The sequence below is a fragment of the Vombatus ursinus genome, unplaced genomic scaffold (assembly GCF_900497805.2).
Source record: "Vombatus ursinus unplaced genomic scaffold, bare-nosed wombat genome assembly UNPS02014812.1, whole genome shotgun sequence".
NCBI lineage: Eukaryota > Metazoa > Chordata > Mammalia > Diprotodontia > Vombatidae > Vombatus > Vombatus ursinus.
In genome coordinates, this window is record NW_020954590.1 from 62665791 (window position 1) to 62737879 (window position 72089).

At 38.9% G+C, this 72089-nt stretch overlaps 2 protein-coding genes across 6 annotated transcripts in view; both read left to right on the forward strand.

Annotated features, from left to right (window-relative positions):
* The first annotated feature begins 7239 nt into the window (after positions 1-7239).
* Positions 7240-42162, forward strand: LOC114054258 (E3 ubiquitin-protein ligase RNF125-like). Of its 2 annotated transcripts, XM_027877439.1 has the most exons (7): positions 7240-7577; positions 16617-16770; positions 23499-23590; positions 25517-25525; positions 26233-26323; positions 35612-35719; positions 39586-42162. In XM_027877439.1, the coding sequence occupies exons 1-7, from the start codon at positions 7411-7413 to the stop codon at positions 39670-39672; spliced, it is 708 nt and encodes a 235-aa protein (XP_027733240.1). In that variant the 5' UTR covers positions 7240-7410; the 3' UTR covers positions 39673-42162. The 2 variants fall into 2 exon arrangements, with proteins under 2 accessions (XP_027733240.1, XP_027733241.1); XM_027877440.1 differs by lacking the exon at positions 25517-25525 and having other exon boundaries at positions 7255-7577.
* Positions 42163-70462: 28300 nt separating this feature from the next.
* LOC114054075 (E3 ubiquitin-protein ligase RNF138) overlaps positions 70463-72089 on the forward strand; it is a 48021-nt gene continuing 46394 nt past the window's right edge. For all 4 annotated transcript variants that reach the window (XM_027877167.1, XM_027877170.1, XM_027877169.1 and 1 more), the window contains exon 1: positions 70463-70629. In XM_027877167.1, coding sequence (XP_027732968.1) covers positions 70520-70629 — 110 coding nt within the window. In that variant the 5' untranslated portion in view covers positions 70463-70519. The remainder of the gene's footprint in view (positions 70630-72089) is intronic.

Below are 72089 nucleotides of genomic sequence, written 5' to 3' on the forward strand. Positions count from 1 at the left end.
ATTAATTCAATCTAATTTGACAAATATTTATTAATATTGCCTACTATAAGCAATGTGCTTTGAATCTTTGTGTGTGTTTGTTTTGTTTTAAATTTTTTTTTAATTTCACCTCCAAATCCTTTCCTCCTAACTCCCTTCCTTCCCCTCATTGAGAAAGCAAGAAAAAAAAACCTATTACACACATGTATAGTCAAAGCAAATTCCCACATTAGCAATGTCCAAAAAAATATGCCCCTTTCTGCACCCTGCACCCTGAGGCCATTGCTTCTATCTGGAGTCCACCTCTCTATCTGGAGATGGGTATGGTGCTTCATCATAAATCCTCTGGAATTGTTACTGGTCCTTGTGTTGATCAGAGTTCTTAAGTCTTTCAAAGTTGCTTGCCTTTATAATATCATTATCATATAAATTGTTCTCCTGTTTCTTCTCTCATCATATCATATAATTCTCCTCAGATTTCTCTGAAACCATCAACTTCATCATTTCTTATGGCACAATAGCATTCCATTATATTCACATACTTATTAGCTTGTTCAGCTATTCCACGGTTGGGGGGTGGGGGTGCTCATTCCCTCAGGTTCCGCTGCATTTGAGTCTTAAAGGGAGGTAGGGCTTCTAAGAGGCAGTGGTATGGAGGAAAAGTATTCCAGGCATGCGAGACATCCAGTGCAAAGACAGAGAGGCAATAGAAGGGATGGCTTACATGGGAAACAAGAAGGCCCATTTTTCTGAAACATAGAATAGGTGACAAGGAGAATTGTGAAATCAGGATTGGAAAGAGGGTCTGGAGTCCATTGAAATAGAGAATTCTTTCAAACTCCAGACTGAGTCAGGGTAACCTTAAAATTCCTTTTGGGATTTGGGTAGGCTTTTAGGATTGGGAGAAAGAAAAACAAGAAAAGTGTTTGGCTTGGGGATATGCTGTAAAAGTTGTTCAAGGCCTTCCAGGGACATTTTTTGTTCTCGTTTTTCTAGGGGCTAATCTATTTTCAAGTGAAAAATAAGGTTTGACCTTAGGAGGAATAGGCAAAGTAGATGGTTTGGGAACTTTGGGACAATGGATCTGCCCTACAAGGTTGCTCTGGTGAAATCCACCCATGTATGAGTAGAAAAAGAAAATAAGCTCTTTAGTCACTTGGCAAAAGCAAGGGATAACTGTGCGCTCCATTAGTATTCTCTCAATGAGGGACAAACTTCTGGGTAGATATTCACAGTACGGGTAGACAAAGATGGATTGCATCTTAGGTGAGGATGCTCAGGTGGATGAGAACATAGATCCATTGGAGTATCTGAGATATTTAACAATTTGTATCTTCATTGCTTTTGGTCAGAGTTCCTTATTAAAATACAAACCCTCTCAAGTTGGGGTAACATCTTAAACTAGCATTCTACTAACTATCGAGCTGACAGTTTGCCCTATAGAAAGCAATGCCCCTAGACTTGGGATAGAGAAACAAATCAATCCGAAATCAAGAGCCCAGCCTTAGAAAAGGAAGGTGGGCAGGAAAACTTTTATGAACTGATGCAAAGAGACTTCACTTGGAAGCATAACCGGGAGAACAATGTATATCATAACAACAATATTGTAACGATAATTTTCACTTTGAAAGACTTAGGAACTTTCATCAAGACAATGACCAAATTCAATTCTAAAGGATGATGAAACATGTTCTCCACCTCCAGACAGAGAAATGATAGACTCACAGTACAGATCAAATTATATTTTTTTCTTCCATCCTTCTTTCCTTTCTTTCTTTCCTTCCTTCCTTCCCTCTCTTCTTTCTCATATATATATACATATATATATATATATATGGACTTTGTTCTTCTTGCCTTGTCAATGGGTGGGGGAGGGAGAGAGAATTTGGATCTGAAAATTAAATTAAATTAAAATAGAAAAAAAAGAAAAAAGAAAAGGAAGGTGGGAGGTTTCCCGAACATGAATTTGGCCTACTTTGCAATTTGTTGATGATTGTTGATGAATGCCTTCTAGCATTTTGGTAACTGAGGATCACATAATTTCTTTCTTTCTTTCTTTCTTTTTTTTGGGGGGGTGGGAGGTTAAGTGACTTGCCCAGGGTCACACTTTTTTTTTTTAACCATATAATTTCTAAGAGGGCCTGGTTGGGAGGGACAAAACTAAGATACTCTCTGCTCTGAGGAAATTAAACTCTTTAAGGGCTATTTAATATTTAGTGACCAATCGACATCAGAAGATGATTGCCAACAAACTTTACAGGTAGTTCTTGTATATGCAAAGTACTATGCTGGACCTAAGAGAAATATAACAATAAATAAGACTCTGCCCCTACAATAAAGAAGTTTATTATCTTGTAGAGGAGATAAGACATGCACACAAACAACTATAGTACAAAACAGAATATGATATGTAGGAGAAGGGTACAAAGGCCTATGAAAGCAAGGTCTTTTTAATATCTTACTAAATATTTCATGAAGCAATTTAAAACCATTTTCTTTCATTTCCTTCTTTTTAGAAATGGTAACCTGTTAGTTTTCTCCTTTTCTCCTCTCAAAGGATTTTTTTAAAATTGATTTTCCTTTACTTAGATTAGTTAAGATCTAATGACAATTCTTCCTTGAAATAAGATTGAGTATGATAAACCAATAGTTTAAGCCCAACTATTAAATTCAATAACTTTTTTTCCTTTTTAATCAAAATGGCTTTTTATTATGGAATATTTTACATTGATTTGAAATAGAAGGGGGAGGATATTTTCTTTTTTTCTTAATTAATTAATTTTTAGTTTTCAACATTCACTTCCACAAGATTTTGAGTTCCAAATTTTCTCTCCATCTCATCCCTCCCCCCACCCCAAGAATGTGTAGTCATGCAAAACACTTCCATAGTAGTCATGTTGTGAAAAACTAACTGTATTTCCCTTCATCCTATCCTGAGCCTCTCCCCATTTATTCTATTCTCTCTTTTGACCCTGTCCCTCCTTAGAAGTGTTTGCTTCTGATTACCCCCTCCCCCAATCTGCCCTCCCCTCTATCATCCCTCTGCTCTTATACCCTTCCCCCCTATTTTCCTGTAGGGTAAGATAGATTTCCATACCCAATTGAGTGTGTATGGCATTCCCTCCTTAAGCCAAATCCTATGAGAATAAGATTCACTCATTCCCTCTCACTTTCCCCTCCACTGTAAAAGCCTTTTCTTGTCCGTTTTATGTGAGATAATTTACTTCGTTCTACCTCCTTCTTTCTCCTCCCAGTATAATCCTCTCTTACCCCTTATAAATCCAATAATTTTTTTAAATACATTCATTAAGGGTTACTATGAGGGGTAGCTAGGTGTCACAGTGGATAGAGCTCTGGCCTTAGAGTCAGGAGGACCTGAGTTCAAATCCGGTCTCAGACCAGACACTTGACACTTACTAGCTGTGTGACCCTAGGCAAGTCACTTAACCCCAATTGCCTCACCAAAAAAATAAACAAACAAGGGTTACTATGTACAAGGCACTGGAGATACAAAAACAAAACAGTTCTTGACCTGAAGAAGCTTACCTTCCACTGGAAGGATACAACAAATACAGGAATACAACCCAAACATATCAGCTTCTTGTCAGAGTCTTTCTTTCCCTTTAGGGAACTGAAGAGAGTTTGGAACATGAGTCTTCTCTCCCAAAGCTGGAAGCTGGAAGTCTTCTTTTTTAGCTTTCACCAGCTCCATCCCTCAGATAGGCATGAAGCATTGAATAGTCAATTTCCACAGATGAACCCCATATAAATTGGCTTTGAGGCTTGTGTTACATATATAAATAAGTATAATGCAAAATAATTTGAAAAAGGAGGGAGCACCATCAATTGGGAAACTCAGAGAAAACTTCACAGAAGAGGTAGCACCAGAGCTACACCTTAAAGGAATGCAAGGAGGCAGTTAGGTGGCCCAATGAATAGAGCTCTGGCCTTGGAATCAGGAGGACCTGAGTTCAAACCAGGCTTCAGACACTTGACACTTACTAGCTATGTGACCCTGGGCAAGTCCCTTAACCCTGACTGCCTCACCAAAAAACAAAACAAAACAAAGACATAGGACTCTAACAGGTAGAGATAAGAAGGATGTGTGTCCTGGGTATGGTGGGGGGCAGGGCTGGATAGATGCAGAAAGACTGGAAATGAAAGGGAAAAGCCATTCCCATTTGCCTGGGATACGGAGTTTGTGAAGGGGAATCATATGAAAAAAGGCAGGAAAGATTCAGATTGTGAACAACTTGAAATGCCAGACCAGTAAATTTATATTTTATCCTATAGGCAATGGGGAGCCATTAAAGATGTTTGACCAGAAGTGACATCTTCAGATCTATGCCTTAGGAACATTATTTTGACAATTGTGTGGATGATGGATTGGAGACAGGAGAGTCTAAAAGCCGGGAGACCAATTAGGAAGTTATCATAATAATATAAATAAACTACAATGAAGGCTTGAATTAGAGTAGTGGTCTTGTGGGTAAAGAGAAGGGGAGAGATGCAAAAGATGTATGATCTGGGGGGTTTGGTTGACTACAAACTCAATATTTTTCAACAGTGTGATGTGGCACCAAAAAGTCCATATGCTCTTCTTTTTTTTAACTAGGTCTGTGATTTCATCCATATAGAGAACTCCTGGTGGCCTCCACCAATGCAGGCCCCCACTTGTCCTACAGCTCATAGTTTGGAGAGTTGCTTGGTACACTGAGAAGTTAAAGTGACTTGAGCAAGATCATGCATCCAGTGTGCATTATGTATCACAGGAATGACTTTAACCTAAGTTTTCCCAACGGATTCTGAGGCCACCTCTATCTACTACCCCAGGAGTATGCTGGAACCAGCCTCCAACAGCCTCTTGAGGGCTGGATGTTAAATTTTCAGGATGGGCTACTTCATACTCAAATAGGAAATAGGCAAACGCTACAAATCAAAGCTAGATGTATTATTGTGCTGATTGTCCAGACCTAAGAAAGCGAAGAAGAAAATTATAACAATGGAGATTAAACTTCAAAGTGTGTCTTTCATACTTTTTTTTTCCAGAGAGCCAGTTGTTTAACATCAGTCAGTGTACCCCTGACTATACCACACTGCCTTCCAAGGTCAGAACCTGTTTGGGAAATACTTATTAAAAAGCAAATGCCTTCAAGCAGGGTAATACTTTAAAAATTACTTAACTAATTGTAATGAGGTATCTGACTGCTTTAAAAGATATATGCTCCAGCATGTGGAATGTAGTGTTACACTGTACTCTGCACAGATCACACACAAGCAGGATTGTGTTCAGTTCTTGGAGCCACATTTTAGGAAGGGCAGTGAAAAACAGGAGATTAATCCAGAGGAGGATGGCTAGGATCAAGCAAACAAGCAAGAAACTATTAAGGGCCTTCTGGAAAACAATCCTTACTCTCAAGGAGTCTATATTCCAGGGAATATAGTTAGTGGGGAGGGAACAGAATAGAAAGGAGATTGCTGAGTTCATGGATCAAGGGAGCTCTAGCTAAAGAACTTCTACCAATGAACCTTCTCAAGCTGCCTACAGCATGATCAGGATGGCTCTGGAGGAGAAAGTGAAGCTGGTGACTTTGCACAGCCCTCCCTCACTTAAATCAAATTCATTTGCTTGTCACAGCATCACCTCCCTGATGTCATGGCCCTCTTCGAGAACAAAGGACAAATAGCAGCAGCAGCAACAGAACACGGAGAAGCTATGATTTGTTCAGTCACCCAGCCAGTATGTATTAGAAGCAGGACGTGAACCCAGGTCTTCCTAGCTTCAAAATTCAGCTCCATACTGCTTTTCCCGATGTTGTCAAGTAAAATCAAACAATATTGATGATGAGGAGGAGGAAGAGGATGTGGAAGAAGAAGAAGAAGTAGAAGAAGCATTTACATAATGCTACCTATGTGTAAGGCACTCTGCTAAGGGCTTTCCAATACCACATTTTGATCCTCACAACAACCCTAGGAGGTAGGTACTATCATTAACCCCACTTTATAGTTGAGGAAACTGAGGCACAGAGGTTAAGGTGACGAGTTTGAATTCAAATCTTCCTGACTCCAGGCTCAGAGTCCTATCTACTGTGACACCTAGCAGCCTCATGAATGTATGTGTGAGTGTTGTGTGGAGAAAAAAAGACTAAGGGGAGAATCAGCTAATAGCTCTCTTGCTTTCATATAAGACCTATTATGTGCCAGACACTGTGCTAAGCCCTTTATAAATATCATTTCGTTTGAATTAGGCCCAATATAGGGGCCTAACAGTTGGATTCAAAAGTGGAACAAGATGCTTTGGGAGGTAGTGGATTCTCCCTTATTTACAGATCTTCAAAAAATGGCTGGCTGTCCATTTGATAGGTATTTTATAGAGGGGATTCTTGTTTAGGTAGACTAGGATCAATCTGATAGCCTTTGAGGTTCTTTCAAACTCTAAGAAGGAGCTGTTTGTGTCTTACTTCATTAGACTCTAAGTTCCTTGAGTACATAAACATTGTCTTATTTAAACTCTCCATCTTCCTCATTACCTAGTACAGCACTCCTCCATGAGATTTGATTCAACAAAATTTATAGAGCATACAAGGGAAGGTGGTAAGTGCTGACGATACACACACACACACACACACACACACACACACACACACACACACACCAGTCCCTGTGCCTCAAGTAACTAACATTTTACTGTACAGTGGGTGCTTTAATAGTTTTTAGAGTTAATGGGCTTATTAAGAACTATATTATATATGATTCGTATGGTATAGGACTTACAATACCTCATTTAGTTGCAGTCTTCCCTTACAGATCCCATCTAGACTCTAAATTCTTATTATCTATCACGATTTTGAACCCTGGTTTCAAGGAGTATTAGAGCACCTAACCGCTAAATTGCAATTAAATTATTTGCCTCTTGATCCCCTTACCTTCCCACTGTGGTTAAGGACTGTATATTCCTGGGAAATGGAAACAGCCTGAACTTTGCTTGAATAGGGTTCCAGATGTAGTGAACAGAGCCATCTCAACTAGAAACCTGAAGGTTAAAAAAAGGTTCACATCCCTGCTTTCTCTCGGTTAGAGGTAGAAAGAGCTAACAGCAAGCAGCTGGTACTCCTTTGTGCAGTTTGGGTTTCAGGTTTCAAGCCTCCCGGGAGGGGAGGACCCTGCAGTACTTGCTGCCGCCTCCTCCTCTCATAGTTAGGGGTAGCTGGGGGAAGATGATAATTTCTAACTGGCGGAGTTACTGGCAAAACTCTCCACTTGGAAGGTTAGAAGGGGCGGGGGTTGGCTCCGGAGAACAGGCCTGTGGGGGCAGGGAGGCGGCGATCCCAGCTGGGCTGGGACTTCCTTCCTTAACCGCAGGACAACAAAACAATTGAAGCGAAGGCACCCAGCTTAGCAGCCCTGTCTGAGCGAGAGAGGAGGCAGGCAATGGGTTCCGCGCTGAGCAGTGACAGCGGCCGAGCAGCCCCGGCTGCCAGGGCCACCCCATCAGCCCTGCCCAGGAGGAGCGAAGTGGAGCTGCCGATCACATCCTTCGATTGTTCGGTCTGCCTCGAAGTGCTGCATCAGCCCATACGGACCCGCTGCGGCCACGTGTAAGTGAGGGGTGAGCGGCCTCGGGGGGCGAGACGCCTGTTGCCGGTGCCCGCCGGGCCACAGCGAAGCTGGCTGGGAGGAAGAAGGGGGCTAGTCTAGGTCAGTGGAGAGCATTAAGAGGTTTAACTTAGTAAAGCCGCGTTCAGCGAATAGTAGGAGCTCCTGCTGAAGGTGTGGCACTGTAAAACTTGGACCTGTCGGGTCTCGGCTGAGGGAAAATGCCTTGTCCGAAGGTGGCACAAGAATTGGGAGAAAGAGGGAGAGACAAATGGGCTACTTTTTGCGTCTAAGTCAAATCTGAACCCTGGGTCTCTGTTGGAGGTTAGTGGGTCAGTAGCCAGTCCGGTCCCGCTAGACGGTGCTCCGGGGCTAGCTAGGATGCTCGCGGTAGCTAGGCAGCCCAGCTCCGGGTCCGCGCTCGGTTCTGGGTCTACATGGAGTGCCGGTGTCTTCTGGATCGACAGGGGTAACTGTGTCTGTCCAGGGCTAAGCCCAACTAGACCCTGCAACTAGGAAGTGGCCGGCTGCGGCCAAGCGCAGTTCTCCAAGTAAACAGAGCTGGGCAGGCGCTGTGCCTCCCTCAGCCCCGAGACCCAGACGTGTAGCGTTTTGTTGGGGCTGCGCACGTGTCCTGAAACGCCCACAGCGCTTCCTCCTCTGTCGAAAACAACTGACCGAGCAAACCCCAACCCCACTTCCTCCTCCCTCCCACCCCTTCTGCGACTGCAGGTAAAGTTACCGTAGTAGTAGCGCCCAAGTTCTTGCCTTGCTACTTTGTTAAAGTTAGGCTGAAGTTTGGTAGTTTAAACAAAATACCTCCTTCTGGGAATTCAGTCTTTTTAAATGAAGCAAGAGACTGGAGGGTCAAGGTCTTCTAGCATTAAAGAGAAAAAAATGCTTAATAGGAAGTATGGGTTAAGTGGTTTCATTTTCAGATTACTTATTCCAGCAGAGCTTTATGTGAGTCCATTGTTCTGCATGATTTCTAATTCCTTAATGTGTAATCTAAGTGCATGTGAACATATATATACACATATATACACATCTTGCTTTAATGTTTATAAAGAACTTTACAAATATCCCCCTTAAACTTCACTGCAACCCTGGGACGTGGGTATTATTATTATCCCCTTTTACAGATGAGGAAATTGAGACAGATGGAGGTTAAGTGACTTGCTAAGGCAACTGTCTGAGGTCACATTTGAACTTGTGTCTACCTCACTCCCAGGCCTAGTGCTCTATCCACTGCGCCACCTAGCTGCCCAGACCAGAAATGCAGTTGCTTAGAATTTCTTGGCCTTTTGTAGGCTGTTTGATGGAAAATGGGCAGCTAGGTGGCTCAGTCGATGAAGCGCAGGGCCTGGAGTTCAAATGTGACTTCAAACATTTACTAATAACCCTGGACAAGTAACTTAACCCTGTTTCTCCGTCAGTTTCCTCATCTGCAAAATGATCTGGAGAAGGATATGGCAAATCACTCAAGTGTCTTTACTTAAAAAAAAATCCAAATGGGATAATGAGTCAGAAACCACTGAACAACAACAGCTATTAGTGGCAAGTACACTGGCTTTGGAGCCAGAGAATGTGGCTTCAACTCCCGGCTCTCTGCAACCTTGGGCAAATCACTTAATCTCACATTCTTCATCTGTAAAGTGAGGGGACTGGACTATTTGACCTTCTAAGGTCATTCTCTTCCAGCTCTAAGCCTACGATCTCTACTAGTGCTTAGATGCACACAACTCAGCAGTTGTGCAAAGTATGCTACTTGATTCCACAACCAAAACTCCACTATCACAATCAATCAGAAAGCATTAATTAAGGGCTTACTTTGTGCCAAGCACTTTGCTAAGCCCTGGGAATACAAAGAAGGATAAAAACATATGCTTTCCATGTGTTGTGGCTAGAGGGGTTTATGCAACCAACTTATCTTGCCACATGAAGGTCTCCAGATTGGATGGGAATGGGGATGGGGGGTAGGGGTGGGCTGTGTTCTAGTCCACCCCATGCCTAACAAGAATCCTCTCTTCAACATCTGGCCTTTTCTTGAAAACCTAGTGAGGAGAAGCCCCATTCCATTTTGGGAAAGCTCCAGTGGTTAGGAAGTCTTAACTTAGGTCAAGCCACAGTGGGATTTTTTTTTGCCACTCCCACCCATTGCTTCAGTAAATGACTGTATGAAGTTTTTTTTTTTTAATGAATCTAATGTCTCTTATTTTGTAATTTACTTTGTTAGCAGAGGCAAAGCTAGGTGAAGTCTAGGGGGAAAGGTGGTTACTAACTACCTAAAGATCGAGGAAGACTTCATGGAGTAGCTGGCATTTAAATTGGGCTTTAGACTATGGATAGCAGTTCACCTTGGGAAGAGGCAGGAGGAAAAGCATTCTAAGCTCAGGAAACAGCCTGAAAAAAAGATGTGAAGGTGGAAAATTGGAGGAGATTGTTGGGGAAGGCAGATTGATCTAATTTGGCCTATTATTGAGCTGGTAATATCTAAGCAAAGTTATGATATGATATAGATAAAGATGTGATGTAGAATTAAGTTACTTTTTAAAGGGCATGTTCCACAGAGTATTTAATTTGTAAACATTGAAGTATTTGAGATCTGTGCTCCCTCTTCCCTCCTCCCTCCTCCCACCTCCACATTATAAAAATAGGCTGAAAAGATTCCCAGGGTTTGGCCTATAGATGTAGTAAGAATCTTTTTCATGTTTGTATACTGTGTCATGGACATGTATTCCTGAGATACATACTAGAAGTGTAATGCTTTCAGATTGGGGGAGTGGTGGTGGTGGTAGTTTAAAATTGTATAGTATATCAAAAGTGTATTTATAGTGAAATGCCATCTTTAACCATAATGGAGGTATAACTATTTCCTGCTGCCAGTATTCGATTTGTGATGGGGAATTCTTCTTCACTAGGAGGGTGAAACTCATTTAGAAATCTTACCGAGTTACCTGAGGCTCTAAGACCCTCAAATGATATGCCCAAGATAACATCACTGGTAGTGTCTAAGGCCTTTAATTATAAGTAGCATTTATGTGACCCTTTATGATTTACAAAAAAATTTTTTACAAGTACCTTACTTTGTCCTTATAATAACCCTTGCAGGCAGGGGCTATTATTATCCCCATTTTAGAGATGAGAAAACTGAGGCAGACCTAGGTTGAGTGACTTGCCCAGGGTCACATAGCTAATAAATGTCTGAAGCCAGATTTGAACTAAAGTCTACCTGACTCCATATTTATCCAGTTTATCCACTAGTAGCCACAGATCTTACCTCACTTATTCTTGGGCAAACTTATGTATAAAAGAATAAGATAATGAGCAATAAAAGATAACTGGATTTGTTTTTTTTTAATGCTTTGAAATATATGTATATGCAAATGGGCCACGAGGCTTGGAGGTTTCCTTTTTGGACTGGACTGAGTAACTTGGAACTGCCCATTATTATCCTGGTTTTTTGAATGGTTAGATTGTGTAAAGCTTACCTTTGGCAGTATTTCTCTTTTGTTGATGGTGTTTCAGTTGAAAGGCACTTTCAGATTGCAAGGTTCTTGTTGATTCCTTTTACAAAATGTTAAACCTTTTTCTTTAGTTTTTCTCTTTGTTCTGTTTTGGTTGGGAGGAAGCCAAGCAACTGGAAAAAGTCATAAAACTAGCCATTACCACCAGCACAATTTTCCTTCCAATCAGCTTTCCCATTCTTTGTTTTGACAAATCTGTGCTCATTGTTCTGGTTGTGAACAGAATTTCCAAATCCCTCTTTTTGGCAAACTTATTTGGTTCCCTTCCACGTTCAAAATTTTTTCACCAGAATGAACAACTGCTTGTGTTGCCTAAACAAGGTGGTTTCGTGTTGAATTTAACTTAAAACAGAAAGTACGAAAGTGCAAATGAGACTTTTCCCCTTTCTTTTGTTAATCTTTTTTGTTATCCATCCAAATCCAAATCTGGTCGAAATTGGTTGTTACTCACTTGGGGTGCAAAGAGGAAATGGATGATAAATTACTGATGGTAGATCCCCAAGATGGCATTGAGGCAGTCCTTTGTTGTGATGAGGGCCTGTCCTAGCCTGCAGCTGCATTGTCTTGAGTTGTTTGAGGGAAGGAGTGGTGACCAGCACCCAGCTACCATACAGTTATGCTTCCTCAGGCTCATTCTTTGGCTGGAGAAGTTTGTCTTTAGTCCAGTGCTCCTCCTCTGACTCTGTGTGAACCTCAGTTGGCTTTAGATCCCCCACTCAAATTTTCCTGCATAGGCCCTGATCTAGTATATTGTGGAATTCTGACTTTGACCTTTGCACTTCTTCCTAGCTCCTCATGTAGTCCTCAGAATGGAGCATTTTGCTTGTTGACTTGCCCAGCACATCCAGGTCTCCTTCTGCTAAAAATAAAACATCTGATATATTTTTGATTTATTCTCCTAAAGCAAGCATAGAGAATGGCTATTCTGGGCCTGATTCTGCTCAATAAAGAGGAGATTGCTGATAAAGTGAAAATGATGAGAACACAGTGAAAATGAATGTGCTGTCCTAGGGTTATTGATAAAGAGGGCAAAGTTGAAAACAACCTAAATTTTAGGAGACAAGGTTTCAAAGAGTTCAGAGAAAAGGTAGGTAGGCTCTCATAGTCTGAGATACTTTAAAAAAAAAGTTGGATCAAGAAGGATGACGGGCTTTAAGAAAAAAAAATGGGGGGATACAGAGTTGGAAGGATTCTCAGAGGTACAGCTTGTATTTGAACAAGAACCCTTCTGAACTGCTCCCCCCCTCCTCCAACCCGTTGTTATCTAATTATTGCTTGTAGACTCTTAGTGAACTCATTACCAACTAAAGCAGCACATCCTACTTTGGAAGGGTTCTAATTTTTTTGGAAGTTTTTACTCCCATCCAGCCTGAATCTGCCTTTCTGCAACTTCCATCCATTGTTCCTAATTCTGCCCTCATGGAACCAAGCACAACTAGTTGAATTCCTCCTCTTTCTAGTACTTCTTCTCAAGGCTTCACTTCTCAAGGCTAAACATCCTCAGGTCATTTAATCTACCAGAACACACTCTTGATTCATACTGCTCTGACAGTCCACTAAAATCCTCAAGTCCTTTTCATGTGAATTTTTATCTACCCAAACTTCCATCTCATATCTTTGAAATGGATTTTTTTAGCTGAAATGTAGGACTTAATATTTATCTCTATTAAATTTTCATCATCACAAACTTGTCCCAAGGAAGAGAGATGAGCAGACACATTTCCCCTCATCCCTGTGCAAAGGTGGGAACATTATTGATATTGTCAGACTTTTTTCAATGTATTGCCCTATTTTGCCATTTTTTTTCTCTTTAGATTTTTTTATGGAAACATTAATAACCTCATTTTTTAGTTCAGCTGGGAGTATTAAGATATCAATAATTCACTGCTGAAACCCTTTCCGGATGTGCCTCCTTAGATGAAGTTAAGAACAAAAGGCAGTCTCTTAAGGAAATGGATTAAGGGTAGAAATTAATCCAGATATGAGAAAACATTGCTCCCACCACCTTCTGTAGCTACTAGATATCCAATGGTGTGGAGCATTACATATATTTTCAGATGGTTTTGGTATATTGATCAGCTTTGTAAAAAATTATTTTCTTCCCCTTTTTTAAAAAAAATTACTTATATAGAATAGCTCTCCGGGATAAAGGAAGGGGAGGAATTCTGGGAGAAATTTAGGCAGTGCAGAAACAAGAGACATCAATAAAATTTATGTTTAAAGTATAGAAAATGAAAAAAAATATTGTTTTCTTAATCCCCTAAAGTGGGCTATTTATTTATTTATCTAAGGAAAGTCTACTCTTTCCTCATCCTTTGAAGCCTATGGCACACCCTTCTCCATTCAGAAAGGATTATGATGTTGATATTAACTGATATATACTGATTATAGAAAGAAGTTGTCTGTCAGCCTTTGAGGCTAATGGTCCAGGTAGAAATGGGATAATGACAATTGGTGGGCAACTATTCTGAAATATTACCCTCTCTACTGTATTTTAACGTTGTGATTTTTCTTCTATGAGATTGCTATAAATATTACCTCAAACTCTCTTGATAGGAGGGACATATCCAAGAACATAAGACTATTACAGTTTGTTCAGCTCTCTTTTTTTCTTCCTAAGCTAGAAATGCTTAGATATTAAAATAATGATAAATTAAACAAATCCGTTTCTGACAGATTTGTGCCTAAAATGCAGAGCATGATATCAATGTTTTCTTCTTTTGATGATTATAAAGTCTGGATATCTGGAAGGGCGGGGGACTTGGGGAAATTTAGGTAATGTAAAAAAAAAAAATCAATAAAAATTTAGTAAAAAGAAAAAATATGGGGCAGCTAGGTAGCACAGTGGATAGAGCACTGGCCCTGAAATCAGGAGGATCTGAGTTCAAATTAGGCCTCAGACTGAGCATTTGACACTTACTAGCTGTGTGACCCTGGGCAAGTCACTTAACCCCAATTGCCTGTAAAAATAAATAAATAAATAAATAAAAGAAAAAATATCATCGTAGACTCAATCCATCCTTCTAGCCTGTTGAGATACTTTTGGATAGGGGTAGCTAGGTGGCACAGTAGATAGAGCACCAGCCCTGGATTCAGGAGGACCTGAGTTCAGACACGTAACACTTACTAGCTGTGTGACCCTGGGCAAGTCACTTAACCCCATTGCCTAGCCAAATTTAAAAAAAAAAAGAGAGATACTTTTGGATACCAGTTCTGTCATCCAATACGTTAGATACCCTATTCCATCTCATGTTGTTCACACATTTTATAAGCACATCATCTATTTCATCCAAATTATTAAAGGTATTGAGCAGCACAGGTCCAAGAAGAGATGCCTAAGGCACTCTGTTAAAGCTAGGACTCTGGCTTGACATTGATCTGTTAATCATTATTCCTTGGGTTTTGTAATTCAAATCAATTGACAAGCATTTATTAAATGCCTATTGTATACCAGGCACTATGGGTGGCTTAGCAGCCTGGACATAAATACAAAAATGAAACAATTCTTGCCCTCTAGGGGGTTATAGTGTAATGAGGAAAGACAAGTACATATACAGGTATTTACAAAATAGATACCAAATAATTTGGAGGAGTCAGCAAAAAATTTAGACAGTAGCACTTGAGTTGAGCCTTGAAGCTGAAGCCTTAAAGAGGGATGAACTGAGCTAGAGTCTAAGGAGAAGGGATGAGGACGAAAAGCATTATAGGTATGGGGAATAGCCAATGCGAAAGTACAGAGGTAGAATACAGAATATCATGTGTAAGGAATGATAAAAATGTCAATTTGGCTGGAAGAGTGTGTGTAAAGGGAAGTAATGGGTTATAAGGATGGAAGTTTGGTAAGGGTTTACATGTCAAGCATGTGAGTTTTTAATTGATCCTAGAGGTAATTAAAAAAAAATTGAACTTATGCAGTAGGGGAATGACATGGTCAAACCTGAACTTTGGGAAAATCATTTTGTGATTTCTGTGGAGGATGGATCTGAGACTTGACTCAGGGAGACCTAGTAGGAGGCTATTGTTAGAGCACAGATGAGAGGGGATAAGGATCTGAACTCGGGCCATGGCTATGTGAGTAGAGAAAAGTGAACAAATAGGAGAGATGTTATCAATAAATCATCAATATAATCATCAAATAAATAAGACAAGATTTGGCAACCCAATGGTTATAGGAGTTGTATGACAACATGGTTTCAAACCTTGGTGTGCAGATTTGGTGAGTTATAGTAGCAATCATCCCTTCTGTTCCTAAGTGCTTATGAGCTATCCCTTTAATAATGTGTTCTAGAATTTTGCCAGGAATTGTGTTGTCAAACTCAGTGGACCAGAGTTCAAAGAATCTACCTTTCAATTTTCAGAAATCCAGACAACAAGGAAAATGAACTTTAAAAATATCTATGTTGATCTTCCATTGCCAAAGATTAACCCAGTATGTAATTCCAAAAACAGTGTAGATCCTGTTTTTGTACAGGGTAGTTTAAGATGCATCATGCCATGCATTCTAAATTATGTATCTCTTATATAATAGTCTCCTGGACATTGAGTCAGGAGACACTAAAGAAATATATAGATAATATTTACTATCATCTATATATAATATAAAATGTAAATTATATATATGTACTTGTTATATAGCTAGAGCTATCTATCTATATGTATCTAAAACACTTTACAAACCTACCTTTAAAAAGGTTATGCAAATGTCAACTGTCATTCATGTGTGGATCTAGATTTTATATTCTTCTTGTAATATTCAATATTTAGTAATGTGATAAGATTTTCTATTCATTTATTCCTTGATTCTGTTAAGACTTCAGTAAGGGTTACTATTAAATATTAAATCTGGATAAACAATATTTCTTTAAAACATTCTTGATAGAGATGATTTTATCAGATTACTTTATGATTTGAGGTACAACTAATGAAAATAATTGTATTATCTCTTTCAGTCAGTCGGTCAATAAGCATTTATTAAGCACTTCCTATGGGCCAAGCACTGTACTAAGCACTGGGCATATAAATAAAAGCAAAAAGATAGGTCCTGCCTTCAAGAAGCTTATATTCTAATGGGGAAATTTTATTTATTTATTGTACTGTTATTGGTATTAGACGGTTACATTTTCTCATACCCAAAATAAGAACCCACAAAGTAAGGAGACATCTATCTATCTAATGTCTTAGGTGAAGAGAAGAGAGGGAAAAGTTGTCACAATGAAATAGCATTGGTGTTAAAGCTCTCCATTTGACTCTATTTCTTTTTGATCCCAGTCTGTGTCTACTCTTGGCTTTACATTCAAATTATACTTACAGTGAAGTCTGGGTGATGTCAGATGTCGCCATCAAAACAGAGCTGTTGGAAGGGGAAATTTTCTTCTTGGGAGTCTAAAATGCTATGTGAAGCTTTTAATTTGTGAGTCCAAGTTTTTGAAAAAAAAATAAAAAAGATGCTGTAATTGTGAAAACTTTGCCAAACCCTTTGAAGAAAGTGATATATTTTGCTTTGTTTGGGGGTAGATTCTGCCGTTCCTGTATTTCTACAAGCCTGAGGAACAGTAAGTGGACATGTCCTTATTGCCGGGCATATCTCCCTTCAGAAGGAGTTCCTGCAACTGATATAATGAAGAAAATGAAAGCAATCTACCAGAACTGCACAGAGTGTAACACTCAGGTATGTATCACTGACTAACTCCTAGCTAAGTACTTCCCTTGTGCCCTTTACATAACTCATTAGGTTTCCCCAGATCTCACTCTAACCTCCTTATTTCTGTTGAAGACACTACCATTCTTCCAGTTTTCCATGTAGGTCTTACCTCATCCTTATAACCTATGTCCAACTAGTTGCCAAGTCTTAATTCCACCTCCATAATGGATTCACATCTCCAATCACATGGCCATGACTTAAATTGCCAACCTCATTATCTCTTGCCTGGACTATTGCAATAATCTTCTAAATAATATCTCTGCTTCTGGTCTCTCCCATCTTCAGTCCATCCTCCACACAGCTGTGAAATCAATATTGTCAAAGCAGAGCTTTGATAATATCACTCCCCTCATCAAGAAAGGGCAATGGCTTCTTTTTGTTCTAGGAAATGACACACTCCTCTGTGTGTGGCAATTTAAAACTTTCCTCAGTCTGGCTTGATCTTATCTTTCCAGGCTGATTGCACATTACTCCCCTTCATTCTGCCTTCTAGTCAAAGTGGCCTATTTGCTCTTTCCCATACATGAATTCTGGCTCCTGCTTTCACTCTTTTGCACTAACATCTCAGACTTGGAATCTTTCTTTCCTAACTTCTGATGATTAGCCTACCTTCAAAGCTTAGCTCATGTTACCTCCTACCTCAGACCTTTCCGGATTCTCCCATTTGTTAGTGCTTTCCCTATCTCTCCCCTAAAACCATTTTGATGATAACATATGTATGTGTATGTATTTGTACACATATTATACATACCACACACACACATTTGTATTTATCAACTTATGTGTTATTTATCCAAGTAGAATATAAGCTTCTTGAGGCTGTGGACTGTTTAGCTTTGTGGCACAGTACTAGACACATATTTGTTTAATAAGTGTTAATTGAATTGAATACTTCTCAATTTCTCCTAACTGCCTGGATTAAAATTGAAATCACCTAGGCCAGATGAACTACACCCTCCAGTACTGATTGCCAAGTCACTGTCAGTGATCTGAGAGAAAAGGAAAAGAAATGTAGGATTAAGAAAGGGCAAATGTTTCAATTAAAAAAAAGAGAGATAGAGGATACAGTGTGCAATCCAAAAGCTAGTAAGTTTGACTGATGGTTTGGGAAGACCTAGAAAAGAAAGCAGTAACATAAAGAACAGGTGTGGCTTCATCAGGAGTAGGTCATGCCAGACTAACCTTATTTCTGTTTTTGACAGGATTATTAATTTGGTAGATCAGGAGTATGCTATAGATATTGTTTATCTAGATTTTAGCAAAGAATTTGGTAAGAATCACATTTTTCTTATGGAAAAAGTGGAGAGATGTGGGCTAGACCAGAGGTGTCAAACCTGTGGTCCTCCTGGACCCAGAACCAGATTAAAGTGTAATTGGGAAATTTTTAATAAAATAAATAAAAGTACAAAACAGTGTTAATTTGTGGTTTTCTAAATTAATATGCAACTCAGTGGCAGTTGTGTCCATTTGAGTTTGATACCATTGGGCTAGACAATCATGAAATGAGATGAATTTGGAATTGATTGTATAGACAGACTCAAAAAGTAGGTATTAATGATTCAGCATCAACTTAGCAATAGGTCTCTGATGGAAAGCCCCAGAGGTCCGTGCTTTTACCCTTTACTATTTAACATTTTTATCATTGGTTTAGATAAAGGCACAAATGGCATACTTAACAAATTTACAAATGCTGAGAGGAAAGCTAACACATTGGATGACAGCAAAGGTCCAAAAAGATCTTGACAAGCTGGAGCACTGTGCTGAGTCTAATAAGATGAAATTCAGTAAGATGAATTTAAAACCTTATGCTTGTGTTCAAAATATAAGCTTCACAAGTATAAAATGCAAGTAGCATAATTAGGCAACAGTTTGAAAAAGACCAGGAGGTTTTAGTGGACTACAAGCTCGCAGTGAGTCAGCAGTGTGATATTGCAACCAAAAAAACTTAATGTGATCTTGGGCTACATTATGAAAGACAGAGCTTCCAGGAATAAGAAGGTGTTGGTCCTGCTGTACTCTGTCCTAATAGACATATCTTATCTGCGGTATGGTGCCCACAACTGGGTACCATATTTAGGAAGGACGTTGATAAGCTGGAGAACATCCAGAGGAGGGCTATTAGAATGGTGAAGACCCTTGAGTCCCTGCCATATAGAACTAGAATGATGAGAGGGGGATTAGTTAACCTGGAAAAGAGAAGACTCAAGGCAGAGGAGGATAGCTATCTTCGAGTATGTGAAGGACTGCCATAGAAGAGCTAAAAGATTTGGTAGAAGTTATAAAGAGGAAAATTGGGGCTTAATGTTAGAAAAATTACACACTGCCGCTAAAGTGATTTTCCTGAATTACAGGACTGTCCATGTCATTTCTCAACTCAATAAACTCCAAAAGTTGTATATTTCCTGTAGGATCAAATATAAATTCTTCATTTTGACTTTTTAAACCCTTTACAACCTAACTCCAGCTTACATTTCCAGCCTTGTATGTGTGTTTATTCTATAGTCCAGCCAAACTGGCCTCCTTGCTATTCCTCACACATGATACTTCATCTCCAGCCTCCATGCCTTTGAACTGGCTCTTCCCCATTCTTGAAATACACTCCTTTGTAAGCTCCACCCCTTGTAATACCTCATTTACTTCAGAATTCAATTCAAGCACCATGTTCTTCTTGAAGCCCTTTCTGATTCTCCTACTATCCCCATCTACCCAGGAGTGTGCTGGAGCCAGCTTGAACTGCTTTAAATTCAACTGATTGTAAAATTATGAGCGTGAGCATTTATACTTTGGAAATCATCAAAATGCTGCAAGTCATGGCTTGATTTATTCTTTTGCTGATTATTTAGACTTAAAAAAATGATGGAATCAATGGGAATAATGCAGAATAAACTTAGAAATGTGTCATGAGTGCATTTTCCCTCCAGAGAGCCAGTTGTTAAACATTTACCAAAATGTCCTTGCCTCCCTCCCAACAAATGACCTTTTGTTTATTTTGTAAATATTCTGCATCTATTTATAGGCACAGGTTTTCACCACAGTTAACCTATAAACTCTTTAAGGTCTCACTTTTGTCTTTATATCCCTATGATACAGTGCTGGGCACATAGTATGGGGTTAATAAATGCTTTGATTGATAAAATATTTGATGATTGCCTCTATTTTTACATGTTATCTTACCAGATAGATTGTAAGCTTTTGAGGGCAGGGATGGTTTCATTTTTGTCTTTGTATCCCTGGCACCTAACACAGTGCCTGGCATACAGTAGTTGCTTAATAAATGCTTGTTGATTGTTAACACTTAGCTGTCCCAAATTGGAGTGCTTCTGGAGACAGTGGGTTTGCCTTCACTGAATGTCTTTGAGCAATAACCGAATAACTACTTTTAGATATATTGTAATTGGGACTCCCTTTCAGGATGAACTGGATGGCCACTGAGATCTGTACTACCTCTGAAATTCTGTGATTCTGTGAGCTTCCTCATTTTTTCTCCTCTGCTTTCCAACCATGAGAAGGTTTCCCAGTCTTGAAGAAAAACCTTCATTCGACCATGCTGTCTCTATATAATTTTCTCCTTCCTTTCACTCAACCTTAAGAAATTATTATAGACTTAAAATCTTAGATGAAACAGTTAGCATTTAGTAAGATAGAGCCAAATGAATTAAAAAACAAGCAAGCAAAAAACCAATGTTTGTCTTTATTTCATTTTGCAGGATCATAGATTTATTATTTTTTTAATATTTTTATTTCATTAGGTATTTCCCAATTACATATAGAAAAAATTTTAACTTTTGATTTAAAAAGATTTTTGAGTTTCAAATTTTCTCCCTCTCTCTTGCCCCTCCCCACTTCTTGAGAAAGCAAGCGATTTGATATTGATTATATAGGTAAAGTCATACAAAACATTTCCGTATTAGCCATGTTGCAAAAGAAAACACAATGAAAAAAGGGAGAAAAATAAAGTAAGTTTAAAAAGAAAGATTAATTCAATCTCCGTTCAGTGTTCACCAGTTCTCTGTCTGGAGGTGGATAGCCTTTTTCATCATGAGTCCTTTGGAATTGTCTTGGATCTTTGTTTTGGTGATCATAGATTTAGAAGTGGAAGGGATGTTAGAAGCAAACTAGTTCAATCCCAAGGAGATTAAGTGATTTACCCAAGCTCACACAGTCAATAAGGGTCAGAGCTGGGATTTCAACCCAAATCCTCTAATACCACATCCAGCATGCTTTCTACTATACCATTTTTATTCAGGCATCATCTGAGGTGTCTCTTTTCTTCCTCCCCATCACCCATCTCTTTCTTTTTCTCTCTTTTTATTTTTTTGCATAGTTCAGTGAAGCTTTTAATAACCACTTCTCCCTTGGCCTTTTTCCCATTGTCTCTTCCCTTAGCTGGATACATGTAGTGCACCTGGCCCTAACTATGGCCATCAGCCTGGACTCAGTCTTGGCCTCTCCCCTTTGCTGCTTTTGCTCCCTGTGCTTTAGAAAGTTTATCTGTTCTCATCACAGTGAGGTCTATCCTGCTGATATTCCATATCATCAAGGCCTCTGGAGCTCTGATGTCATTTCTCCAACCACTACCTGGACATTTCCAGTTGTATGTTGTCATTTCATGTCAAATGTAACATGTCTGAAACTAAATTTCTCATCTTCTTCCTCCAAACCATCTGTCTGTTTCAGCTCTTCCTTTTCAGACAGTGACACAAACAGTTCCTCAGCTAAAGAGGCTTGAATCCTCTGTCATCTTTTTCTTTTTTTCATCTTTTTCATTCTTTTTTTTTTTTTTTTGAGGCTATCAGGCTTAAGTCATTTGCTCAGGGTCACACAAGCTAGTAAGTGTCCGAGGCCACATTTGAACCAGGTCTTTCTGACTCCAGGACCAGTGCTGTATCCACTGTGCCACCTAGCTGCCCCAACCTTTGTCATCTTTGACTCTTCTTCTTATCATGCTGTTCCTCATACCTAGTCAGTGATGACTCTATCAATTTTTCCTTTGAAATGATTCTTATACTTTCCCTTCTGTGCTGTTCCTTTTTGGGGGTAGGGGTGAGTTCAGGTTCTTCTCCTTGCTTGGGATACCCTTCCTTCTCCTCACAGATTATTCAACTCTAGCCATCCTTCAAAGCCTAGTCCTAGCTTAAGTCACTCCTGCTCCAGGAAACCTTCCGTGACTTCAGCCCTCATTTGATTCTTGCTTCTCTTGTTTGTTTGAGTGGTGGTATAGCACTCATACTATGTATATCACATAATGTAGCTGTGACCTCATGGCAGCTATTGTGGACAGTTGTCTCAGGCTGTTGCTGTCAATCTTGTCCCCAAATAGATTATCAGGCCTTTAGGCATTATTAACTAGCACATCGGAGCACATAACAGATGCTCAATAGATATTGATGCTCAAATGAGTATTGTGAGCCCTAATTTTAAGTGCACAAGAGGAGTGGAGTTTATCTTGGTGATACAGAGTTTAAATTTAAAAGTGTGGTCTAATTTTATAACAGGAGAATTGTATGGTTGAGTGTTGAATGTTCTAAAATATATATCTGTTTCAAGGCAAGCAGATTCTCCTCTCTGTACCTCCCCTGCTTTTGTAGCTGTCTCTAAGATGGATATTGAGAAAGCTTAACTCTGTTTTGTCGTTATCATTTCTTTTTAATCCAGCCTTGTCCGGAAACTGCAACATCCTTTGACATCATGGATTTGGGGTTTGAGGTTTAACTTCTGTAGCTTTGATGAATCAGCCCATCCCTGTACCGCTGCTTTGGGTACAAAGCTTCCTTTGACTCAAGATGTTATCAGTACCTAATGAAACACTTATCCAAACTGATGTTATGTAGCAACACGTCCCTGATAGTTAGGATTGCTAAATTGATAACCGTAATAAAAAAAAATATTCCTTATTGTTGACTGGTGCAAATGTAATACACTAGCCATCTTTTGAGTATTATCTTAATGGAGTTATTATGGCATGTGTTGTGAATTCATATAATGTTAATGAGCATATAATAAACCCACCACATTCTGTCTTGCCCAGGACTGTACTCACAAGGTTTCTGTCCACTTACTACATTCCAAAATTTCCTTATTTTTAAAAATCCATTCTTGTATAATGAAATCAGAAAAAGTATAAAATGATTGCATAATTTATTAAACTTCAAGTGACATATGAACAGGTCAAAGTGATACATTGAGCATCAGGTTATTTTCATTTTTACGCAGAGTTTTCAAAATTTTGGTAGTACATTAACTCAGATTGTACTGTTACCATGAATACATTCTTTTAAAGACCTGGCCTCAGAGTAATTCACAGAGTGCAGTCAGTTCGTGGAATTGTAAAGGGCCATGGGGATAATTTAGTCCAGGGGTGAGGCACCTGCGGACTTGAGGCCACACATGGCCTTGTAGATCCTTAAGTGCAGCCATTTGATTGAATCCAAGTTTTTTCTGTAAAGGTGTCAGGTTCCCCACCCCTGATTTAGTCCAACACCTCATTTTGCAAAGGAAATTGAGGCTCAGATAGGACCTGAGACTCAAACCCATATCTCCTGATGCCAAAAGCATTGATTGTACTTTCTACTCTATTGTGTGGCTTCTTATGATGCAAAATGAAGACAGTCATTAACTGGGCAGAAAGTAAATAACTTGTAGGAAATTCCTTGCAAAAAATGGACTTATTTAAAATGCATTTTTTTTTAACATAGGTATGTCTCAGTGAAATGAGAGCTCATATAAGGAGTTGTCAGAAATATATAGAGAAATATGGACCTCTTCAAGAGCTTGGAGAAGTAACAAGGTAAAATGTTTCAGTGACATGAAGCTTATTAATGAATGTTAATTTATAAAGATTTTAATGAACTTAATTTATTGAATTTCAAATTTTATTTTTAAAATGTTACGGCAATTGGCATTCTGTTAAGTAAGCCTCACCTTCCTCATCCATGAAATGAAGGTAGTAATTCCTGTAGCGTTTTCTTCATTGGGCAGGTAGATGGCGCAGTGTGGATAGAGTGCCAGGCCTGGAGTCAGGAAGACTTCAGTTCAAATCTGCCCTTGGACCCTGAGTGAATCACTTAACCCTGTTTGCCTCAGTTTCCTCATCTGTAAAATGGAGAAGGAAATGGCAAACTACTCCAGTGTCTTTGCCAAGAAAACTCCAAAAAGAGGTCATGAAGAGTCAGGCATGACTGAAAACACCTGAACAACAAAATCTTCATGGGGTTGTTGACAGGTTCAATGAAATTATGCAAAGCAAAACTTAAGGAGTTATATGAATGTTGGGCATTATTACTAGCAAGTACCTGTAACATTTGCTATTAGTAATCATTTGGCTAATTTTGATGGGGAAGAGAAAGGAATAAGAATTTATATAGCACTTACTATGTATCAGGCACTGTGCTAAGTGCTCTACAAATATTACCTGATCACATCCTCACAGCAGTCTTACAAGGCAGGTGTTGTTATTATCCCCATTTTACAAGTCGAGGAAACAAGCAAGCCAAAGTGTCTGGGCTAAGGTCACACAGTAAGTATGTAAGGTCATATTTGAACTCAGGTCTTGCTGGCTTCAGGCCTACGCTGTATCCACTGCACCCTCTCGCTGTCAGTGTTCAGCATCTAACATTTTATAAAATCCCTTTTAGGAGTATAGAGATTGGATCTATTTCCCCCCCTCAGTTTATGCAAGAGGAAGATGTTACATTGAGGAAGAACCAGAAATAGAATGCAGAACTGAACCTTCTGACCAAACATTATTTTGACTGTATTTTGACCCAGAGTTTCATCTTGCAAATCATAGTTTAAAAATTCTTCTTTTCTTCTCCTAAAGTGCTTGTTTCCCTAGTCACTTCTCTTACATTTTGCTTCCATTTCATAGAAAAGGCTGGGAAGTGGTTGGTATCCTAGATGCCATATAGTAATCTTAATATTAGGTGGGTATTTATTCCTGTTGGAGCCTTTTCCCCTTCAGGCAGTTTTTTGGCAGTTGAGATGGCAATTAGCTTTAGTACAGTTTTCAATGAAAATCCATATCTTTACTCTGTTGATTAGAAGAGTGTTTTAGATCTGTCAGAATAATTGAAAACCCTGTACTCTTTCACCATCGAGGAAGTGGTACAAGCCATAAACCTTCCCTACATATTGTGCTTGGTTGAGAAGTCAGTGTTTGTGGTCATGAAGCAGTGAAGTCAGAACATTAACTCAGCTACTTTTTTGATCACACTTATACTACCTAGGGAATTCAGCTGAGTTCTGGTTTTCAGAAAACCTAAGCTAGAACACTGAGAAATTTAAAGAGTGATTATTTGCATTGCAATGGATACTTCCCTTTACAAAATTACTCGCCTTTGGGTTTATTTAAATAGCAAAAGCCTAGATTCAGTTCACAAAAATTTACTCTACATCTTTTCAGCAATATAACAGTCTTGTAAAAGAATGAATTTTGTGTGGGGCAGGGCATGGTAGCTGCCAGTTTTAGCATTCAGAAACTGTAGTAAATTGGATTTCACTTCTTAATGAATTAATAATAAACTAAATGGGCTTCTAGAATAAAAGTACATTTTGTCTGCATATCACCTTTGAAATACTATTAAAACAACAGGGAGATTGCTGAAAATAGACATGTTTTGAGAACAGTGTACTTTTGTAGAATAGAGAATCTGAAGTCTCTTGTTTTTCTCTCTATATATATTATTATTTATTTTATTTTTATTTTTTTGTCTAGGCAATTGGAGTTAAGTGACTTGCCCAGGGTCACACAGCTAGTAAATATCAAGTGTCTGAGGCTGGATTTGAACTCAGGTCCTCCTGACTCCAGGGCTGGTGCTCTATTCGCTGTGCCACCTAGCTGCTGCTGAAATTGCTTCTTGAGGAGGAGTTAGGGTTCCCTCTTTGGCGTCCGGTTTTGTGCTCTACTGCCATCTTGAATGTGGTCACCCCATATTCTTTACGCCTTGATGCATATTATTCATTATATATTTAAATAATGATGATATAAATTTAGTTTTCCATGTGAAGGAATAATCCAGAAATCATCAGGGAATATTTGGGTCAGGGAAAGGTAACTCAGCTAATAGTATTGGGTGGGGGGTGCATTGCTGGGTTTTGGGGAGATAATCCATGCAGAAATATGAATATAAAAATAAATCTATGTACAAATGCAAATGGTACTTTTCTTCTTGGAAGATTAAAATACTTTGACCACATCTCATTATATTCTGCTCAATATGCCTATGGAAAATTTAGGAAAGAAATTTTATTATGTCCATTATATAGATAGGGAAACTGATGCACATTAAAGTTTAAGTAATTGATCAATGGTAACATCAAATCAATGACAGGGCTGGGACTAGACCCCAGATCAACTGACTATGCCAGTGTACTTTGCTGTTTCTTATTAAGTCGCCAGTACATTATAGTTGTATTTATATCTGGTTCCAGATGCATGTGTCCATTTTGTGAGAAGGAGTTGGATGAAGATGGCTTGCTGAACCACTGTCTCACTTCTCACAGATCAGAAAGGAGGCCAGTGGTATGTTGTGTGGTTTTTTTTGGTGGTGGTTGTTCCTTTATCTGCTTATAATATCTAAACAGAGGACAGCTGTTAACAGATTCATTCATTAGGATGGTTTTTGCGGGTTTTTTTTTTTTTAAATTTTGGTGAGGGGTTGTCTATAAAAGATTCATTGGTGTGGGGAATTCTAAGTGCAGAAACACTATCCACTCATACAGATCAGCAGCTGCTGTGTCATTTATAATCTTAGACTCCTTCCTGAGGCAGTGTAAATGTAGGTAAATTCCCTGTGTTCTCAGAGCCAGTATATATCAGAGGCAAGATTTGAACCAGGGTCTTCCTGACTTTTTGATAGGCCCTCTGTCCCACCGTCCTACTGATTGTCACTTTTAATCTGTTGGCTTAAACAGGTTTCTGTGTGTACAATTACTGTCTGTACAGTCTTGTCCTGCATGAGCCCAGGCCTCTGTTAGGAGGAACTTCATTCTTATCCTGACTATAGTAAACTAAGAAAGGCTCAGTGCAAGTAGGTTATTTCAGTTGACAATTGACATACAGATGTGACCCAGATTAATTATTTGCTAATAGTTATTCTGTTTAATTGAAGACACAGTTCCTTTCAAAGGAACAAGTTTCTTTGTGGTTGAAGATGTAGCTAATCAAAAGGAGTATGATTATGTTACATTGTAAGAGCATATAGTGCAGATCTAACTTTCATATGCAAACATTCATCAAACTCTAATTTTTGCAGTCTGTTAATATAGGATCTAACATAGGGGCATAGGTAGCTCAGTGGTTAGAGTGCTGAGCCTGAAGTTAGGAAGACCCACGTTCAAATCTGGCCTCAGATCTGGGCAAATTACTTAACCTCTGTTTGTCTTAATCTACTGGAAAAGAAAATGGCGAACCACTTCTGTATCTTTGCCAAGAAAACCCCATGAACAATAAGGTCCATGGGGTCACAAAGAGTTGGACATGACTAAACAATGACAGAGTCTAAAACATTTTTATCTTGTCAAAAGACCTATATTGCATTTTTTTAAAGGAGCATATTTTGGCATTTTTTAACTCAGGGGTGACTTTTCTCCACATGAAGTTGGTCAGTCACAAATTTGTGCTCCATTTTCTTGACGAGTCATTTCTATGCTTGCTTCATAAAAAGACTTAATTATGATTTAACATATTTTGAAGAAGTTATACAGCTAGAAAAGTAAGTAGTTCTTAAATTTCCTTAGATACCATCTTACACCTATCAGATTGGCTAAAATGATAGATGTCCTTCAAATGAGAAATGGCTAAACAAGGTATGGTATATGATTGTGATGGAATACTACTCTGATATAGGAAATGATGAGCTGATTGATTTTAGAAAAACATGGAAAGACTTGGACCCTATGAAGGAAGATGCTGTCCACCTCCAGAGAAAGAAAAGAAATATGGTCTTGTGTGTGTGTGTATGTGTGTGTGTGTGTATGTGTGTGTGTTTGTGTTTAATTGTAGCCTTCTCTAATGCAGAGTGGGGAGGGGGAAGGGAGGAAAAAAATTAAAAGTGAACAGCAGAGAACAAAAAAAAACTTAGAAGGAAGCACAGAAAAGCTGGGTAGCTTTGAAAACAATGTGTAGTATTACATATTTTTTTTTTAAAGTAAACAGTTTGAAATGGAACTTTATGGTTGTATATTGAATCCTTTCATGTTCTGCTGTATATATGGAACTGTTCTCTTTTTTCTCTCATTTTGTATTTAAGTTTAAAGTTAATTTAAAATAAATTTCCTATGAGAGCTTCCAAAAACAAAATATGGTGGAAAAGGAGCTATAAATTTCTTATGTTATCAGATTTGCTGTCATGACTTCTCCATCTGTCAGAACACTCATAGACATTGGAGAGTTGAGTTGCCTTCTTTGAAGGAGACTATCATAGGAGAATTAATCTTTGAAAGCTTTATGGTGAAAGAGCATTCAGTTTCCTGCGCAGTATGGTAGCTGGGAACGAGGACTGCATTTGGAGTCATAGGAGATAGGTTCAAATCTTGCTTCTGCTGTTTTTAACTTCAACCTTGGGCAAATCTCTTTAACTCTTTAGGCCTCAGTTTCCTCATTTGTAGAATGAAGGGGTTATATTACATAAACTCTTAAGGTACTTTCCAAAGTTAGAGCTATGTATAATCCTATATCTGAAAGAATGTTGCTTAGTACATAATATATTCGAATAGTTGTGTTCAAAATTCATGGGGTTGGCTTGGAGGGTTAGTATTCAAATTATTGAAAGAAGCCAAAAACAGCTCTTGGAGGCTCATGGGATCTTAGGTACAGAGTTTGAAGAGACCATAGAGGCCACCCAGTCCAACCTGCTCATTTTACAGATGAGGAAACTGAGACATAAAGAAGTTAAATGATTTGCTCAGGGTCGCACAGCTAGTTAATATCCGAGGCAGAATTTGAACCCAGGTCCTTGTCTTCTGAGCCATGTGCTCCATCTACCACTCCAGATTACCTCAATTCAGATGGAATTGTAAAACTACCTTTGAGAAAAATTTGGTGTTAGGTGTTATTACAGTTTTAACTCCAAATATGTTTGTCAAGTTATATTAACATTTAGAGTTCACCTCTTTCCCGAGTGACTACAATAAGACATGGGCAGGTTTTGGAGGAGGGAATGTTAATTGGGAATCCTAATTCCGTTTCTAGGGAAGTTACAGTCGAGATATGGTTTTTAGAAGCAGATTGCAAGGAATTGAGAAGTGAATGAAATGACTCCAGAGTACTGAAAATGAAATCTGTTACCACCTTTGGGAGGAACAGTTGATGGTCTTAAGATGCAGAATGAGATGTAAATCTTTAGACATGGCCACTATGGGAATTTGTTTTGCTTGACTATATACATTTGATACAAGGATTTTGTATTAATTTTTTTCATTTGGGAAGAGTTGAAAGGAGAGGGAAATGGAGATAGGATTTCCCCTCACAGAAAGAGAAGGAAACAAAAAAGTCAGAAGGAATCACAGACAAGCAGGATAGCTTTGAAATTTATACTTAAAAAGAAGAGCAAGGTCTGATTTATAGAGACTTATGGGTTGAAATATGTGTATATGTATGTGTGTGTGAGTATTTATGTATGTATGTATGTATGTATAACCCTTTCCTGTGCATATATGTGTATTGAAATGCCCATTTTATTTTGTGTAGGTTAAGTATAGAAAAAAAATTGTGAGTGAAAGATGAAGTGGAAGCAATAACAATAATAATAACTAGCATTTATATAGGGTTTTAAGTCTTGCAAAGCATTTTATAAGTAATACCTCACTTTAACCTCAACACAACAACCCTGTAAGGTAGATGCTATTATTATCCTCATTTAACAGATGAAAGAAAGTGAGGCAGACAGATAGTAAGTGACTTAATTGCCCAGGGTCACACAGCTAGGAAACGTCAGGTCAGATTTGGACTTGGGTCTTCTTGACTCCAGCATTCTATCCACTGTGACACCTAGCTGTCTCTGATTGCAGTGGGTGTCGAACAATTTTTCTGGTTTCTTTTTAGAGTTTTATTGATGTCTTTTTACATCATGCTCATTTCTGAAAATATCTGTCCCCTATTCTGGAACCCATGTTATTATGGACTTTTAAAAAGTCACCCTTTGTTTCCTATCTCTTCGGTTAATAGAGAGAGGCGGTATGTTCTCATCTTTTCTTTTCTTTTTTTTTTCTTTTTTTTTTTCATCTTTTCTTTAGGGCCAAACTTGGTCATTATAATGTCATACAATTCGGTTTCATTTTATTGTTTTTCTATTTACATTGTTGTGGTCATCTTGCTTTCTTGATCCTGCTTAACTTTATTCTGCATCAGTTCATATGACTCTTCTGGTGAATCCTCTGGCATCTTTTCTAACAATATAATGATATTTCATTACATTCATGTACCACTATTTGGTTAGCCATTCTTCAGGCAGCAAATACCTACTTTGCTTCCAGTTCTTGACTGACACAAAGAGTTTCCATTCAACAGTTTTCAGGATATAAGGTAAAAACTCAAAGTTGTGTCCATTTGCTTCCCTGCATTAGTTATTTGGAACAATTTTTCATAGGATTGTTAATAGTTTGCAATTCTTTTTTGAAGAACTGTTCATATCCTTTGACGACATTTATTATGGAATGGCTTTTGGTCATATGGTTGTATTAGTTCTTAAATATCTTAGATATCAGACCTTAATTCAAAGACACTTGATGCTGAGATTTTTGGCTAATCAACAGTTTTTTTATCCTAGTTTTGAGCTTTCTATATTCCTTTCTCCTATATTATCATCTGAACCCTGTCTTTACAGACCACAGTTTTCATCATAAAAATCATGAGAAGGGATTCTGGACCACTGATAAAGAAGAACAGGGCTCGAAGTGCTAGATTTTTGTAATTATTTCTAGGTAAATCATCCATGTCCAGATTTCCCAAATAAATGGTCAAAAAAATTTTAGCGTCTATAATATATTGCCTACTCATGATGCCATTGATTTTATTCACTCATTTAAAAGGAGGAATGGCATCTTGAGGAATCTTAAAAGGATCCAGCATCAGAAAACAGAGAAGCTCTTGGGTTCCTACATAAAGATGGACCTGAGTTGGTACCTTGTCCTTGCCGAGAACTTGTTACACCTGACTTAAAGTCATGTACTTATTTTATATATATTTATAGATGCCAAGGAGCACTGTGGTTAATTTTTTCACCTTGTCTGTTTTGTTCCCTTTAGTTTCCATAGTTACTGCTACAATGATTTCTGGATTGGGTTTGCACAGAATAATTTTGCAGTAATAATGTAATATCATGTTGCAACCTGCTCATTCCTTGCCTTAATGGAAACCAATGCCATTTCTAGGTATGAAGAAAGGTGATTGTTAAAGCTAAACAGTCATGAGCAGTGTTGTAACTACATTCTTGTGTATTTTCAGTAAGCAGAGTTAATGCTTTCTTGACCCTGAAACCTTCATAGATGTCATAGAATTGCTGTTTTAGAATTTACTGAAGTGTTTATCAGTTAGGTCTGACAATTCCTTCTCTCCTACTCAGTAAACTCTAGTGACAGTCAATGATCTCTAGCCTCACACATGCATTCACCTTGTTATTTAAATAATCTGAGCCCTTACTACCTGTCTAGTTTTCTTATACATTACTCTCCCTCCATGCACTCTACAATCCAGCCATATGGCCTCGTTGCTGTTCCTCCCCAACACCCATCTGCTTGCCTTTGCATGGTCTATTCCTCATGCTTGGAATCTACTCTCTACTCACCTCTGCTTCTTGGAATCCCCAATTTAAAACTTTGCTCATGTACCACCTTCTCCATGAAGCTTTAGATGATCCCCTAGCTTCTAGTGCCTGCCTGCCCCAAACCACCTTGTATTTACTTTTCATGTATTCTATAATACAAGCAGCTAGGTGGTACAGTGGATAGAGTGCTGGGCCTCAGGTTAGGAAGACTCATCTTCATGCGTTCAAATCCAGCCTCAGACATTTATTAGCTGTGTGACTCTGGGTATGTATGTTTCATCTTTCTTCTCTTTCCACATAGGGTATCATACCGTTACCTGCCAATGTTCTGTCCAAAGGGAATGTAAATTTTAATCTGAAACGTTAAAAAATTTTTTTTCTCTTAAAGACTAGCCTTAACCCCAAATCACTCTGGTCCCGGACCAAGACCTACTGGGTCACTGTTCGGACCCTGATTGGCACAGAATGAACATAGGTAACAATTGTTTCTGTTTTGGCCAGAAATCCTGAGGGTCTTCCCTTCCTAGATCTTTTTTTTTTTTTTAAAGAGGGCATTGTAGGGGGCATCTAGGTGACTCAGTGGATAGAGCACCAGCACTGGATTCAGGAGGACCTGAGATCAAATCCAGCCTCAGACACATAACACTTACTAGCTGTGTGACCCTGGGCAAATCACTTAACCCCATTGCCTCACCAAAAAAAAAAAGAGGTCATTCTTTGCCTCATTTTTTATTAAACCTTAATCACTGAATGCATGCTGCCTCAGTCAAACTAAGGCTTGTTAAAGACCGAAGTCCCACACTGCATTCTGGGCCATCTCCAGTTGTCCTGATCCCTATCTGGCCATTGGACCCAGATGGCCCTGGAGGAGAGGGTGAGATTGATGATTATTATAATGCACAGCCCTCCCTCACTTAAATCCGATTCATTTGTATATCATGGCATCACCTCCCTGATGACGTGGTCCTCTTCAAGAATGAAGGGCAAAGAGCTAGTCATGCCCTGTCATCCACACCAAATTGACTTGAAAGTGAGGCATGACATTTGTTCAAAGGGGAAAAATTAAAGAACATGAACTCTTAATCAAACAAGATTTTAGTTGAATCTATTGTAAATGTTTTGGGCTATACAGATGATGACAACCCTAAAATCTTATTCTCCTACCATCTTTTCTAGAAGATTAGATCCTCAATCATCACCTGTCTTTCTTCAATTTTTGTTGTCTATCTACTGATTCCTTCCCTACTGTTTTCAAACATGGCCATCATCTCCACGCTTTAAAAAAAAAACTTTTAGGGGCAGGTAGGTGGTACAGTAGATAGAGCTCTGGCCTTGGAGTCAGGAGGACCTGGGTTCAAATCTAGCCTCAGACACTTGAAACTTACTAGCTGTATGACCTGGGCAAGTCACTTAACCCCAATTTCCTCACCAAAAAAAAATACCCTAAAAAAACTTTTAGTAGGTTCTACCATCCCCTCAAACTATCGTACCATATCTCACCTCTATTTCTCAGCCAGATTCCTTGAAAAAGTTATCTGCCAATTGCCTCCATTTCTTCTCTCACTCACTCCTCAATCATTTCCACCCTGGCTTCCAACCTTATCTCCCAACTGCAGCTGCTTTCTCCAGAGTTACTAATTATCTCTTAATTGCCAAATCTGGTGATTTGTTCTTAATCCTGATTCTTCTCAATCTATGTAATGTAGTATATGTATATACATATATATACATATTTCTCTGTGTGTGTATTATTATGTGGTTATATATATATATATATGATTAAATTATTTTCCAGTTATAAAGGGAAACACACACTTTGATCACAGCAGAGAAAAACTTTGGTGAGCATACACATCTTTCTATTTTATGCCTCTCCTGATGTGTATGATGAGAGAGGATTATTGTAATCTTGAATGATTTTTTGGTGTAAGAGCATTTAAGGCAGTAGCATCTTGGTATAATGGCTAAAGAATTGCACTTTGAGTTCAGAAGACCTGAGTTCAAATCCCATAATCCCACCTCAGACCCTTAAGAGTTGTGTGAACCCAGACAAATTATTTAATTTCCTTGTCTTGGTTTCTTTATTAATAAAATGAAATTAATAAAATAATAAGACCCACTTTACAGGGTTGTTGTAAAGATCAAAAGAGAAAATGTATGAGAAACACTTAGCAAACTTTAAGGTCCTATATAAATGTTGGCTAGCTACTAAATTTCCTTCTACTAAATCACGTGCTTTTTTTATAATTAATGAACAATAAGAACAATGGGATCTTGTTTTCTGTAAGCCTTTCAGTTAATTGCAAAATCTTAAAGATGCAGTCCATTGTTAATATCACTTGCAAAAGCCTGCTTGTTTCCTAAAATCCCTTCATGAAAGATACCTTTTATTCATATATAGCTGACTCACATAGTGATTTTGTATAGGTGGTAGAATAGACATATGGGTCAGTAGTTACTTATGTTTTCCCATTACCTATTTTTTATATTGGTAATGGTATTAATAATGGGGTTTTTTTTGTTCCTTCTGAATCTTCCCTCCTTCAGATAACTTGTATATCGATCCCTAAGGGCCTCCACAATTGTGTAGGAAAGATGCCTTGTCCCATGGGAACCTCAGTGGACCCAAAAAGTCAAGAGCACATGGAGACCTCAGAATAATAAATCTGAATTCACCAGGACCTAAAGCAGGGGTCTTAAACCTTTTTTGTGCCATGGACCCCTCTGGTAGTTTGCTGAAGCTTACTGAATAATGTTTTTTAAAATATCATATCCATGGGATTACAAAGGAAACCAATTATATTGAAATATAGTTGTCAAAATATTTTTTAAAACAAGTTCACGATCCCTAGCTTCTGTTGGCTAGTGGGTATCTCTGTGAAGCAGCCATCTCCCTTAGGGGACCCCTCCATTAGGGGGTTGCCTCCCTTAAGGGGCTGCAACTTCCCTTAAGGAGGAGACTGCTTGGTGTGTTACCCAGAATAATGCCTTTACTTGGGAAAAAAAGAAGTTCATGGACCCTACATTAAGAATGTGTGGCCTAAAATAAGAGTGGAAAGAAGGCGAAACAAGTTCATACATACCCAGTGGAGAAAAAGGAGAAAAAATAATAGACAAACGTAGTTGGAAATTCAGGTTCCTGAAGGGGAAAAAAAATAGCAAAATGAAAGGTTGTGACAACCTGAAAGAAAAGAGGAAAAAGAAGAGAAGAAACATAAAGAGAAAAACAGCAAAAAAAGAATGTCATGGAAATAAAAGGAAAAGAAGATAGGAAGAGAGGAGGAATAGAATAGGGAGGCAAGGAGACAAAAGGGAGTGGCAGAGAGGCAAGATGTACATAACATTTTTTTGAAGTACTGATCTAACCTACCAGAAATTTTGTATGCCCCCCCAAAAAAATTGGCTAGCAAATTTTAGTTTTATTCTTTTGCTGCCAGATGTTCAAAGGGAAGGCAACTTGAAGTAATATTAGTAACTTGAATTTAGGAAGTGTTTTAAGATTTGCAAAGTGTTTTTTTCTCCACAGTCCTCTGAGGTAAGTAATGGAAAGTTTATTATCCCTGTCTTATAGGACACCTACTTATTTTTGTTCTCTCTCCTTTTTTTTTTTTAGGCAACTGGGGTTAAGTGACTTGCCCAGGGTCACACAGCTAGTACGTGTCAAGTGTTTGGTCTGAGGCCAGATTTGAACTCAGGTCCTCCTGACTTCAGGGCCGGTGCTCTATCCACTGTGCCACCTAGCTGCTCCCTTATTTTTGTTTAGAACCAGAAACTCTTTCAGTTATATTATGTCCAGATATGAACTCTTAATTTTCTCTCCTCTCCGTCATCACCTGCTAACTGCCTGTGGTGGGGTAGATTAAGTATGACTTTTATTGAGGCATAAGTGAAATGGACATGCTGTTCTGATATCAAAAATCATAAATAAAGTGATCCCAAAATAGACTCAGAATTAAAGTACTTTTTGTTAGACAGTTTCAGATTTCTCTAGCCTAGCACAAATAGCTATCTCATTTGCCAATATTGTCTTCTCTGTTTATTTACAGTTCTGTCCACTTTGTCATTTTATACCTAATGGAGATTCAAGCAACACCAGTGACAGTTTGATCCGGCACCTGCAAATCAGACACACAATGTTTTATGATGAATTCATTGTAAGTAAACAACTGCATCCTTTTTTCCTTAAATTGTTATGGTAATTAAATCTTTATTTTTTTTCCCCCAAGTCAGACAAACAAAATTCAGGAAAGAAAATTATCTGCAGTCTTAGGAGCTAGTATTTGCTAAGACTTTATAAAAACATACTTCATCCATTTCAAATATCCCCAAATAATTTAGGTGGGCAAGAGCTACCCCCCCCTTTTTTTTTTTTAAAGTTTGCAAAGAGGATTTGCTGTTCTCATCTGAGCCTCAGCTCTGTGAGTTAGGTACTCCAAGTACCTAAGAGCAGCTAGGTAGCACGGTGAATGATACGATGTTTGACTTGGAGTCAGGAAGATCTAAATTCAAATTATGCCATAGACACTTAGTAGCTGTGGGACACTGGACAATTCAGTTAACCTCTTTAAACTTCAGTTTCCTCATATGTAAAATGGGAATATTCATAGCATCTACTTCACAAAGTTGTTGTGGGGATGTTTTGTATACTTTAAATCTAAATGTAAATGCTAGTTATCATTTTTGTAAATATTATTTTCCCATCTTATTTTTCTAGTCCCCTCATTTTTTAGTTAAAGTTAAATAAGTGTATTAATTCTTCTAAAATATTTCTTTCACTTTCTAATGATTTCCCACTTTTCCTTTTCCAATAGAACTTTCCCTTACAACAAAGTATATGTAAACAAAATAAATCAACCTTGGTCATGCCTAACAATATACTATATAGCTCATTCTATAGCCCACCACTTCCCTGGCGAGGGGAGGAAAACCTGTTTCGCTAACAGTTCACTAAAGTCAGAATTAGTCCCTTCATTCCTCAACTGTTGTTTTCCTTTGTATTGTTGTGGTCACTGTGTAAATTATTCTTCTAGTTTTGCTCGCTTCACTCTGTATCAGTTCATACCAAACCTTCCCAAGTTTCCCTGAATTCTTTATATTTTTAACTGCATGATAATGTTCCATTAAACTAACATATGTTAATTTGTTCAGCAATTTTCCAATCGGTGGGCACCAGCTTTGTTTCCAACTCTTCACTTATCATGAAAAATGCTGCTACAAATATTTTTGTATTTGTGAAACTGGGGTTTCTTCTGATTGGTCACTCTGCTAATTCAGATCATAATCCTTCTGAGCTTTATCATGACTTCATTAGATGCAATGACAAAAAGAATTCATCAGTAGTTGATGAACTTTCTGATTCTAAGAGTATAAGATGTATACTACATCACTAAGTCAGCATCTGTAGCCTTTCTGGTAGGAACCTCCAGAACTTGTACTGTTCTGGTAAACCTTGGAATAAATCAAGGTTATTTGCATGTCAAGATTAGTTATGAATGGGACTTTCATGGAAATATAGAAATATAATGTTAAGCAAAATGATTAGTTCTATTGGACAGTGGTTGTTCTCCAAAGTAGGGGAGACAAGCCCTTTCCAATCTAGATAAAATTAGGGGTGAAAATAATTCACTATATAACAGAATCATATTTTAAAAAGAGAGAAAGATATATGTGTGTGTGTGTGTATATTTATTTATTTATATATATATGTATGTATGTATGTATGGGGGATGGGTAAGTAGGGCATTAGATAGAGAGATAGAGTGCTAGATCTAAAGTCAGGAACACCTGAGTTCAAATGTGGCCTCAGACAATAGCAGTGTGACCTTGAGCAAGTCATATAACTCTATTTGCATCAGTTTCCTCATCTGTAAAATGACCTAGAGAGGGAAAGGGAAAACTACTCCAGTTATCTTTGCCAAGAAAACACCAAATTGGGGTCACAAAGAGTCAGACGCAACTGAAAATGACAACAACAGCAACCCCACAATATGCATCTTCTTTTTTAATGATGATATAATTCTATTTTCTTATCAAATTAAAGTCAGAGTAATGGTTATCAAGTGTAGTGAGGTAGCTTATTGTGTTATTCTAGTTGTTTGATGTTATAATAAAGGTAACTTTATCTGCTATGCATGAGCCTAGCGTTTTGTCCCTTACCTTAACGGAACACAAATTGGTTTCATTTCATCTCTTATAGTTGCAAACATCCAATGTACTAGGATTGAGGTGATAGAACCCAAACTAGTTATAAATACAATTCCATACTCTTTAGGTAGAAATGTATATAGTTTTCTTCATCAGTAATGGAAATAAGCACAAAAAGTAAGTAGGGTCTCTCATTCTGCCTAGACACATATAATATTGTGTGTAGTTTATATATGAAGAAAACACTTTTAGCAGAATTAATATATTTAGGTAGAAAAATCAGTTTGATTTTCCCTTAAATATAGGAAATAATAATAACTTGTGCATGTATGCACCTGTATATAATATAGCACCTACTCTGTGCTAGACAGTGTACTAAGTACTTTACAAATCTTAACTCATTTGATCCTCACAGCAACCCAGAGAGGTAGTCACTATTATTATCACCCTCATTTTACTGTTGAGGTAACTGGGGCAAAAATAGTTTAAGTGACTTGTCCAATGTCACACATCTAGTAGTTGTCTGAGATTTTAACTCTGGTCTTCCTGACTCTAAACCCAGATTTCTATCCACTGTACCACATAGCTGTTAGGAGAGTACTCAAAGTAGATTTACATATAATTTTTGAAAAGAAAACGTCATTGTAAAATCTATCCTCATAAAATCTCTAAGTTAAAAATTTGATTATTGCTCCCTTAACATTGTCATTTTAGAGTTTTATCTTTTTCTAGGCTTTCAGATCTTCTTATTATAATTACCCATATATTTTGCAAAAGGAATGAACAACAAGGATGAGATATGGAAGTGTAGTATACCCAAATCTTAGGAAGGGATTAAATGGAAAGGCCTAGGATTACTGAAAGAAGTGTGTAATATAAGAGAAATTGAACAAGGCAAATAATTTGTCTCTATGGGATTGCTGGGTAAACCATAAGGCCCACTTCATTTTGGCACAGAATGCTACAAGGCTGGAATATGGGTAAGCTCCAGGTAGTCTCTTTTGTTCCATACAAAGTCAAGAATGTGTGTGTGTGTGTGTGTGTGTGTGTGTGTGTGTGTAGGTGTATGTATATATATATATGCATGTGTGTGTATATATGTATATATACACACATGTATTTGTGTAAATATATATGTACATATATATATATATATACATATTTATTACACTTACACACATTCTTCTTTGTTTTTTAACCAGAGAAGTAGCAATGGTATAATGTTTTGAGGACTAGCCTTGGAGTTAAGAAGACCTGGGTTCAAACCCTACTCTGATACATATCAGCTTTTTAATCATGGGCAAGTCATTTAACTTCTAGTGAAGAGTCAACTGTCTAAGACTATGAGTTATTGAGGAGCTGCTGGTTCACATGGGTGGGAGGAGTTTCCAGACTAGTGAAGCCAAAGACTGAGACCCAAAACATTATTTTGTGTTTTCCCTTGTGGATTTCAGTTGAAGTCTTTTGGCAGCTGATGGACTATAGACTTCAGTTTGGAGATCACTGACTTAATAGGATTCAGTTCCAATTCTGACTCATAATGGGGCATATGCACAGCTTGGGAGATTGTTTTCTTTTCAAGGTGTTGACATTAAGGCACCTCAAAATAGCATTCAGTAGTACAACTGAGAGCCAGCAAATCATATTCCAACTTCTGCTTGATCCCATTGATTTGATTTGGTTCATGTTTGTAGGTGGAACCTAGTAAGGTCTTGTTGGCTGCTAATTGGTTTGATAATGATTATGCCTGTCACTCTGAATTGATAGTACTCACAAGGCAGATTGGATGAATTTAGAATTAAAAGACAAAGCTATTTAGAAAAAAAACAGTACCTATCATTTTGCTTATCTAAAAGTATTTTTTTCTCTATTTCAGGATTTTAATATATTAGAGGAAGCTCTGATCCGAAGAGTCCTGGACCGGTCGCTTTTAGAATATATGAATCATTCAAATAGCATTTAATTCTGCCAGTAGGAGGAAAAGTTTTCTATGGATTCCTTTGCACAGTATACTAAGATGCTGCTTTAACAATTAAAGGGAAATCTTTAGCCTTTAAAAAAAAGCACAGATGTAACAAACCTTTAATGTTTGTATGTGTCTGTTATTGTGTTTATCTGGAAATTTAAAAACCGCTATCCCTTTGGTGATTTATATCCATATTCTCCTGTTGAGATTTTCTGATACTTAGTAGTAACAATTATCTATATCACCCAGGAGGTTTAGGGTGGGTACCAGTAGCGAGCATGCTTGAGGGAGGAGTTCTTGTTAGGAGGTCAGACAGATTTTGGGGGAGGGATAGTTCCATAGATGAATAATAAACTACAACACTGACATGATAAACATCAGGTTTCTTTATATAAGAAAATAGAATATGAATCAACAACTTGTTGATATTTAAGAAGAACTTGGAAATAGTTTCCATTCTTAATATTTAGCTTCAAAAATACTATTATAAATATATAATTTGTTGGAAGTAAAGAAAGGAAATATTGTGGTAATTGATAATATCCCTTTTACTAAGTTGTATACTGTTACTTAGTACTGTAACAAATACTGTAATAGGAATGTATTCTTAATGCTTTCATTTTAAAAATATATCTACCAGAAGCAAAATATTTTTCAAATATTGGCAGTTAATTTTAATTATTATTAAGAGATTTCTATAATGTAAATAAGTTTCAAAATATTATGGCCTGATATTTGACATGTAAAAACAACCTGTTTGACCATAGAATTTTTTTGATGCAAAACTCTTAAGGGTTGATTTTTCAACTAAAATGGTATATTGAACTATGAAGACAATCCTTTCAATCCCTGAGGGTAAAATTTTATTCAGCTAAGTTTCAGTTCAGTGATTCTAATCAGGAATGGACTCTTCTGTTTATTCCTTCTGTATGAGGGCTAATTATAATATGGAAACTTAAAGAAAGAAGAAAGGACTCTCATTTCTTTAGAGTCCTGGTGACTACTCTCCCATCATTTTTAGATCTAATACATATTTGAAAATTTTGCAGGAGTATATAGGAACTGAAGAATATAGAGACATGAAATTCGGGAAATTCAAAATCTTCATTTTGGGAAATTAATTTTTCTTTACTAAAGTGCCTAGTTGAGTTTTACAACCTCTGCCTTTCCTTTTCTGTAGAAATCTTATTAAGATAGACTGTAGAAGGAAAAGAGAGGATTCTGAGTCATCCAAAACTGGATAATTAGTTTGAAATCTAATTAGCTTAGAAGAAAACTTGGAGATGATCCAGTTAAACCCTCATTTTTACACAACAGGAAATAGACACAGAAAAGTGACATGACCAGCCTAAGGTTATGTAGCTCATTAACTTTCTATTATATCACTCTAAGTAAGAAAGAAAAGATCAGTATTACCTAGTATTGACTAGTCTACTCTCTAAGCTTTAAGTTTTTGCATCTATAAAATGGGGGTAAATAATACCTTCCCTGCCTACCTCATAAACCATTAGGAGGATCAAATGAAAGGAGGCATGTGAAGGTGCTATAAAATGTAAAGCACTATACCATTGCAAACTGTCTTTAATTCAGACTACTGGTGAGGTCATCTTCAGATTTCACAAAAATGTTAAGCTCAAATTTTTAATAACATGAAAGTTTTAAAAAAAAGACAACTTTATAATGTAAGCAATATATTTAAGCTTAAATATATTGTTTTAAAGCCTCCCACATCTAAATTCTTCCTCAGATCCCCTTTTGTAATGTTTTTTCCATTGTGATCACAGATTAGGAACTGTTTATCAATGAACATTCTGTGTTATGTGAACTCTGATTTAGCAAAGTCCAAACTTCTAGAATTTTACGCCAAAATAATTACAAAGGGGTGATTTGTTAAGTCAGTATTAAAGTGACTTAAAAGATAAGAACAACAACAAAAAATGTCCACTTGTCAGCTCAGTATTCTTCCAGCTGTCCAGTGATGCAGTCCAGAAGAGAAAATACTTGTGTTTCTTTTAAGAATCAAATTATCCCACCCCTATGTGAAAGCTTTGGATGGGATAAATGTTCTCTGAGATTATGGGTTGGAGATATAGGTTGAGTGTGAATGAGTGATAGAGACAGGTCTAGAATTTCAGCTTCCCAGGCCTTGTCTAGGTCTACAGAGTCACACTACTCTGATGTAAGTGAAGCTTACCATCGTAGATTCATGAAGCAAGTAAGCTTATTGTTATTGAAGCTAATGAAAGGTGATAACAATGTGGTTTGTGTCCATAAAGATAGAGGTCCTAAGATGTCTTAAGAAACCCACTCTTGTTTCATTCCTCAACAACAAAATCTGTAATTGTCAGAATTAAAAAGTTAACAATTATTGATTTTCTTTTGTAAAGATGTCTTATTATGAGAAACAAAGGATGGCAGGACCATTGCTTTTGTTTAAAGTGTCTATTCATAAATGCTGACCTTCAATAAATGGTCTTCCTAAACCTACCCTGATTTTGTGTTCTCATTCAGAAACACTTACAACGCTGTAACCCAAGGTGATCACAGAGACATTTCATACATAATAGCTCAGTGGACAAGGGTGGGATGGAAATGAACAGTTTGTAAAGAATGAGCTCTGTCATCTTACCAATGTTTGTTGCTCTGTTACATGTAGCTATCAAGATTTTCCCCTCACCTCTGCAATCTCTCAAGACTTCCCAATAGAATCTGGGATAACAGCTGTTACTGCCAACCTCACATCTTTCTCTTTGCTGTTTGGTACCCTAAAAAAGGGAAATATATTTTTCCTCTTTCCCCTAGAATATCTTCATGTTGTTTGTCCTTCATTCTCAAAGACTAGAGACTCAGTTTTCATCTGCTGTTACCAGCCTCAAAACTACTTAGAGAAAGAGAGCCTTGAAGAGCCTATGCTCTAGAAAGTTAATAAGCATTTGTTAAGTTTCTGCTATGTACCAGGGCATTATTTTATTATAATTACATAACATTCAAGTTTCCAAACAATTCCTCTCCATTTACATTGTTGAAGTCATGTATATGTATTTTTTGCTCTGTTCTGCATCAGTTCATATAAGTCTTCTCATGCTTCTCTGAATTCTCCAAATTCATTGCTTCTTATAGAAACACAATATTCCATTATATTCATGTACTAAAATTTGTTTTATTATTCCCCATCCGATGAGCACCTGCTTTGTAAGTTCTATGCAACCCCAGAAATGAGCATATCTTTAAGATACTTGCAGTGCTGTTCTGCATACATTATCTCATTTGATCCTATTTGATTTGATTTGATTTGATTTTCCCACTACACTGTGAAATGAATGCTTTTATTATTCTCATTTTAAAGCTGAGGAAACTACTTGTATGGTATATATTTAGTTTCCACATTTTTTCATCATACATAATTCTAATAAGAGAAATTATTATTTTTCTCTTATACTAATAACCAAATTAGGATTGAGGTTTTTTCCCTTTCTATTTTCCTCATTCAGGGACCAGTCTTTGTAGGTCAGTCTCTGACTGACTGGGCTCTCATTGAGATTGGTCTAGTCCTCCAAGAATATTCTCCTCAATCTTGGGCAGGACCCCACCCATCTAGGAAAGTTTATTTCTGATTAAAGTGTAAAGAGGATCTAATCTAGGTGAAGTGCAGCCTTAAAAGCTCACACCCTTGAAACCTCACCCTCTCCCAACCTTTGTTCACTAGAGTGGTCTGGGTGGAGATGGATTCTTTCTTCTTAGGTTCTTAGAGGTACTGGGAGAACTGGAGGCTTGAGTCTTGTGATCAAGTCACCACCTCAGCAGAAGTAGCTGAAGACTTTTAGTCCACCCCCACGTTAGAAAAGGGCCACCCATCCACTGATAGTTCATCAGTCAGGGTTGATCTCCCCTGTCAAAGGCACCCACTTTTCCAAAGGTATTTAAACATTTAATGATCTCCATGGTCTTTCTCTTTGGTTATCAAAAGAGATCACTGACCATCAATTTATTATTTGATAGTGTAATAAGTTGATTATTAGTTACACAGAAGCTCTGTCTTTCAGGCTTTTCACTTGTCTTGCTACTGTGAACATTTTTGGTCATACAGGATTTTTCTCGATGTCAATAACCTCCTAGCAATTGCTTTATCTTCAGAGATTAGAAAATAGGTCCAGATAAAGTCAGTAGCCTAAAAGAACATGTCTAGTAAGTCAATAACAGGGATTTGAGCCCAGATCTTTTGGCTACAGATACGGAGTCCTTTCTGTACCAGTTCAGTTCTGATTTTGTCAATACCAATTAATATATAAAGGGGTAGGTCCCTAGTAGCTTCAGGGATAAATCTTTCAGTGGAAGCCAATCTTGTTTAACTTCCTGTTTAGGAACAGGAAGGAAGTTCTCCGCCTTAGTATCATCATTTCTCTCAGGTCAGTTTCTGTCTTTCTGGACTAGAATTTAACCCTGAAACTCCCCTCAACCACTGAACTTGCTTACCCTGAAATGTCAATCTGCCTTGCTGGCCCCTTTTATCCAGTGAACCTACTAGATGATACAGTAAATAGAAAGCTGGACCTGAAGTCAGGAAGACCTGAGTTCATATCTAACCTCAGATACTTGCTATGTGACCCTGGGCAAGTCACTTTGCCTCTATTTACTTCAGTTTCCTCAGCTGTAAAATGGGATTAATAACAGCACCCACCTCCCAGGGTTGTTGTGAGGATCAAATGAGATAATAATTGTAAAGCACTTAACACAATGCCTGGCACATAGTAGACACTTCATAAATGCTTGTTTCATTCTTTTTATTGGTTCTTCCTAGGGTCCTTATTTTGGGGAGATGTCCAGGACCTCCAACCTGCATTCCCTTTTGATTTTTATGGACATCGATATCATTCTGATCCTCTCCCCAAATACCTTCGTACAGTCCCTTCTATGTACTTGTCTTTCCCCATTAGAACACAAAACTGCTTGAGTGAAGAAATTCTTTTTTTTCCCTTATATTTGTAAACCTAGCGCTTAGCACAGCGCCTAAAACAGTATATGCTTAACAAATGCTCATTGGCCTTGCTATGTCCAATTGTTGTTCAGTTGTTTTCAGGCGTGTTAGACTCTTTGTGACCTCATTTGGGGTTTTCTTGGCAAAGACACTGGAGTGATTTACCATGTCCTTCTCCAGCTCATTTTACAGATGAGGAAACTGAGGCAAATAATTTAAATGATTTGCCCAGGGTCACAAAGCTAAGATAGTCAGTGTCTTGAGGCCAGATTTGAACTTAGGAAAATGAGTCTTCCTGTCTCCAGCCCCAGCATTCTATCACACTACCTAACTGCACCCAATACCTTAGTATTATGCTATTTAATGTTTGTTTGTTTTTTTAATTTTGTGTGTTTATGTGTATATACCTATATATACACATATATGTATACATATACATCTATTATTTAATATTAAGGAATTTCATAGATACTACATTCCTTTTCTAACATTGCTAAAAGTTGGAAAGGCAAATAGAGTAAGATAAAATCATTTCTTCCTCCATCCTCATCCCACAATACTCTGTTCCACTCAATAAAATGAGGGGAGGAGAAAGAAGATATTCTCTATCCTTTTATTACTGGCAAAGTATCTCCTCTCTGAGCTCATGAGGTTGGTAACTGTTGCCAAATATGTACTTTCCACAATACAGAAATTCTAGAGGTAAAAACTTAGGTTTTATTTTTATGTTACAACATGGGTTCAGGCCTCAGAGAAAATCTGAGCAATCATGAGAATTCTGACAATGCTACTGATAGGCAAAATTATGTCAGAATGACAGAAAAATAATTCTTTTTCATATTACAATCTTGTACATTTCTTTTAGGCCATAATTTTTAATTAATTTATTTTTAGTTTTCAACATTCATTTTTAAAAGATTTTGAATTCTCAGTTTTCTCTCTCTCTCCCCACCTCCCCAAGACAGCATGCAATCTAATATAGCTTATACATGTACAATCATATTAAACATATTTCCACATTAGTCATGTTGTGAAAGAAGAATCAGAACAAAGGGAAAAACCACAAGAAAGAAAAAAAAAGGGAGAGAAAATAGTGTGTTTCCATCTGCATTCACACTCCATAGTTCTTTCTCTGTATATGGATAATATTTTTCATCATGATTCTTTTGGAATTGTCTTAGATCATTGCATTGCTCAAAAGAGCTAAGTCTATCAAAGTTGGTCATCACACTATGTAGCTGTTACTGTGTACAAAGTTCTCTTGGTTCTGCTCACTTCACTCAACATCAGTTCATGGAAGTCTTTCCAGGTTTTTCTGAAATCTGCCTGCTCATCATTTCTTATAACACAATAGTATTCCATCATAATCACTTACCACAACTTGTCCAGCCATTCCCTAATTGTTGGGCATTCTCTCAATTTCCAATTCTTTGCCACCACAAAAAGAGTTGCTATAAATATTTTTTGTACATGTGGATCCTTTTCACTTTTTTTATGATCTCTTTGGGATACAGACCAAGTAATGGTATTGCTGGATCAAAGGCAATGCACAGTTTTATAGGCCTTTGGGCATAGTTCCAAATGGCTTTCCAGAATGGTTGGATCAGTTCACAACTCCACCAGCAATGCATCAGTGTTCCAGTGTTCCCACATCTTCTCCAACATTTATCATTTTCCTGTTTGGTCATGTTAGCCAATCTGATAGATGTGATGTGGTAGCTCAGAATTGTTTTGATTTGCATTTCTCCAATCAATAGTGATTTAGAACATTTTTTCATATGACTACAGATAACTTTAATTTCTTCCTCTGAAAATTGTCTTGTTCATATCCTTTGACCATTTATCAATTGGGGAATGACTTGTGTTCTTATAAATTTGACTCAGTTCTCTATATCTTTTAGAAATGAGGCCTACATCAGAGACACTGGTTATAAAAATTGTTTCCCAGCTTTCTGCCTAGTTTCTTAAGCCATAAAAATTAAAGAGAAGATAGATCCATAATCTGATACTTCCTAGACCATCAGGCCTATACTAGAGAAAATGTTCTGTTCAGCAGCATATGAATAGGAAGAAAGGCTGCAGATGGCAGGATTAATTCAAGATTAGGGTTTAGCAAAACATCCTACAAATAAAAACAAGGGTGGAAGTCCTCTAGTTAGCTTCCTACAGATCAGCAAGTGAATTTATAATCTACAGTTCACAACTCTGAGGCCTACTATCTGAAGAATCACCACCCCTTTGGAATCATATCAAACGGGTTAATACTGGATTAGAATAAAATAGGGGTCCAATAAAACAGGGGTCTAATTAATCATCTATCAAACAACTGAGGACCTTTACTCATATTTCACTGAAATCATCTTCCTCTGGTTTTCTTCCCTTTAGGGAAAACGGGGATTTAGATCCAGGCATTTGAGTACTCTGTGTATTTTTCCCTTTGGGAGAAAGAGAGATCTGAATTCCCCAAAGAGAGAATCTGCCTCAGTTTATATTACAAAATTGTTTGTATGTTATCTCTCCCATTAGAATGTGAACTCCTTGAGGGCAGGGATTGAGTTTTTGCCTCCCTGGGCATCAGATTTCTCATTTGTAAAATAAGAGCTTTGAACTAGATTGTTGAAAGGGAAATTCTGCATTTGGACTTTCACTCAGATTACCTAGGTCAAAGTCCAGACAAAGAGAATTAAAAAGATTTTATTATAAGTACCTCAAGGTAGCAAGACATAGACTGGCTGGGGACCACTTTTATAGAAATAACTTTAAGATAATGCAGATTGGTCCACCTCTGCAAAAGAGGTGGTGCCCTTAAATCTCAATTCCTCCCCAAGGTCCCAAGAACTCAACAATTTGTTAGTATGGGTACTGACAAAGAGCAGGTGATACAAAAACTACAGACTTGGTGTATCCTTCTCCACCAAAGTCTCCCCCAACACTGATAAGCAGGGCTGGGAACAATGCGGAACTGACTCAACATAACTTTCAACAAAGATGATTTTTCTAAGGTCCTTTTTACTAAGATTTTATTTCTTTTTTGTTTGTTTTTTCTCTATTTTATTTTTTTAATTAATTTATTTTGATTTATCAACAATCACTTCCATATGCTTTTGAGTTTAAAATTTTTCTCCCCCACCCTCCCCATCACCCTTCCCAAGACAGTGCACAATCTGATATAGGCTATATATATACATTCTTATTAAATATATTTTCACATTAGTGATGTTGTAAGTAAGAATTAGAACCAATAGGAGGAACAACCATAAAGAGGAAACAAAACTCAACAGAAGAAAAAAAAATAGTAAATAGTATGCTTCGATCTGCATTCAAACTCCATAGTTCTTTCTTTGGATGTGGATAGCATTTTCCATCCCGGGGCCTTTGGAGATGTCTTAGATCCTTGGATGGCTAGGAAGGATAAAGTTTATCAATATTAGTCATCTTACAATGTAGCTGTTATTGTGTACAATAAGATTTTGTTTCTTAAACTGCTAATCACAGCACTAAACTCACGCTAGGTGCTTAATAAATACTTCATTGATTAACATGAAATGAGGAAACTGAGATTCAGAGAGAATGCATGATTTGCCTACCTCATAATGGTAATATGTAACAGAGCCATATCTTGAACCCAGATCTTCTGATTCCAAAGCTAGTATTCTTTCCATTATAGCATGCAAACATACCCATTTTCTTCCCTACAAAACAATAATCTTTTGTTTGTTCCCGAATCTTGCAAAGCACTAAAGCTTACAGGCAAAAGCAAAAATAAAACCATTCTAATTACCATCACTGATTTGTAGCTCTACCACGCCTGCTGCCCAGAAATGGAAATTTAGAAGTGGTCATTTTCATATTCTAAAAATGCTCATTTGGTTTCTGTCTCAGAGGTCTAGAAGAGTGCCTTTCCTGAAGTCTTTCTTTTTAGAATTCTTCTAAAGCACATAATTAGTATTCTCTAGCCAATATAGAAGTATCTTAAAGAGGGAATTCAAGTCACTAAATGATATAGTATGTATGAGCTAGTGTATAGTAACTACACAGGCCTAGAAGATGGGAGATTAAGATTTTATTTCCAACTCCATTTATAGTTTGTTCTGTGATCTTGATTAAGTCAATGAATGTATCAGTACCTCCATGAAATGAAGTGATGATTCTTCACACCTACCTGTGGCTCAGTTGTACTCTGCCCATCCATGCCTAAAGTCTGTCATAAAGCTGCTAAATACACAGTGGGGCCAGGCAAGGCAATAAGCAATTATTAAGTCCTTATTTCAGGCACTGTGCTAAGTCCTGGACATACAAATGCAAGCACAAAAAAAAAAAAAAAAGATACACGCCCTGACTTCAAGAAGCTTATATGCTAACAGAAAAAACAACATGACAAAGGGAGTTGAAAAGAGGATGGTGAATGAGCATACTCTCCTGGGGGCCATGGTTTTGAAGTCCAGAAAGAAGCTTGGCTAGCTTCAGCCTCTTCAAAAATGGAAGCCCCAGGAGGAACCTAAAGGGAGGAGGGCACCAGCCTGATGGAGGGATGTAAACTCCAGAAAAAGGAGGCTCCTGGAACAGAGGGGAGTTCCAGGATGAGACATCAGTTGAGGCTTGGTTTTGAAGTCTAGGAAAGTAGGGGGTATGTTGTTCAGTCATGTCCTATTCTTCATGACCCCATTTGGGATTTTCTTGGCAAAGATATTGGAGTGGTTTACCATTTCCTTCTCCAGTTCATTTTTACAGATGAGACACTGAGGCAAACAGGGTTAAGTGGCTTACCCAGGGTCACACAGCTACTAAGGTCTGAGATTTGAAATCAGGAAGATAAGTCTTCCTGACTCCAGGCTTAGCACTCTATCCACTGTACCACCTAGCTGCCCCTTTGTTGTTCAGTCATTTTTCAGTAGTGTCCAACTCTTCTTGACCCCATTTGGGATTTTCTTGGCAAAAATACTGGAGTGCTTTGACATTTCCTTCTCCAGCTCATTTTACAGATAAGTGGGGGCATAATACAGGAGTAGAAGTGCTATTTTACATTCAAATAGCTATATTAATCTAGTGTTAATACATGGGGCAGACTGGATATCATAGTTGCTAGAGAAGAGGTAGTGTGGTACAGGGTATGTGTACTCAAGGGGTCTGGCTTCAAATCCCAGCTCTCCCATTTAATAGCTCTTTGACTTTGGGCAAATCCCTTAACATCTCCAAGCCTCAGTTTCCTCACATATAAATCCAGAGATTTGGAATAAATCACTTCTAACTCCAAATCTATCATTTTGCTACAGATTCATTCTATTAGCTCAGCTGACCTAGTGAAAAAGGTGAGCTTCTGAAGCCTTTGTGCACTACAATGATGGGACATATAGGATATGTGGAAGTAACATTTCTCGCCACCTGAGTGGGATACAGTGGGCAGAGCACTGGATCTGGAATAAAACAATCCTGGTTTGAGGGTCCTTACAAATTTTGTTTTGTGACACTCATTTATGGAAGTCTCATTTTTTTTTTCCTGCATTAAAGTTTCTGAAACTTAAAAAAAACAAACCCACTTAACTACTTATGTGACTTTATTCAAATCATTTGGCCTCCCTGGGCTTCAGTCATCTAAAAATAAGAGGGGTTGACAAAATGGCCTCGGAGTTCCTTTCTCTCTCTAGATCCGTTTTCAACAGCTGCATTCTACAAAAGCTAGAAGGGAGATTTTTGTACATTTTATTTTTTCACATATATTATTTGATGGATATGTTCCCCACAAAAGTTTAACATCCTAAATCATTTTAAAGATGCTTCACACCTTTTGAGACAACATATTTAACAGAGAATCAACAGTAACTCTCTATTAAAAAAAAATAATAACAAGAACTGATCTTTCTTCTACCCTTTTGGTAGAAAGGTAGGAGACAGTGAGTACTGGATGTTGAATAGGCTTCTTACAGTCAAATTCAGTTCCTGTGTGGGTTGGTAGTAGTCTGGGCCAAGCATTACTCAGGTCGGTCCCCTCAGGCTGTAACAATGAACACAATGAGGCATTTGTGGACCATAAAACATTTTCAAAAGAAAAATTCACTCATCCATAAAAAGGATTATTGTGGCTACAGCATTGACTCAGGTGGATGAGGCCCCCCTTTACCTCCACATTAGCATGGGCCATAGCAACAGTTCAGGGTCAGAAAGATTGTCCCACACAGTGGTAGGAATCCCACCAGACCTCTGGGATATAAGTTCCTCATAGGCTGGGCTTCCACAGGGGACAAGCCACCCCACCAATGGTTCAAGTCTTAGTCATTCAGACCAACTAAATCCTACGAACAACCTCCTTGCCCCTAAAAGTAAAACCAGCCTAACCTACATAAAACAGATGTAGTTCCAACTCCAGTTGGTTTTGTTTCACTTTTTTTTTTCCTCTTTGTTACAAAGGTGGGTTAATGGGGTCATTAGGGAGGAATATATCAGGAAATACTCTACATAAAAACAGAAGTCTTCAATAGTATTTTAAAAAAATCAAACCAAGATGCTTTTTAAATATATTATCTCATTCACACATAGGACAAAGCCAAGAGGTCAGTAGTGTAGGTGTTATCCCAAATTTGAAGACAAAAAAACAGTTCTCAAATTATTTGCCCAGTGTCACACAGCTAATTTAGTGACACATTTGGAATTTAAGGCCAGATTTTCACACTTAAGGTCCAGTACCCCCTTAACTGCACCACCATTTCCTCCATTACATTCAGGTAACATAAGATATATGGAGTCTGCCTAGGTAATACAAGAAGATAGAAGCCTTATCTCATTGTAGGAACACTAAAGCCCTGAGTGTTCCTAAAAAAAAAAAGTCACTCCAGCAATTCAAATGTCCATTTTATTGGCAACTTAGAATTCAAGGTATGTTTCTAAACCTAAAACTAAAAAAGCCAAGATATCCTTGGGGAAAGAGGAGTTTTCCAAAACTATAATGTATATGTTTTTGGAACTGAACTTATTTGCATGTAATACAAGAGAATTTAATAAAAGCATGAAAGTTGGTAATGTTTTGGCGAATTGGGTGGAATGCAATGAACTAATCAATCTCAGTTGATGATATCTCTTTTTTCCTGGGTGAAGGCTTAAAAAATTCTAATATAGAAGGTCTTACACTGAAGATTTTCTTCCAACATCTCCTGAGAGCCATATATCACGCGCCAGAATCCAACTTTATCCTTCTTTCTTTTATATACTAAGGAAAGAGATATGGAAACATTCATTATGCTGTGTCTATTAACCAATAGGAAGAAAACTTGATTAGCATTCAACTGTAGGAACCTTTCAATCATTTTGCTTAGCTCATTCATGTTGACATGATATGGTACAAGGAATTTAGTTTTATCCAGTATGGTAAGTTGTTTCTCACCGTTTTAGCTTTGTTATCACCAGTATCTTGATAGGATGCTACTCTCAAATAAGTTTCACATCTTCTCTTTGCTCAAAGATTGGGTGCTGCTTGCAGGTCTTCTCTGAAGGCATCTTGCAGGAAAGGGGGGCCAGGGATAGGGAAGGTGTTCTTTCAAGAGTCTGACAGGCCTGGGGTCTGCTAGACCTCTGGCAGTAGCTGAGATGGAAGAGAAGGTGGCCAACTGTAATATGCTTTTAAAGTTACTGGTAGGTTCCCCCAACAAAAACAATTAATTCCTACCAGCTGCCCACCTCATGAAAATCTTCTATTAAATATTTATTTCTTTGGTATGCCATTTTTATTCTAGTGGAACCCACAATCAAAATGAAAATAGTCCTGGAAGAATAAATTATTAGGCCAGCTTCAACCACTAACTCCTTAGCATAAATTAATTTACCTGAGGGTAATAGAGACTAGGAACCTAAGGAAATGAGACATAGGACACCAAGGTTTGATGGAGGGAATGGGCTTGAGAAAGGTCCTGGGAGTTACTGCTTGAGAGGACAGACATCAGGTGAAGGTCCAAGGGAGAACTAGTAGGCTTATTGAAGGATTGACTGAAAATATTACTTAAAGGCCTGAAGGACAAATTCTGCGCACTCCACAACTTTGACGCAGAATGGAACTAACATGAAACATGTTCAAGTAGATTTTCCCCCACCAAATTGGTGAGAAAAGAAATGCCTAATTTTCTTCAGATTTTTCTTTCATACTGTCTCTAAAATAATCTCAGCTGAAATTATCTTACCAAAGAAAAGGCAAGAGTTTTGAGTGTATACAAGAGATGTTATAAAGGTAGAATCTACAGGACTTGGAAATAAATTGAATTGGGGGAATGGAAGAGTGAGAGAGAGTAAGGAGTTGAAGATGATATCTAGGTTGTGAATCTGAATGGCTAGGAAGATGGTGGTACCCCCAATAATAACAGGAATAAGTTCAATTTTGGACATGTTGATTTTAAGCTGTCCAGAGGACATTCACTTCTAGATATCCAATAGGCAGTTGGAGATATGAGACTGGAAGTATAGAGGTTACAGCTTACAAGTAGATCTGACAATCCTCAACATAGAGATAATTATTGAATCAATGAGAGCAAGTGAAATCACCAAGTGAAATAATATAGAAGGAGAAAAGAAAAGAGCCAGGACAGAGGCCTAACCCAAGATCAGTGCTTGTCACCTGAATGAAGATCTAGCAAAGAAGACCGAAGAGTGGTTAGACAAGTAGTTAAAATGTATGTGTGTATATAATATTTACATGTAAATATTACATACACACATTACATTGTGTAAATATATATTAGTGCCAGTGTATATATGAATGTGTACATATACCATATATGCCATATATTATATGCCATTGCCATACATCAGTATAATATACATATATGTATGTGTGAATGCTTTTTTATATCTTTCAGAAAACTTATTAATATACTGTTTAATCTACATAGAGATGGTTTGAACATAGGATGTTATCTTGATCTCAATAATTCTCCAGGAATGCCAGAGTTGCCACAAGAAATTTTAGGTTCCCCTAGTTCTTAAAGCAACCAAAATAAAACATTCTTATTTTGGGTCCACTCAAGCCTATGTTTTGGGTTCCCCTTGGATTTTGACTGAACCCACATTTTGTTGAATATTCACATTTACCGATTTTCATCTCAATCTACCTTGCTTTTAAGCAGTTCTCTTGGCAAAGTTATTTAACTGTGTACATGTGGTTTATGTTGGGGGAAAGGTGAAAGGGGGAAATGACCCAGCTCACTCTTCTCTACCAAACAACCTAATAAATTTCTTTCTAAAACTATTTCAGATTTTGGAGTTTGTTGTCAGGAACAACAATATGGTGTCAAAAGTTGAATCCCCTGGTTGGTCACCCTCAGTTAAACCAAACGCTGTCTGAGACCACAGAAGCTGAGGAAGTCTCTGTGATTTTAGGACTGAGTAGGACATGACCAGCACAAGATTACATCAAACAGAGCAAGAACCTAGTGGGACTCCTTACCAGGTTTAGGTTGGCACAGTCCAGGCTGGGACTCTGAGTGTCCAGAAAATTAAGGTGCTGTGCTTGACCTTAGTCCTGGGAAAGACTCAGCTGGGATTAAAATCAATCTAGGCTGTCCGAATGAATAATCCCTTTGACTTGATCATTCAGCTTGGTAACCGTTGCTAAAAAATCTTTTGGTTAAAATTAGATTGGTTTGGTTCTTTGGTAGAGCTTTGTCCTTTGCTCTTTCTCTTTTTATTTCTCTATTTATTTCTCTTTATCTATTCTATTTATTTCTCTTTCTATCTTTCTTCTCAACTCACTCTAGATACCTGGTTTATCACTGGTTGGTAGCTGCTCATGTATCCTGATGAATATGGGCATATACTCTGACTTAGGAAGAACTTAGGTTACCGAGGGAAACTTGTATTTGTCAGGTAGTGAGATGGGCTTTAACAGGGGCTTCCACTTCAGAAGTTCTCTTGTTTACCTTGGAGAAGGCATCTCCTGGAAAACAAAAGAAATATTTGTAGCAAAATTTTAATTTAAAATTAAAAATTTACATTTCCAGTTTCCTCTCTTCTTTCTTCTCTGTCTAGCTTTTAAAACACTTTGAAATCTGGCTCCAACCTACCTTTTTAGACTTATTATACATTAACATGCTTGATGTTCCAGCCAACGGCCCACCTTGCTGTTTCCTGAACTAGGCATTCCCATGTCCTGCCTCCATGCCTTTGCACAGACTCTGTACCTCCTACTTCACCTCTGCCTTTCTGAATCCCTAGCTTCCTTCAAAGGTCAGCTCAAATGTAACCTCCTGGGAAGCCAGTATCCTGATCCTTGGCATTGCTGGTGTTCTCTCCCAAGGAACTACTTGGTATGTATTTTGTATTTCTTTGGTATATGTTTCCTTGTCCCTCCTCCCCATTGGATGTAAGGTCCTAGATGGCAGGGGTTGTTTTTATTTTTATTTTTCAATGTCAGTACACAGTGCCTACAGTCACTTAATAAATACTTGCAGAATTAAATGGTCAGAAAATGCCCTTTTCTCTGTTGAAGAGGAAGAATCTATTTTGCTCTCATTTCAGATTGCTTTTCCTTCATTGAGACAAAGGAGAATTAGCTAGTCCCTCCTGACCTGTTTTTGGGGTAAATATCCTCTGTTATTACACAATAGCTTCTTTGTATGTATATATTTAGTGCATATATGGAAAGTTCTTCTTGGGCACTGGGAGCCCTAGAATATGCTTGGAAGAATCCCATGGAGCATGCTCTTGTGGCTCAGCTCCCACTGGAGCCATTCCTACTTTTGGGGCTGGAGGCCAGAGGTTTTACATAAATACTGTGCTGCCAGCCCCAGCTCACATTTATAATCATCACTTGCATAACTATGGCTTTTATAGAGCCTTCAAACACAAGAGCAATTGAAACAAAAACTGATATCCAGAAGAACAATTATTCTGGCAGTCCCCTAATATTCCTCTCAGGACTGATGTTCAGGAAGCTGTAGATACACTGCTTATTTATGTTGAATTATCTGTTCCTCATGCTGGAACAATAAGGTGAAATGATCTGTGAGTCCCCCTACTAGTAGATTAAATCAATCTTTTGAGGGACACAACTCCAAGCTTTTGTTAGATGTCTAGAAATTCTGTTTACACCACTGTACTAATAGTCTTTCCCTTGTTTTCTACAACCTCCCACTGTCTAAAGAAGAAAACTGGGGATGGGGATAATTTTTTTTTAATATTAACATAGGACTGCATTAATAGTTTTGTGACATTTTATCACAACATATACATATGCATATATATATATGTCTATGCATATGCATGTATGTAATAAGAGTCTAGCATATTACAGATCCCATAAACTTGTTTGGTTGATGCAACTTCCCCACATGGAGAGGCTTGGAGCCTGCTTCTGGGTAAATCATGATGATTTATAAGGGGAGGGGCTTAGAGAAACTGTGGATCATTCTTGAACATTCTATAACTGGTTCTAGTTGACTAGTTAAAAGGAGCTTTTAAAAAGCTCCACGTAGTTAAAAGAAGCTTTTTAAAAAAATTATTCATTTATTTACTTTTAGTTTTCAGCATTCACTTTTATAAGATTTTGAGTTCCTTCCTCTCCTCCCCCTTCCCCAAGACAGTATGCAATCTGATATAGGCTATATATGTACAATCATATTAAACATATTTCCACATTAGTCATGTTGTGAAAGAAGAATCAGAAGCTTTTTTCTATTGGTTGTCTACTCAGAACTGCTGGCATCTTCAAAAAAGAGCCTGAGTCAGCTTCAGCCTTTTCATGGCTTCATTCAAGACTGGGGGAAATCCAGGATTCTGCATGGGAATCTGATGAGACATGGTCTAGTAAGGGGAAAGGCCTTAGGGTCTTCATCCTTGCTCTGAGGCCATTTAGCCCTAGGAAAATAGGTCTGATTCTTGTTCTTATTCCTTTTGTCTGTTCTTTTGCATTCTAGGTACAGGGAGTCATCCTGATCTATGTCTTGCCATTGAACCCAGATGGCTCTGGAAGAGAGAATAGTAGACTGGTGACTTTGTACAGCCCTCCCTCACTTAAATTCCAGTTCACATGCAAGTCATGGCATCACCTTCCTGATGTCATGTCCTCTGAGAATGAAAGATAAACAACAAGTTTCAGGGAGTGGAACCTTGGTTAGAAGACTGAATCACATGATCTGGGAGTCAGAATCCAAGCTGAGTTTACAGAGAGCCCAACATAAATGTCCTGAAAAGCAAGGAGCAGTCTTTGGGAGCATCTTTCTAGACTCATGCCAGCAAAAGCTGAAATGAGAACTCATTTAGCAGTAGTGCTGCCATTGGATATGAATTTGATGGTTTTGATGCTATGTACGTAGGAACTGAGCTAAGTTTTAAGCCTACTGTCCCAGAGATTGAGGTAATATAGAGAAGAGTATGCTCTGGATGCATTGGAGGTGTGTGTGGGGGGTGGATGTTTGTACATATGTTCTTACTATATCTTTTAAGTGAAAAATTCCTTTGTAAAAGTCAATTGATGTAAAGTGGTTAAATGAAATTGCAGTGCTAGTCATTGGTCCCTAACAAATGGGGAAACAAGTCCAGTAGGAGCTTGATCTTATGGCAGTAGAGAAAGAGATTGCCTAACCCCTCAAGACCACATCAGGAGCATGCATCTTATATACATAAACACACATGTATAAACACACATATCTATATCTACATCTACATCTATGTATATATACATACATTTGTTAATTTTTAAAAAATCAATCTTGTTCAGGAATATTTTTAATGAATTCCATCAGATTACTCTACCCAAACAGAGGTTTAAGAGTTACGTTCTAGGGGGAAGCTAGGTGGCACAGTGGATAGAGCTACAACCTTGGAGTCAGGAGGACCTGAGTTCAAATCTGGCTTCAGACACTTGGTACTTACTAGCTGTGTGACCCTGGGCAAGTCACTTAACTCCAATTGCCTCACCAAAAAGACAAAAAAAAGAGTTCCATTCTATAACCAAATTGGAAGATTAAATTGTAGAAAATACATAGGAATAAAATCTCAAAGATCATTTTCTTTAAGATAATTTTGAAGCTATTGGTATTTTCCCCCAAATATTTCCAAACTAACATGTAGAACATTTCAAAATTGTCCTTTACCCATAATAATATTTTACTAACTTTTTGAAATATAGTTCATAGAAGGAAGGATTCAGTAGTTTCATCTATAAGGATATTTGATTGAAATACTTTATAAGAAATATTTGCAAAAAAAGGCAATATTTGTCAGCAGAAAATGATAAATTCCAATCAGTCAATAAACATTTATTCTACATTTACTTAATAACTTGAAATGAGTACAAATTAGGATTGCTTGTTTTGACATCTCTAAGTTATTTACTTATCACTAAAGACTTACCACATAAAAGTTAAATACTTTCGAGTATACAAACCATATAAAAAATTAGATGCAAACTTCATTCATAATTTGATTTTTAGTATAAGGAGTGAGAGATATGGAGCTCTAAGAGAGGTCTCTAGCCTCTTCTTCTCCCACACTTTTCCAAGGGAGATTTTCATTCCTGCCAAGAGCAGAAGTAGGAGATTAGGGATAGAGGCTACCACTTTGCTCTATTTAGAGGGAAGGGTTATTAGGTTAGAAGTATATCTATCTGCTTCCTTAAATATTGTTAGCCTAGGGGGTATGACTGTGTTCCATCTAACTTTTGATCTCTTTGTTATTTTGGGAGGAAGGAGAACTCCAAGCATCGACTACTTCCCCACCTAACACTAGTTCCACAACGAACATACATAGCAAACTGCAAAGAAGCCCATGTATCCAAATCATAGCAAAAAAAAAAAAAATCAGAGAAGGTATACATAGGAGAATACATATCAGACAATATAGGATGACAGAACTCTCCCATTGGCATCAAGCTGACTCAACTCAATCAAGAGCGAGTCCTGAATTTCACTCAAGGGGAATCTCTCCAAAGTCTTTCCAGCAGCAAGCTGGATAGGGACATAATGGGGATTGCCAGCTCCTCTTATGTCTGCTCAGACTCTCCTTCTTTAACAATCTAAAATTTGCCTCTTCTATTTTATTTCTTGAAGCTGGAAGCCATTTTGAGGCTATGCTTGAAGAAGTCTCTCACTTAGAGAGTCCCACAGAGGGATTCCCACTTGAAGAGTCCACAAAATGGGGACTGGCTGAGACCTTAAGTTCCTGCTTCTCCTCAACTCTGCCCCATCTTTTATATAGGGTAGGGTCTTTATCTCCACCAATAAGGAGAGAGCTCCATACCAATGGGCCTTGGAACAAGGGTTTTATTTTACTTATATGAATTACATTTTTATTATGTATTATAATGTGTTATATGATATTTACATATATATAATCTATTATTATATTTATACAAATATTTTGCAGTTGATACTTACTGTTACCAGCTAATCCCTGTAAGTCAAGGACAAAATCTCAGTTTTCTGGTTGCATCATTTCTATTTTGATTCTATTCTTTAAGTGGTGCCATTGTGATTAAATTGCTACTCTTACTACTAATAATGTGATTATATAGCCATGTGAGGTTTGAAAAAAATGAAAAAACTGACAGTTTTGTCATTTAAAAAAATGATCTAGTTAAGTCTTTTATTTGTGCTGTAATCAAAGATCAAAAGTCTTCAAATATAAAATGCAAGAAAGAAGTTTTATTTTAGATTAGCATTGAGGAAATGAAAAATACCATGCCTTGGTAAATTCTTCTTTCACTTTTAGATGTGTGGTGTAACATTTGCATTAGAGTTTGAAAATGTGTTTGAAATCTGGCTTTATCATTTATTAGTTGTGTTAACAGGCAATTTACTTATCTTCTCTGAATTCCTGTTTCCTTATCTGTAAAATGAGCATCATGATACTTGTATGACTTTCCTCATGCATTCTTGGGAGGATCATAGCATTTAGAGGTGAATCAAATGAGATTCTGTGCTTTTTTCATAATCAATCCAAAAATCTAATCTTTTAAGCATCTGTTATCAGTATTGGGGCAGCTAAGCTATAATTCAGATTATTCACTAAAAGGTCAAGTCCTGCTGTACTCTGCCCTGGTCAGACCACATTGAGATGATCATAGTTAGTTGTGGGCTAGTTGGTTGGTTGTTGTCCTTTGTTCTTGAAGAGGACCAAATTGACACCACTATGTTGGAGTCAAGGTACAGTGTGTTCAGCTGTGACTGATCAGACCAATATAAGCCTCTACCATAGGGCAGGCACAAATACTCCAAATGAATATTTGGAGTGGCAATGTCTCTAAATTTGCACATCTCACATTTCTTTTGAGCTACTGCAATTCTGCTTTGCTCATAGAGCACAGCACCTTCTTTGAGGTGGGCACACCATACTGGGTGGTCCTTTGCCAGTTTCTCCCATGTTGAGCAATTGACTCCAAAGTTCTTCAGAGAGAACTTGAGAATGCTCAAGGTAAAATGGTATAGGTGATATCTTTTGATTCATGCATAAATTAGGTTTAAGTGAGGCAGAATTGGGCTCTCTCTTCCATAGTCATAAAGTTCAGAAAAAGCAAGACAAAGTCAAGACAACTGGTGATGGCTTGGGATGCAATGGATGACCTTGGTGTCTTCAATGTCTAACCAAGCTCTAAGCACTCCACAACGCCTGCTTCAGCCACCTTCATGGCTGTTGGAACAAATTGTTCTCATCTGCCCATTCTGCCAGGGGAACTCTTCCCATGCTTGGGGTAGACACCCCCCTAACTCACTGAAGGGTTTGAGACCCTTAGGTTACCTTCAACCTGGTTTAGCCTGTCTGCTGAAATGTTTACCCAGGGTGTGGCTGCTGTAGCTATAGCTTCTTGGAGCCACAGGTGAGAGTTAGGTGAATCAAATGGACACCAGAGGTGAAAAAACAGCCCTGAAAAGGGCTTGGCAACCCTCAGACCACAGGTACCGTAGTTTAAAAGGAAGGATATTGATAATTTAGTGAAGGCCTCTGATTCTATGCCAGTTGATGATCTGTTGAAGGAACTGGGGATCTTTATTCTGAAGAAAAGAAGACTCAGGGAGGACATAATAGATGTCTTAAAGTATTTGAAGTGCTGGCATGTTGAAGAGCAGTTAACTTGCTCTATTTGGCCCCAGAAAGCAGAACCAAGAACAATGAGAATTTGGAAAGATAATATTTAAGGCATGATGTCAGGAAAACAAACAAACAAACAAACAAACTTCCTAACAATTAGACCTATCTGAAAGTGAAAGGGGTTGCTTCAGGATGTAGTGGGTTTCCTTTCATTGGAGTTCTTTAAGTGAAGACTGAATGAGCATTTATTTGTTGGATATATTATTACAGTGGGAATTCCTTTTGGGGTATGGGTTAGATAAAGTGGCTGCTGAATTCTCCTCTAATTTTAAAATTCTGTGATTCTGTTAAGAACCTGTTATGTGTTAGGGACTATTCCAGGCAATGAAGATACAGAGAAAAACAAAAACAAAAAACAAATAAGTTAAAAGGGCTAGGTTGTTAAAGGTTTTACATGCCAAGGACTTTTGTATTCGATTCTGGAGGTAAAAAGGAGCCACTGGAGTTTATTGAAGGGAGAGGGGTAACATGGTCATATCTCCACTTTAGGAAAATCATTTTGGCAGGTGAATGGAAGATATATTAAGGGTAGAGAGAGACCTGAGGCAAGGAGACCAACCATAAAGCTCTTGTAATAGTCCAGGTGTGAGACAATGAGAGCTTGGGGATGTATTTGAAAAATGTGAAACTATAAAGGACAAAACATGACTACAGATAGAATATGTGGGAGCATATTAAAAAACTTCATTTTTAGTCCAACCGGAAATACTAAAGAGATTAATATTTTCTCCAGCTTAAAATTCTTTCAGACTTTTCCCTTTAGGAAGGTCAAGAAAAAGGGCTAAAATTCCAGGAAATGGATCAAAGGTGAAAACCAAATTTAACTCTTTGTAGTTAAACTCATTGCCTCCCTAAACCTCTGAAGTGAAGAAACATTTATTAAACATGTACTATGTGGTACTGGGGAGTACAAAAAAAGGGGAAAAAAAGTCCCTGAAGTAATTGATACCAAGGACTGTTCTCTTTTCTATTTGAGGTTGAAGATATTGATCACAAGAAAGAAGCCACTCCCTTAAGGGGAGTGGTCAAGAAAGGAAACCATCAGTCTAGAAAAATGTAAAAAAATTCTCTGCTCTCTGGCTTTTCAAATAAGCTGAAGGGGGGGGGTGGGCACAGGAAAGGGGAGAGAAGATGAAGGTACCTGGGTAAGGTCATACTGTTTTAGTCTATAAAGTCTGGAGCACAGATGTGAATGAAGGTTGGCCTACATGAGCTTCTTTCCAAAATGGAGGCCCTGAGAGGAATTCACCAATGTGAAAAGGGGGTTGGCAGGGTGGATTCAAATTCCATAGTGAGAAAGTCCCAGGAGCTGAGGGAGATACTAAGATGAAGCTATAACAGAGGCATGGTGTTGAAGTTATCAGAAATAGCCAGATCAAGTGAGGGTTTTTTAAGGATGAAGGAGACGAGGATATTTGTAGGCATCATAGAAGGACCTAGTAAATAAAGTGAGATTGAAGATGTGAATGGGGATGAGAAAGAGTGAGTAGTCTGCTGGAAAAGACAAGAGTGAATGGGATCAAATGTGCATGGTGACGGGTATGCTTGGCAAGGAGAAGGGCCATCCCTTTCTGTGAGACAGGGATGAAGGAGAAAATGGAGGAAGATATATGACTTATGTGAGATGAAAAGGGGAAAAGGACCTGTCAGTGAAGGGTAATTCTTTTCTTTTTTTGGTGAAGAATAAGGCAAGGTCTTTAGTTGAGAGGGAAAAAGGAGAGAACATTGGGGTGGGGGCTTAGAATAAATGAGAATGTTTGGAACAGCTTCTGATTAGGGAGGTGAAAAAAGTAACTTTGCTTCGGTGAGGGCCCAGTTAAGATTATGTAACCTAAATTTGTAGTGGATTCAATCCACACAGTTTCTTTATTTTTTTCCATCCTCATTCAGCAGCATGAGAATAGGAGAACAGAAGGCAAATATCGAATATAATACAAAATTGAAATTTTTAGAAAACTGTAGTTGGCAATAGGACCAGGAGGAAAAGGATTTGAATTGAGAGGATTTTGTAGATTTTAACTAATTTACCAAGTGTTAGAGATAGATAGGGAAGGGAGGACAGTGTAGCCAGAGCAGGAGTAATAATCCATGAAAGAACAATGGGTAGAAAGATGTCATGGTGTGGGTGAAGAAAAAGGTTAGGAGTCATAAGGCATAGGGAGAGTTGGAAGATAAAAGATAATTATCAGATAAAGGAATTTTGGAGTTCCTGAACATGTATGTAGAAAACTTACAGATGATGTTAAGGTCGAAGATATGGTGGGTCAAAGGGAACAAGCATTTATTAAGTGTTTTCTATGTGCCAGGCACCATGCTAAGTACTTTACAAATATATCTCATTTGTTCATCTCTATGTGTAGCTGAGGTGGAGTGGAGGAGTAGTAGGTCATGAGGATTGAGTATATTTGAGAGACTATCAATATATATTATGCTGAAGTACCCTAGTTGGGGTGAACAGAAAGACTGTGAGCCAAGCACTGAACTCCTTGTGGAAGAAAAGGGAATGTCTTGAGAACCGATAGATAAATGATCACCAGGATCTGGAGTGGATGATAAATTTGAATAGTGTTGACCTCAAAGGAAGAGGTTATTGAATGGTGGTTGTAAAAGGAGATTCTGCCAGTGGCAATGGGGAGGTATTTTCCAATTCTCCTACCATGACCAGTGAGGGGTGAGGGGAATGAGGAAATATGTAACTGCAGGAGTGTCATCAACAGAGAGCCATGTCTCAGGGAATTCCAGAATGAAGAGGTTTAAGATGAAAGCAAGTTTATTAATTATGAAACAGGCATTCCTGAAAATACAGTGGAAGGAGCGGGTAAATTTGAACTGAGATATTGCAGGGGTAGGGTTGAGGGAAATGGGAGTAAAGGAGTTGGTAATGGATGGAGAATGGATTTTGTACATTGGCATGTACATGGGTGTTCAGAATCACAGGGATGGGGAGAGTGTGAAGGCATGAGAATATGCTAACCATTGAGGAAACACAAAAGTATTTATGGCTGGAGAGATGTCAATTTAGTAAAGCTGGTGATTACACTTTTCAAGGCCCTCCATCAAAACCCAACCTTGTGGCAGGTGATGTTGTGTCCTGGGTGGTCCAAGACATTCACCTCACCACAGGCAGGAGCAGGTGAAGTTATGACCTGGGAGATGAGGCTTGGTACATAGTCAATGCTTAATAAATGCTTTTTCATTCATTCTTTTATTGAACAGTGATCTCCTTCTTACCAAATTAAGTGGCCTTTTCTTTTGATCTAGTTCTTTTCTGGAAAAATTCAATTGTTTTCAGCTCCAAATACTATTCCTCTCACCTCCTCTCCCTCACTTTGAGAAAGCAAGAAAAACAAAACCCATTATAAACATGTGTAGCCAAGCAAAAAAAAATTCTTATATTAGCCATGTCCAAAAAAATGACTCAATCTGCATTCTAAGTCTATCACCTTTATCTGGAGGTGGGTAGCATATTTCATCATTCATCCTCTGGAATTGTGATTGGTCATTGTGTTCATCAGAATTCCTAAGACTTTCAAAGCTGCTCATCTTTACAAATTGTTGTTATTGTATAAATTGTTCTCCTGATTCTGCTTACTTCACTCTTCACCATGTTCTTCCCAGGTTTCTCTGAAACCATCCCTTTCATTATTTCTTATGTTACGATAGTATTTCATTACATTCGTATGTCATAATTCCTTCAGCTTGTACTACTTTTTCAACTGCTTCTTCTCTGTCTCTTCTTACCATTCCCAGACTTTGTTTCACCTGAAATTTATTTCTCTGTTCTTGGTTTCTCTCTCTCTCCCACACAGAACACACATGCTTTAACTCTGTGATGTTAATAATTTCTGGAGGCTGTGTAACTTTGAATCAATGATTTCACTTCTTCAGGTTTCAATTTCCTCATCTACAAAATGAGTGGCTAGAATAGAGCAGGGATGCTTTACCTTTTTAGTGTCATGGACCCCTTTGATATTTTGGTGAAGCCTTTGAACTCTTTCTCAGAATAAAGTTTTTAAATGCATAAAATAAAATATATAAGATTACAAAAGAAACCAATTATGTTGAAATTGTTATTAAAATATTTTTTGTTTTAAAAACAAGTTTATGAATGCTGGGTTAAGAATTGTTGCAGTTTCATGGTGTGTTTTGGCACCACTGTCTCAAAGAATTCAGAGTCAGACCACCTCTAATCCAAGTACAGGAATTTATTGATTGATGCCCCTCAGAAGCAGGTTAGATTCCAAGAGGAACCAGCAACTTAGTAAGACAATGCAGACAAATTTATAGTGTGATATTGCTGATTACACAACAGAAATTATGAATATTAAAAAGGCAGGAGAGATTTGTTAGGGGATTAAGTAATGGGGAGGGGTCCTTCTATGGTTTGATGGTCAAATATCCTGCTCGTGCTGCCCTTTGATTGGCTAGCTATAGTGGTCCTGTCTGGTCAAGATGGATAGTTAGGTATTGTGGTTCTGTCTTGGGCTAAATGGATGATGTGATTGTGGCTGAGTACAAGAACACACTTGTTCAAATATGTGAAATGGATCTGGGAGCCTGTGGTGTGAGCCAGATTATGTGGTTAAATCAGGACATGCCTGCTGTTCAGTGGGGCCCATAAGGAAGTTAGAATATTGGGGCTGGGGGCAGTTTTATTAGGATTCCATCAGAATTCCCTGTAACAGAAGGTCTTTAAAGTCCCTTCTAGCTTTATATTCTATGATCTTAAGATGCCAAATCTCCAATCCTGGTCTCCTAATGAGTGTCTACTCCCCCATCTCTAATTCCTTTCAGGGAATTTCTGTTTAGATGTACCACTGTCATCCACTATGCCATCAACTCCCAGCTATATATAGCAGAGTGGAAAGAATAATGGTCTGAACAAAAAAAAAAAGAACATAAACTCCTTGAGAGCAAAGACTGTCTTGCTACTGCATTTGCATTTCCACTGCTTAGTACTTTCCCTAACACATGGTGGCCAAAAAAGATATGTTTTTTCATTCATTTCATTAAGATCAAGAAGTGTGAGGAATAGGAAGAAAATGACAAACTTTATAAAATAGCTCAATATTAAAAAAGGTAGAAAAAGGACAGAGAACAGACTAAAACTTACTATATGAGAAAAAAACTACAGAGTTGTACATGATTGGCAAATCAAAAAAAAATTTAAAAACTCTAATAGAAACTCAGAGGAAGTTATTATGGATGCTATGTGTTGACATTCAAATGTAAATAGTTGTAAAGCAACTTTAATTGGTATTGTTGATGTGGAACGTTAAATTTGTAACAAATCATTTAAAATGAATGAGTGAATACACACATAAGTACATGTTGACAATTTTTCTTCCCCAAATAGTGGCCAATTTCAGTAGCAAAATAAAATTTCATTAAAAAAAAGAAAAGAATAATGGTCCGTCAGGCGATCTAGCTTTGAATTTCAGCTCTGCCTCTACCTGACTAGATTACCTCAGGAAAATTATTCCATACCTCTGGACCTCAGGCTCCTCATACAAAACATGAGAGAGTCACACTGGATGATTTCCAAATTCCTTCCAATGATAAAGTTACATATTCTTCCCTTTCTAGAGATGGTCTCTATTTGCTGCCATAGAGGCAGTTACCTTCCATATTTCTTTTTTTTTGGTGAGGTAATCAGGGTTAAGTGACTTGCCCAGGATCACACAGCCAGAAGTGTCAAGTGTCTAAGGCTGGATTTGAACTCAGGTTCTCCCGACTCCAATTCTGGAGCTCTATCTACTGCACCACCAAGCTGCTCCAACTTTCCATATTTCAGAGAAATAATTGTTAGCTGCAGCAATCATATATCCTCTTAGGCCAGAAAAGTTGAACAGAATCATAATCTCATACATCCCCTAAGGAACCAGACTTTATAGGTAAACTAAATAAAGTTACAGATTAAACCACTTTTAGACGGTTCACAATGGGGCAGATGGAGAGGAGGAATTTATATGCCTCAAAGATAGCTAATTAAGCCTGTTTACATAATTCTCAATTATATTGTGCTAAGCCTGGAAGAACACTGGGGAAGTTTAAATTACTATTATGCAACTTCAATGCCTCTTCCACCTCCAGGTTTCCATATTTTAAAAGGAATATCCCACACTTTCATGACATCATTCAGAATTTTGAAAATTTAGCATAAGATGGTACCTTAGAGCTTTGATGTCAAACAGGAGGCCTGTGGGCCTGACTGCCATACTCCAGAGTACAGCCTGAATCAGATTAAAATGTAATTGGGAAATATTTTAACAAAATATAGAAAACATTACATTTTAAATACGTCAGTATGTTGAGGTTTAAGGGGTGTAGTGGTGCTGGGACCCTGAAATAGCAAGAGCAAGAAAAGCAGGTCCAGCCCGAATAAATTCGACCAAAGCTTTTTTTTTTTTTTTAAGCAATTGGGGTTAAGTGACTTGCCCAGGGTCACACTGCTAGTAAGTGTCAAGTGTTTGGTCTGAGGTTGAATTTGAACTCAGGTCCTCCCGACTTCGGGACCCACCGGTGTTCTAGCCACTGCGTCACCTACCAGCCCCCCAAGCCTTCTTTCAACCAAAGACAAGGTTTATTAAAACATCTATTGGGGTGGGAGAGATTTTAAGAATCCACCATATTGGCCAGACTCTTAAGGAATCTAAGCATTTGTATCTCTAATGCAAGTGGGACAGATTAAATCTCAGCCACTGGCTAAATTTTAAGAATCTGAGAACCTTAATGGAGGCAGGATGGATCTTATATACAGAAAGACTGTAGGAGTGGCCAAGTAGTCTAGGGTGACTGTGAGGAGGGGTCTAGGGAGAATCTAGATGGGAGTAGCCAGTAAGATGGGGTGACTGGGAGGTATAACTCCAGTGACCTGGACCACATGGGAAGGGAAACTGGGGTCTAGATAGGATCTAAGAGTGGAGGTCTAGGGTTGGGCCAGGTGCATACAATGAAAGGGCAGTTATTTAATTGGGAAGGGCCAATTCACCCAGTGGAAGGCCATGGCCCTGAGCCACATGGGAAAGTCCAGGGCTTTTTCTTTTTGGGGTCCAGATCCCAAAGACATGGTCTTTTCCCTTTAGGGGTTCAGATCCTATTCCCATCAAATACATAGTCTACAGGGATCCTTATGTATGGATTAGTGGCCCCCATTTCTGAGCCTGACACCACTATCTTAAGGACATCTAATTTCAGTGCTTTCTCTCTTTTAATTTCCTATTTATCCTGTACATGCCATGCTTTGTATGTATTTGTATGTTGTCTCCCTCATTAGATAATAAACTTTAGCAGGGGCTGTCTTTTGCCTCTTTTTGTATCCCCAATTTAGAACAATGTCTGAAACATAGTAAGTGTTTAAAAATGCTTGTTGATTGATTGATTAATCTAGTCCAAACCTTTCTTGCTTGCAGGTAACACATTCAAAGAAAGAGGCTTTCTTTGGCTGTATTCTACTCTCACTATTCTTCCCCCCACCAAAATTCCTTGTTCTTCGGCTGGACAGACCAAAAAGCAATATGATGTAATGGAGGTACAGAAAAATTAAGTGATTTTCTTAGTCACAGTGTTAATGACAGATTAGAATCTGGATTAGAATCCAAGTTCTTGAATTGTAGTGATGGGGTATGGGCCCTAGCCAAGACCTTTGCCCCTCCCCCCAAAAGAAACCTCTAGACCTCATGAGTAGGACTGTAACCTACACAAAAACTGCTGCTACACATCATTAGCAACGTCCTTCGGTAAAGTTGAGGTGGGTTGCGCAATTTCAGCTCCAGTCGAAGGGTTTTGGAATCTTTGGAGCTAAATAAAAGAGCCCTGGATTTAGAGTCCAAAGACCTCCTCCTGGCTCTGCCACTGAGTGTGTCACCTTGGGGAAAGTGATAATACCTTTGGGGTCTCATTTTGCTCATCTGTAAAATGTAGGGGTTGGGCTAGGTCGTCTCTCTTCCTGCCCTAAACTGTGATGCTAAATCAAAATAGAGGATTTTAATGTGAAGGTTTTTCCCCTTATTCAGAGGTAGGGGAAGTAAAGTCAGTATCTCAGTAGCTTTCATGTTCTTTTTTCTAGGGGGTCGTTATGAAGCGAAGAAACAGGGAGGTTAAAAAGGAGCTCATGAGTGCATGTGTTTTGCCGCAGCTTACTATGTCATAACCTGCTCCAAAGCCAAACAAGATGGTTGCTATGGAAGCCCCACCAGTTGTCTCCCACTCTCACTCCCCACTTCCTTCTTTCTCGTCCTTGTCCTCTGGACAGCGGACCGAAAGGCAAGCAGCAGGCAAGGGGCAGTGCCATGGGAGAGCTGCTGGTGGGGGGCGGGGGGGAACCATGTGCATCATGAGCTTGGGGACGTCCCTCCTGCAGGGTCGGTGAGCAGCGGAGACGCAGCCCTCCCTGCTTTCGCCTCTTTCCTTGCCTCTACTGCAGCGGCAGAAGCGGCCAGAGAAGAAGGAACAGCAGCCCAGCTCTGGGCCACGTCTCCGCAGAGAAGTGACAGGAGGGGAGCGCCCGTACCATCACCCCTACTCCCGGCCTCCTAAGTCAGTGTCTTCGGCTGCAGGGGCAGAAGAGCTGAGGCTGCCGGGGGCGGCATCAGGGCAGGGAAGGGTGGTGGAGGATGCGGAGAAGGCAATGGGAAGGGGCCATAGGAGAATGGAGGTGGGGGGAGGATGGAGAATGGGGGATGATGGAGGAGGAGGAAGAGGTGGCTGGGGAGGGTGGGAAAAAGCTACTACCAGAAAAAGGGGGGGGTTGGAGGAAGATCGTGAGCCCGGGGAGAACGTGGGATAAAAGGACTGAGGGAGGACTTTGTAGGGAGGGGGTGGGAAGAGAGAGAGCTGGAAGAGAGAATGGGGGAGGAGGAGGAGGAGGAGCAGCAGCAGGAGCCGCAGCCGGAGGAGGAGGAGGAGGAGCGGCGGCCACGCTAATTAGCCAGGTACCAGGCGGGGCACGAGTGGCTCCCGGGCTCGGTGGCCCACAGCCCCCGGGGCAGGGGTAGGGGCAAGGGGCAAGCCGGGGGCGGGGAGGAGGAGGAGAAAACAAGGGGGAGAAGAGCCGAAGCGAGCACGTCCCTCCTCCCCTGGGGCGGCCGGGGCTTTGCCCCCTGCAGGGCAGCGTGGGGGGAGGGTGGCTTCCGCCCAGAGAGGCGGGGACTGTACCGGAGAGCCGGCCACCTCGGTTTCCCGGCGCCCCCTACCCAAAGAGAGGGAGGCCACGCGAAAACGAAAGTGAAACCCTTCCTTCCGCTCCCCCCCTTCTGTCTCCGCTCCCCAGGCCGGGCCGGGTCGGGCCGAGCCCCGCGGACCAAACTAGCCGCCGAGCAGCCCAGGTAAGGCCAGGCCGCGAGGGCCTATTCTTCCTCCTCGCCCCCCTCCCGCGGGGTCCGGACCCGGCTTGGAGGCTGGGGGAGGGGCGGGGTGGATCCCCGGGCTGGGCCCCTCCCCCCGCCGGCTGGGGAGGTGCCTGTGTTTATATGGGGTGGGGGGAGGGGTTCCCGGCGGGGGATGGGAGGGGGGAGAGGTCACGTCCTCATCATAATCATCCGCCCCAGCAACTGACATGGGTGAAGTGGCAGTGACTGCTGCGCCCGCCCCCTCCCCCTCGGCTCCTTCCCTAGGGTCCACCTCTTCTTCCTCCTCCTCCTCCTCCTCCTCCTTTCCCCCTTCCCCGCCCCCCCTTCCTGGTGCGAGCCGCTTCCTGACGCCGCCGCCGCCGCTTCCCTCTCCCCCTCCCCCCTCCTCCCGTGCGCGCAGGGAGCCAGGCCCCGGGCCGCCGCAGTCGCCATCGCCGCCTCCCGCCAGCCCCGCACCATGGCTGAGACGCTCTCCACCGCCACGTCCTACACCGAAGACGACTTCTACTGCCCAGTCTGTCAGGAGGTGTTCAAGACCCCAGTGCGAACCGCGGCCTGTCAGCACGTGTAAGTAACTGTGCGCCACGAGCTCCTCCCCCTCCTCCCCGGGCCCCCACTCCGAGCCGCGGGGCCGGGGCCGGAGCCGGAGCGCACCCACCGGTGCGATCCCGGGGCAGCTCGCGGCGTGGAAGGAAGCGACCGGAAGCCCGGCCCGCGTTCCTCAGGCCCGGCCCCCCCCGTCTTAGCGGGAGCCCCCCCCACCCGGCCTCGAGGGTCCCCTCACCTCCCTATTCCCCCCCCCAGGTCCCCGGGGCTGTCGGACCCCAGGCTCCCGGATCCAGGCCTGCAGGCTGGCTTCCCCTGCCCAGTCCTGCAGAGAGGAAGTGGGGAAATGGGGGCGGGGGGAGGCGGTGTTGGGGTTGCTCCCAAAGCTTATTTGGGGCTACATTTGGATCTCAATTAGAGGCAGTGGTGCAGGGGCTGTTGTGATATCTCCCTCCTCTCATTCTCACGAAATTGGGGGGCAGGGTCCCAAGGGCACCCAGATTTCCCTCTCGTCCCTCCGAGATTTTGCCCTCACACGGGGTTACTTAGAGTCTAGGGCCCCCAAAACCACCTTTTTGGATTTACTGTTTTTGCCCTTCTTTGTATCACCAGCTCTTAGTGATACATAGTAGGTTTTCAATAAATGTTTGTTGTATTGACTTAAAGGCCCTCTTCCGTGTCTGATTGGTGTGGCGTGGTCTCTTTAATTAGGTTGGAGGGTATGGTAATTTTTTCATTCTTCAAACGAAAAAAGTGATAGTATTTCCGTTTCCTAGGGTTGTGGTAGCATTTTTTTCCCCTTTGCTTCCAACCCCTTCGGTTTCCATTTTGTTTTGTTTGTAAAGTGAGGGTGAGAGAAAGAACGCAGCTGTTTCTGGAAGGGTTTGGAGAATGTGACCTTAGGGGATTTAAGTCTTTTAAGAAGCATTTATTTGGAGCTTTTTAAGTTGGAGGTGGTGTACTGTTTTCTGGGAGTGAATATTCAAGTGAGGCAGCTCGTGCCCTGTTGGAGCTTTTATTCAGCTTAAGGACCCAGGAGCTTTGAGTGAAGAATTAATTTTGAAGCAAAGTATGGGATTGAAAACAACTAGATCTTAAGGTTTAGAGTTGGAAGGAATCTTTAGAACATATCTAGTTCCTCCTTCCTCTCTCCCCCATTTATAACAGGAAACTGAGGCCCAGGAAGGTTGTGACTTGTGATCATACAGATAGTAAGAAGCAGAGCATGGATCCAAATCGAGGTTAATTCCAAATCCATGCGTCTAGTTATATGGACCAAAATTACTTAAGCTTCCTGGGCCTCCATTTTCCTCATTTGGAAAATAAGAGGGTTGTTCTAGATGTTCTTTGAGGTTGCTTCCAGTTCTGGAGCTATGATTCTACTCTCTATGTCCTTGATTTTTTTCCTTTGGGAAAAAATCTAAGCCTTCGGGAAGGGTCTCTGATATCATTGTGGGGACAAATGCATATAGTCAACAGTT

What these genes read in the sequence shown, in the direction of transcription:
- LOC114054258 (XM_027877439.1), top strand. Translation starts at nt 7,411, where the DNA reads ATGGGTTCCGCGCTGAGCAGTGACAGCGGCCGAGCAGCCCCGGCTGCC. An exon ending in CGGACCCGCTGCGGCCACGT is followed by an intron (nt 7,578 to 16,616) that starts GTAAGTGAGGGG and finishes GTTTGGGGGTAG; the next exon opens with ATTCTGCCGTTCCTGTATTT. An exon ending in TGTTTTATGATGAATTCATT is followed by an intron (nt 35,720 to 39,585) that starts GTAAGTAAACAA and finishes TCTCTATTTCAG; the next exon opens with GATTTTAATATATTAGAGGA.